This window comes from Trichosurus vulpecula, chromosome 1 (genome assembly GCF_011100635.1).
Source record: "Trichosurus vulpecula isolate mTriVul1 chromosome 1, mTriVul1.pri, whole genome shotgun sequence".
In the NCBI taxonomy this organism is placed as follows: domain Eukaryota; kingdom Metazoa; phylum Chordata; class Mammalia; order Diprotodontia; family Phalangeridae; genus Trichosurus; species Trichosurus vulpecula.
The window spans coordinates 527611147-527683235 of NC_050573.1; the positions used below are offsets into that span (position 1 = coordinate 527611147).

At 38.9% G+C, this 72089-nt stretch overlaps 1 protein-coding gene across 1 annotated transcript; it reads right to left on the reverse strand.

Annotated features, from left to right (window-relative positions):
* Positions 1-321: 321 nt before the first annotated feature.
* LOC118841312 (cytochrome P450 3A24-like) lies at positions 322-55539 on the reverse strand. The gene is made up of 13 exons (XM_036748685.1): positions 55475-55539; positions 50256-50349; positions 47983-48035; positions 40209-40308; positions 32140-32253; positions 19820-19908; positions 15859-16007; positions 12193-12320; positions 10090-10174; positions 9314-9474; positions 6064-6290; positions 3940-4102; positions 322-455 (listed from the first exon to the last, which is right to left on the reverse strand). The coding sequence occupies exons 1-13, from the start codon at positions 55537-55539 to the stop codon at positions 360-362; spliced, it is 1524 nt and encodes a 507-aa protein (XP_036604580.1). The 3' UTR covers positions 322-359.
* Between the last annotated feature and the right edge of the window lie 16550 nt (positions 55540-72089).

The window sequence follows — 72089 nt, forward strand, 5'->3', positions numbered from 1 at the left end:
CTAAGACTACTGTGAAAAAATGGCCAATTATCGACGCATTGCCACATTTGAACTTCAAAAAAGCCTTATGAAATGTACTTTACAGGTGTTGTTAATCCCATTTTACAGTGAGAAAACTGAGTCTTTGGGAAGTTGGGAGTTGCACGTGATCACATAGTACATGTGAACGCAGGATTCGAACACAGCATTCTATGCATTATATCACATGGCCTCTCTGATGGAATATATTTTCACATGCATTTTCATAGAAATTTTCCAACTTTTATTTGTTTTCTTTATTTTTGAAAGGAGTTGGATGAGTGATGAGAGGGTAAGGTAGAGTTAAGGGTCTTCTTTCTGTGCCATCAAGTCCTCAGTTTCTATTGCTTAGCATTAAGGCTTGTTCTAGGAACAAGCTTCAGAATGATTGGCTTCTTGGGCTTTACAAAACTCTTTGTGTCTAATTCCAAGGGAATCTGTAGAGGAAAACAAATGGAATGTACTGAATTACTTGATTGATTCAACAAGCATTTATTAAGTGCTTACCAACTATATGCAAGGCACTAGAGACTCTAGGGATGTGTTTCAACAAATCAGCTAACAGCTGCTGTGGGGGTGTAAAACCAACAACAACCAGTACACAGAATGCTGCAAAAGTCCAGGTCCTTTTGATCTGCTTTACTAAGGAAAATAACATTAAGGGGTTAAAAATCTTACTTTAATCCAGCATACAAATATCATTCACTTAGTTCAGGGGAAAAAGCCAGCACCCTGAACTTCAGAGCAAATACAATCAAATTACAAACAGACCAAATATAATTCATAGTTACCAACATCTGAGTTCAGCCGGGGAGCTCAACAACAGCTGGCTCAGAGTCATACATCACTACTGTTACAGCTGAGAGCTCCGAAAAAAGAATGCCAACCCCTGGTTTTATATATCTTGTTCAGGGTCAAAGGTGAGTCACACATGCGACTCACCCACATGACCTAAAATCATCACAAAAATGTGACTTAAACCCATGTGGTCTAAAAGCCTCTGATGTCACAAACATGTCACTCAAACCCATTTTGATTGCCAATACAGTATGCTAGCATATGTGAGGAGCTAGGAAATGCAAAGACCAAAACTTAACAATCCTTGCCCTCAAGGAGTTTGCATTCTATACATGTTCATAGATAGATAGATATGCACATATATACATATATATATAAACATACATATATATATAAACATACACATGTATACATAATACATACATGTAGGGAGAGAGAGAAAGAGATAGATAGATATGTACACACATATGTGTGTGCGTGTGTTTATGTGTTTATGGACACATAGAAAAAAATATGAAGTGATTTCAGTAGTGAGGAGGACACAAATAACTGGAGGAGGGGGATTAGGAATGCCCTCAAGTAGGAACAGTATTTGTGATAAACCTGGAAAGAATCTAGGGATTTCAGGCAGTAGAGGTGAAGAGGTTGTACATCCCAGAAATGAAAAATAGCACATGTGATAGACCTGGGTAAAGGTATGTGGTGGCATTTCTCACTGACTCTGATGTGAAATTTTCAGAAATTTTACCTCAGAAATCGTCAATCAGGACTTGATTTATTTTGGTGTTCTGCACTTAAGAAAGTGTTAATAATGCAGACTAAACTTAAATACTTTCTGACTCCCTTGCCCACCCAGTTATTAAACATTTCATAGCATGCTGCTCTGTTACTATACAGGGTGTTTCTAAAGTCTAGACACATAGGCAAAAATGCATATTTTGAAATATTTGGAGTATTAACAGACCTTACCCTCCTTGACTTCTTTTCCTGGGGTATGCTAAAGGAAAAGGTGTACTCAATGAAAATCACAGATGCAACTTGATTGAACCCATAAAGAGTGAATGTGCTAAAATTGATGCAATGTGGAGTTACTGCATCACGTTCGTGTGAATCTTGCAAAGTGCATCAACCTTTGCATCACAAATAATGGAAATCATATTGAAGATGTTATTTGTTAACATTCCAATTAAATAAAATGTTGAAAATTTCATTCATTTCATGTCTTGAAAATATGTATTTTTGCCTGTGTGTCCAGACTTTAGGAACACCCTATATAAACACGGCTTGAGTAAGCTGCATTCAGTAGAGGACTCAGGGAATGAAGCCATTACCAGGTTGGAGACCTGGTGACTATAGACTAATTACAATAATAATAACAATTATGATGACAATTATATGTTGTTATATATTATATATTGCATTTATATTAACGATAATTAGAACTGACATTTACATAGCATTTCAAGGTTTGCAAAATGCTTTACAATCATCCTTTCATTTCAGTCTAATGACACCCTTGCCTATATGGTTCCTTCTACCTCTGAACCAATGTGTTCAAATTCAAATAGAAACTGGGGGCTACTAAACCACATATGAGGATACCTGGTGGCTGCATACAGACTTACGTTTCAAGCTATAATGTGATCTATGCTTTATTGCATTTGTATTCCTTTTGCTAAATATTTCACAGGTATGCTTTAATCTGAGCTATATATCATATATAACTATGCACATATACATATAAGTGTATGTGTATACAAATATATGTGTATGTGTATATGCATACATATATACATATAAATATATACAAATTCATTTTGTTAAATATTTCCTAAGTACATTCTAATCTTGAATTCAAAAAGAGCATTATGGGTTGCATGGACCCTGTGTTTGATACCTATGCTCTTAACCCCTCTGACTTGAACACTATTCTCCCCAGACAATAGAGCCCAGCTGCTAGGAAAAAAAACCTTCAAGAGAAGGTTTTCTGTGAACAATCTATGACTGTGGTTTTACGGGTCCTCTCCAGTTCTAAATTTCTATTCAATTCAATCTGACAATTTTTTTTTATTCAGCTGAATGCCTACTATGCATATGGCACAGTACTAGGCACTTATAGGGAACCCAAAGATGATGATTACTCCTTCTCTCCATCAAGAACTTATTATCTAGTGCACAGAATAAGACAAGTAGAAAAACATTGCTCTAAGAGAGTATGGGATATTTGCCATAAAAGCAAAACAAACAAAATTATTAGTGTCTGTATATGTGTATATGTCTGTGTAGGTAGGGTAGAGTGTGGTTATCAGGGAAGGTTTCATGAAGGAGGTAACTGGTTAAGAAGCCTTGATTGGTGCCATTTCAACAGATGGGGCCTCAGGGCAGGGGACGAGGAGAAAGGAATTCCAGGTAAAAAGCATGGCATAAGCAAAGACATGGAGGTGAGAAAACACAGGAGGGGGCTCAAGAATGTTGATTAATCACATTTGACTTCAGTATAGAGGAGTAGTGAGAGTTAAGTCTGGAAAGACAGAATGATGCCAGATTGGGGGCCTTGAAGGTCAGACCAAGGAATTTAGACTCAGTTTAGTAGCCAGGGGAGAGCCATCAAAGTTTTTCAAGGAGGGAATTTGCTATCGAACATTTAACAATAGCCTTAATAGCTCCAACAACTCAGAATAAGAAGTAAGGAGAAATAGGGTGCAGGGGTCCCTTCCAACCAACAATGAGACAATTGATGGTGAGTAATTATAATGACCAAGAGAAAAGCACCTGCCTTCATCCACTGGAAAGGCTGCAAGCTGGAAGTATGGAACGTTGCATATATGGTCAGAGGTGATGGATGTCAGCGTTTGTGCTGAATTGTTTTCCCTGACCTTCAATCTTTGCTACAAAGGAATGTTCACTGGATGGTGGGGTATATTTGGAGATGAATTCAATATAAAACAAAAGGCATCAATAAATATGGAAGAATTGAATACATAAAATAGGGGAACTAAACGTTCCTAAAGGAGCATGCATCACTTGCTATATTGACTTAGCCTGTTGAATACTAAGTCCAGAGATCCTGAATTAAAACCCCTTAAAAACCTATTTGCAAAAAGAGATCAAGATTTGTCTCACCGGAGTCTCTTTGCAGGGCTGCAAGGTGAAACTCTGTAAGAGCATGACCAGGGCAGTCTTCATGGTCAGCATTGCAAACCTCATTCCAATGCAATTCCGAGGACCAGCTCCAAAAGGAAGGAATACATATGGATCAATGGATTTTCTTCCTTCTCGATCAAACCTGGTCCCAAAGAATAAGGTGAAGACAAAGGCTAAGAGAAGGTAAAAACCTACTTGGTTTTCGAATTGGATCCAAACTCTGTGGATGTTTCTTTTGTTATTCTCTCTTTCCCTTCCCCTCCACATTTAGAGGATTCATCAACCATACCAAGACCCATCTGGAAATGATGTTCACCCAAGACTAGCAGGTGTGGTCTTTCATTTGTAGGAAGACTGGACCCAGAGCTTGGGAAGCTTTAGGGCCTAAGAGTGGAGAACATAGGATGTCAGAGCTGCAAGGGACCTTACACCTTACAGTGGTCCAACAAACTCATTTTATAGTGGATGGAACTAAGGCCTTCACACCCAGAGCTAAATGACTTGTCCAAGGCTATATACCCAGTAAGTGACAAAGCCTGGATTCAAATCTAGATCTTCCAACTCCAAACCCAAGATTCTTTCCATTTTACCATGGACTATATTCACAAGAAGTTCTTGGGGTCACACAAGAATGAAGTTCCCTGGATTGATATTGGTGAGGACAGCAGGATACCCTCAGCTATCCCTACAGGACAGGCAATCTCTATGATTGCTGACAGGAATATCCATGGTTTAAAAAATTTTAAAACAGGTGAAATTTGGATTAAAACAAACATCAAAGCAATTTTGAAGGAGAGAAGGCATTGGTACTACATGGAACTTGAGGGGAAAGGGAAGGGATGCACACTTTTGTACCCACCCTTTTAAATATGGCCATATATATAAAAGCACCTTAGGGCTTTTTTGATACCAGCTGGTGGCACTACCTCCTTCTCTAAATCTTGTGGTCTCCCTGCAGTTCTAGCTACCTCGTCTCCATTTTCAGCAGCATAAAGCTCAGGACAATTCCCCTAGTTACATACTGTAGGGAAGGCTCTCAAAACCATTGTCACCTGTCATAATGCAACCTGGGTTAGCTCTAGGTATAGACTTGGCTGTTAAGCAGAGGGAGCTGGGTCATGATTCGTCTGTCTCAGAAAAGCCAGAATTCCTGGCTGTGCTGTTTATTTATCCCCTATGAATGTACTGGGTGAAAACCTGTTTGAGGGAAACATAGGCACATTTATAAAGCAAGTTTTACAATATCTCTGGACTGGGAATCAGCCCAACTAGGTTCAATTTCCAGTTCTTCCTTTTACTAATTATTAATAATAACAACATATTACTATTATTATTATTGTCAACATGGCATAAAGAAGAGAGAGCTGGCCTCAGAACCAGGAAGACCCAGGTGTATGTTGCTCTTCTCACACACTGGTTGTATGACTGAGCAAGTCTTTTAACATCTCAAAGCTCTAGGCACTCTAATATATGAAATTTCAGAGAAGATGCCTACCTGCATTTAGTAGAGGCAGTTACTATCATCATGATCAGTATTGTTAACATATGGATATGTACAGAAAAGATACTGACTTTTGCCCAACCTTGAGGGCTTGTCCTTGACTGAAGTTACACTTAATACTACTGCTACAACTCACACCTGGGGTTTCTAAACCTTGCTCAGCTCCCTGCTGCCAGAATCTCTAATGCCATCACTGGTTCCTGCCTCATTTGTCAGGTTTTGACCCCACATTGACATCAGAATAAGACTTGCTCACAACCATAGATGGGAAATTACATTTTATTTTCAACACATCTTTACCCTTCTTGTTGCTGATTTGCCTGGGCCTGGGCCAGTATCCCCATGGCCCTGGTTTTAATATCATTCTCTAAACCCCTCTGTGTTACAGCTGCACAAAGCCAGTCTCATTGTTTTCTTCAATTCAGTTAATTAAATTCCATGCACAGTATATGGCCCCATATCATAAAGGCTCCCTGGCTGGAGATGCTGGGGTTAACCATGTATGATCCACGTCCCATGGAAGCATCCTGATTACGTTTTCCTGACAGTCTCAACAAGTGGCTCTCTAAATTCAACCAACCCATTGTCTCCCCTTCATGTACCTTTCAGGACGGAACTCTTCAGGTTCTGGCCAGTACTCTGGGTCATGATGCAGAACATGGAGAGGCACCATCACTACTGTCCCCTTGGGAATGGTTATCCCATTGATCTCAGCAGTTTTCTCACACACTCTCTCCAGGCGTCCTCCCAGGGGGAAGAGCCTGAGTGTCTCATTCACAACCATGTCCAGATACTCCATCTGGAAGATGGTATCATATGTGGGGACTGCCTAAGGGAAGAAGTCAATATTTGTAGAAATTAAATCCATCTGCAAATATCTATCAGATGCTTACTACATGCAAGACAGTGCTCTAAGAACAATGATGGGCACCCAACGGATTAATCCAGTCTGATTATTTTAATAAATAAGGACTCATTTGGCAGCTAGGTGGTATAGTCAAAAGAGTCTTGGACTTCAAGTCAAAAAGATTTGAGTTCAAATCCAGCCTCAGACACCTACTAGCAAAGCACTAAATCTCTATATGCTTCAGTTTCCTCATTTGAAAAATGAGGATGAAAACGGCATCAACCTCCCACACTGTCATGAGGATAAAATGACATACGGTTTGTAAGCCATTTGGCAAACCTTAAAGTGCTACATAAATGGCTCTTTATGGAAGCAAGAGCCAACCATGGGTTTAAGCCTGGGGCTACTGCTTTGGAAGATACTAAATATCTGAAAATATAGTTCAAGCCCATAAGGAATTCATAGTGTATGATCATTCCTAAATGAGTGGCATTCATGCTAAGTACTAGCCTGTCACTGTTAGAATAGATATTTACTTCCAACCTCAGTGCAGCCATAATAGCACATCATGGATATGGTAGTTGGATCCAATAAGACTTTTATTCATTCATAATTCTATTGATTCATTAACCTTCCATTCATTCTTGTCTTTTCCTTTGATCAAAAGATAAACCTTGAGTATATTTGTGTCTAGAGAGATGATGAAATTCTGAAATCATCCATTCTATCAGCTTTGAGGGAATGTTTTTTGCAACATCTTGCTATATTTGAGTAAATGTACCTTAAAATATCATCAGTTCAGATACAACTAATTTGGAGATTGTAATACTTTGGACAAAGGGTAAAGACAGAGCTTACTTGTGCAATTTCTATGAAGGAATGGGTTGCTAAGCAAATGAATGGTGTAAAGAATTTTAAGGAAAATGTTTGAAATGGCTGGAGAGAACAAATAATTTTCAAGTAATTTAGAAGCACTAAGTTACTTACAATTGCTGTGCTAATTATGAATCACTATCTGGTTATTAAATATTCCCTCCTAGGACCTTCACTGGACAACACTGCTAGCTTATTAGTAATTAATACATACATTGCAAAGAAATAAAATTAATACTTTTTGGAAAATAGGCACTCAGATTGATTTTGCACCCCTTTGTTGGTAAGCAAATGGGCTCCTTAACACTTAGTTGACCAAGTGCCCTTGAAGAGTTTGTCCTTCGTTTCCTTTGAGTAATTCAGTGTATTTCATTGAGCCTTACTAGGTGCTAAGCCCCAGGCCCAAACCCCTATTAGGTGTGGAACCTATGTGGATGTGGACTGGTGACAGGGTGGGACCCAAGGTGGGGCTGGCTAAGGGGAGGTGCTAACTCCAGAGCCATGCCCTCTTAAATCTTACTAAGTAATAAGCCCCAGGCTCTAACCCCTATTAGGTGTTAACCTAACCTATGTGGGTGTGAACCTCCCAGGGTCCTAAGGGGAAGGGCTAACTCAAGAGCCAATCATAGCAGCCTAAGTTCTGGTCATTCAGATGATGTTTGATGATGTCTGAAGCCCTATAAGAAGAGACGACAGGACCATTTATGTAGGAGCTCTTACCCACAGCAGTGGTGGCACACATGACTCTGGGCCAGCCCTTGTTCTGAGCTCCCGGCTGAACCTATATGTTGGTAACTATGAATCTGTTTGTAATTTGATGTTTGTAATTTGTTTGTAATTTGCTCTGAAGTTCAGTGTGCTGATCTCTTCCCCTGAACTAAGTGAATGATATTTCTATGCTGAATTAAAGTAAGCTTACCAACCCCTTCACCTAGCTTTCCTTAGTTAAGTAGATCAAAAGAACCTGTGCTTTTGCAGTGTGCTGGTAGCATTTTTGTTGTTGGGCTTTCACCCCCACAACAGCTGCTAGCCAGATTGTTGAAACAACCCCTTGGTCTGAATCAGTAAGTCTTGACTGCTTTGGGTTAAGTAGACAACACTGATACTACACATTTGCTATGGCAGATAGTATTGCATTGGGTGGTTCTCATTTGGAGCACAAGAGAAATTTTGGCTGATTTGTCTATCTCTGTTGCATCAATTACTAGGAAACATGCTTTTGTTTGTTTGTTTGGGGGGTTGTTTTGTTTTTTGTTTTGTTTTGTTTTTGCCCCAGGAATGACTTTGCTTTATTCCCAGCACATGCTAGATACTCTCCACCCTCTGTGGCTTCATGTCTTCTGTCGTCTTTGTAATGTCACTTAGTCCTTGGTTAGCTATACTCTTGAACTGTGTAATTCCTTGTTTCTCTCACCAGTCCTGGTTCATAGTGGCCTTCAATAAACACTCCTTTGTTACTAAATGTTTATTGGATAGAGTTAATTGATTTCTTTGTCCACTGACAGGATAAACATGTCTTCTCCATTGCTAGTCTTGGGAAACTCTATGTTATACAGCATACTTAGAGGCTTGAGAGGCATCATGTAAAAGTAGCTGTAGAATATATTTAGAATCTACAAAAACTTGAGTTCAAGTGTCCACCCTGACACATACTGGCTGTGGGACCCTGGGCAATTTATTTAACCTCTCAGGCAGCTCTCTGTGACTATAATTTGTAGTGAACGTACTGACCTACATGGGCAGAGGAAGTTCCTCCCTAGAATCTCTATTCACTAGTAATATACCATTGAAATGAGAGGTTCAATGCTTATCCTTCCCCTGCTTAGACTGAGTTCAATTTTAAGACACAATAAGAATTATTAACCTTGGGACAATCTGTCAGTACTACTGGTCTAGAAGGCAAGGGAGTGAGGGAGAAGAGGTGTCTTTGCATTCCTATGTTATTGACCTTTTCTTCCTATTGTATTTAAGAGGATAGAGAAAGAGACAGACAGACAGACAGAGACAGAGTGATAGCTTTTCCCCCATTCTGGGTAAATAAACACACAATAAACCCTTATTGCATACAAGATACTTATCAAATTGAGTTAATTAATTAAATTGAGTAAATAAACATTATTTGTCCTTTTTACCTTGCTGGGTAGAGTACTGTCTATCTCTTCATGCAGTTTCTTCTGGATTTCAGGATGGGTGGCCAAGTTATAAGAAATGAAGGTGAGGGTTGTACTTATAGTTTCATAGCCAGCAAAAAGAAAGGTAATGGCCTGAGCCATAATCTCTATTTCAGTCAGAGCTTTAGAGAGAGAACCAAGTTATAAATGTGAGAGAAAAGCTGTCAATGATCAGGAAACTGGATAGTACCCAAATTCATAGACAAATGGAAATATTTCACTCTAGGTCATGGGCGGGTACAGCTTTGGTCATTGACTGGTCAAAACAAAATGTCATATTAAATTTATTGTGCCTCCCTAGTCCTTGTAAAATGTCCATCTGACATCCAAATTGTAAGCTGAATCTTATTGGTTGCTGATGGAGGCTTTATGAACTCATTCAGCTGAATACAATAGTATAAAAATGATCTGGTGAGGATTTCTGTAATGGGAGGAAAACAACAAAAATTCATAGAATTCTGAAGCTGCATGAGGTCAACATCCCCAATTATTACAGGAATAGATTGTGGGTCAGACTAGTGAGTTTGCCCAGGGTTACACAGCTACTAATAAATCCAAAACTAGGATTAAGATCTCCAGACTCTAAAGCCCATATTCTTTAGAAAAAAATCTTTTGGCCTTAAATTTTGCATCAATAATACTTATTTTGAAATGACGAATTGACTATGATGGACTATTATTAGAAACACTGAGCTTATCCTTCTGTTCATATTCAGAAACTCGTATCATGACATTACCCTTTGGAGAGTTATTTATCTCCTTAGATCCAGGGTCATTTGTGGCCTGAGAATCCATCATTAATTGCAGGAAGTCCACGCGATCCTGGGAACAGAGATAGGTTCAAAAAAGTGAAAATCAGATTGAAATGACTAAAGTCATATAAGCTGTATCATTCTTTCTATGAACACCATCCTTTTGTGTGGCCAAGTCATAAAACTTTTATATCAAAAAGGATGATAGAAGAAAAGGCCTGTTTTTCTTAGAGATTTCCAATATGTGATAGACCTGAGGATTCACTAAATCTTGACAAGGAGAAGACACTTCCCTTGCCCCACCCTCCTCTCACATTTATATTTTCCCTGGTGCAGTCCTCTATCTATCCATATCCTTAGCCACACAGAGCTCATTCAAGGCAAAGCCATGGTGTGAATAAGGCTTGTTTCTCAGCTCCCATCCCCCTAGCTCTCCTCCAAGCCCTTCACATGCCTTACACTCTTTCCTATACATCTTTATCAAAATATACACTTAACTTACTTTCATGCTGAAAAAGATCAAACAAACTAATTCATGTTTAAGTGTTAACAACTGATCACTCCCTCAAGGAATGGGTAGCCAAGTTAGAAGAGATAAAGATGAGGATCATACTTGCAGTTTTGTAGCCAGCAAAAAGAAAAATGACAGCCTTGGTACAAATCTCAATTTCAACCAGAGTTTTCAGGAGAAAGCAATTAAAAAGTGAGAGAAATGTAGCCAATAGGAGGACCTTGGATAGCCCCCTTATTCACAGTCAGAGGGAAAGGGGGGAGAAAGGGTAAGAGAACAAGAATTTATTGTGTCTACTATGTGCCAAGGCACTGTGCTGAGACTTACAAATATTATCTTAACAAATATTTCATTCGGGGTCTTTCATGTGTTACAGTTTGAATCATGTGAATCGATGCAGAGTGAAATAAAGAAAACCAGAAGAATTTCTACTATGTATAAGTACTTCTACTAAAATACCAAACACTGAAAAAGTGAAAAACTTTCCAAGGTTTAAGATCCATAATCAGTAAAATGACCAACCATGATTCCATGGGTATAAAGAGATGTGGTTTTGGACATGGCCAATATGGGGATTTGTCTTCTTGCCTATGCATGTTTGTTATGGGGTTTTTCTATTTCCAGTGGGGAGAAAAAAAGGGTAAAAATCAAATGCTTATTAATTGAAAAAAATTTAAAAATTAATAACAAAGCTGTAAGTTAAAGAATGAATCTCGAAAGGAATGATTTTGGATGGCAGTAATAGGATGTGAGTGAGGTATTCTTCCTAGTTCTCCTCACAACTCATGCCCCAGCATGGCATAACTTTCCTAAGAGAATCTTCTCCATTTTCACCTCATGCAAAACCTTGAGATGTGTGGGGAACCCCGGATATTGAATTAAGACTCTGATTATTAAAAAGATATGGCTGGGATTGGTAGCAGGCCCAGATGGGACTCCTAAGGACTTTCAGGAATAATAATTCAAAGACTTTTCTGCCTCCCCTCTGTCCTCTGCTTTATGCTACTGACTAGTACAGTGTGAGAGTTACGTTTGATTGACAGCAGTCTAATGAAGATTTTCTCTGTCTCTGTCTCTCTCACAGACACACATTCACACACATACACACACACACACACACACACACACAAACACACACAATCATAGTTCTAGAGAAGATAGGTAACCTGCCCAAGATCGCATAGGTATTTAGTCATTGACAGCATGCAGAACAAAACCCAGGTCTCTTTACTCCCAGGCGTACTTGAAAACTCCATTTTCTTTTACATCATAAGACTACCCAAACTGAACATGCCTCCTCAGTTCTTTTCAACTCCATAACCTGAGCAGCCATGTCGAGGCTTCCCACAATACCAGATCTGAAATGCATTTATTGAATGGTTCTACTACCCTGTGCAAATCATTTTAAATTCTTGGTGCCTCAGTTTTCTTATCTGTAAAACAATATAATTGGATTATATAAACTCAAATTTAGGATCCTATATAAAAAAAACAAAAAAAGCATCCTTTGACAATGATGCATATTAAGGCTGAAATTTCAGCAAAAATAACTTTATATACTCTAAGGTTGGACCTACCCTTCTGTTGCTCTTTTGCCGATCTGCCATGATATGTCGCGTTGCATTCACGAGAAAGTCAATAACATCTTTAGGTAGAAAACTCACATTCATTTTTTTCAATATTGGCACAAGAGAAGGAAACACCGCTAGAGAAAATGTCAAAAGAAACTGATCAGTATAATATAAAAAAGGGGAGAAGGGGGCTTTGCAGTGACCATTTCTAGGGACATTGATGAGACATGTGATGGAACAGGAGAAGTGGGAGAAAACACTAGGAAGATCATTATACTGATATCAATCCTAGTTCCAATTCAAACTATTTAATACTATAGGATCATGGTATAGAAGAACACAGGTTCTGAACCTGAGTTCTAATCCCACCTCTAATACTTTCTATCTGTATGACCTTAGACAAGTCACTTCCTCTCTTTGAGTTTCAGGTTCTTTGGCTTTTAAATAAGGGGGTTGAGCTAGAAAGCCTTTGAGGTCCCTTCCAGCTATAAATTTATGATCCTAGAATCCTTTGATTTAGGTCAATGATCTGTCTGTATTACTATTAAAAAAAACTTCTAATTCCACAAATTTTTTGAATAGTTGGACTGATATTTCATGAGATACAATTCCATGGAAAAAGTATTCCTTGTGCAAAACTTTGTGTTAAGCATCTAGAATAAGGGTAACTTCTTATCTTGTACCCCTTCAACAGGCTGCACAAAACAAAATATAAAGGAAACCAATTACATTGAAATGTAGTAATCAAAAAGGTTTTTTTTAAACTAACTTCATGAAGCACCTGGTGGCTCAGTGGATATAGCACTAGGCCTGGAGTCAGAAAGACACTAGTTCAAATCCAGCCGTAGACACTTTCTAGCTATGTGACCCTGGGCAAGTCACTTAACCCCAGATTGCCTGACAAAAAGATCCACTGAATCGCCTGAAGGAAATGACAAACCACTCCAATATCTTTGCCAAGAAAACCATGAGGATAGTTGGTCCATGAGGTCACATTGGACATTACTGATCAACTAAATGAAAACAAAGTTCATGGACCCCAGATTAAGAATTGCCAGTTGATAGGAGTACTAAGAAGAATAAGACATAGCATCTGGACTACTGCAGTAGTCTCCTAATACGTATTCCCACCTTCATTCTACCTCCCTATCTTCTAATTCATCTTTTCCACTGCTGCTAAGGTAATTTTCCTTCTATCATGGTTACTTCTCAGCTCAAACTTCTATAGTGGCTCCCTACCACTTACAGAGTAGTATTCCAACACTTCTATCATAATCTGGCACCACCTTACCTACAGAGCTGTTTTTTATTTAACTCTCCTCTACAAAATCAACTTAGTAGCAAATCTGGACTGCTTTCTATCCCCTGAACATAACATGTGCTATTCCTCTTTTATGTGATTTGCCATGATGCCTTGGTTCTGCCTGTAACATCCTGTCTTTTTCCTTCCCTAGTTAAATTCCTATCCATCCATCAAAGTTCAATTCAAATGTTACTTCTTTCAGGAAATCTTTCCTTCTATTCCCAACCAATAAGAATTTTTCCCTTCAGACCATACATACTACTTTGTTTTATATCTTGCTAGTGCTTGTTGTATTATACTGTATGTGTATCTTATGTCCCAATTAGATGGTAAGTTACATGAAGGCAGGGCCAGTAACTCATAGACACTTCAAATGTCCCTCAGAGTCTAGGAGAAAGCCTTATACTATAGGTGCTTAATATGGGAATTGAAATGCACTGGAGAATCTTAAGGGGAGTAGGGGAGATACCAGATTTACAGAAATCACTGTAGCTCTAAGTATAGCAGTGTCTGTGAGAAGTACAGAGCTCTCAAGCATTCAAAGGGAGATCCTGGTTGAGAAGAATCCCAGTGAATCCTCTTTGCAATGTGCTGATAAGCAAGTACATGATGAGAAAGTGAATGTCAGCTTGGAGTTTAGTGAAGAAAAAATAATGGAAGCATGCATGGGAGTCTCAAGTTTTTAGGCTAGGTGAGACCTAACCATACCTACTGAGAGAAGGGAAAGAGTCCATGAAGAGCCAAGGGCCAGGAGTAAAATATGCTATAAGTTTGGAAAATGAGTCTATCAGGCCCTAAATGTTAGTGAATTATCACAGTGAACACTGAATTTGGAGTCAGAAAATCCCAGCTCTTCTTCATCTGTGTCCTTAGGTGAGTCATTTCCATTCCTTGGCCCATTTTCACATTTCTAAAATGATGATTTCTAGCCCTAAATCCAAGGATCCAATAGATGATTTTTCTAATGAGCCTATCTCCAGCCCCAGAATTCTTACTTTCTCTATATGGTGATACCTCTTCTACATGGAAATGACGGTTGCAAAAACCATGGCCCTGGTTTTGGTTGGCTCATGGGTCCTAAGTTCTAGCCAAATTAGCCTGGCTTTCAATCCATTCCCTGAATTTGGCACTCTATTTCCCACCTTCATGCCTGTATGTTCCTTGGTTCCCATAATTCATTTCTTCCTCATTTCAATTTCTGAAAATCCTTAACTTCCTTCAAGGCTCAGTTTATGTTCCATCCCCTTTGGAAAGCCTCTTCTGGTTACTTTGCCATGTATGTGAATGATCTCCCTTTCCTCTCATCGTGCATATTCATTCATTTAACAAGCTACTAAATGCCTGCAATATACAAAACTCTACAAAACACTGGGGGCACAGAGACAAAAACAGAACTGTACTTACCTTCAAGAATCTTCCTTTCTATTGGTAGAAATCAACATACACACAGATATTTGACTGGAAAATGTGTACAAAGTAGGTAAAAAATGTATATGTTGTGCCCCTTGTGAAATGCAACTAAGTGGCACAGTGAATAGAGGGCTGAACCTAGAGTCAGGAAGATCTGAGTTCAAATCTGGCCTCAGACACATTCGCTGTGTGTCCCTGGGAAAGTCACTTAACCCTGTTTGTCTCAGTTTCCTCATGTGGAAAATGAGGAGGAGAAGGAAATAGCAAACCATTCTAGTATCTTTGCAAAGAAAACCACAAATAGGGTCACAGAGTTGGACACAACTAAAATGACTGAACAAAAACAATCTCTTGTAAGATGTAAGTTCCCTGAAGGTAGAGACTTCATTTTTTGGCTTGGTTTTGTCCTTATATCCACAGCACCTCCCACAGTGCCTTGCAAAGTAGACCTTTAATAAATGCCTATTATGTTGGATTGATTTCCCAATTTGTCAGTCCAAATGTTCTGCCAAAATGCAACTCCATAGAAATAATGAAAGCTAGCATGTATACAGTACTTTATGATCTATGAAGCACTTTGCATATACTATCTCATTTGATTCGCACAACATGCCTATGAGGTAACGGCTATTCTTGTCCCAATGTAACAGGCTGACTTGACCTAGTCTAAGTCAGGATTTGAAATCAGTTTTTCCCAACTCCAGGTTCAGCACTCTAGCCACTGAACCATCTAGCTGGCTCAGGAAACTGAGGATTCTTCTGTGACATGAGAAATGTGTTCTATTCTTTGTTCTTGGGACACTGCTCTCAAAGGTCTTTAGTTTTACTTGAATACTGGGGCATGAAATACGGCCCTTTCCAACTCTTGAGAAACTTAGTCACTATCGTGGAGCTACAAAACCCCTCAGGTTGAGAGTGAGCACTGCTGTATATGTTTTGATGAGGAATCAATTCCATACCTATTAAAAGAAGCAGAGGGTTTAAAAAGGAGAAAGCAAGCAGTTTCTTGACGTGCACAAGGAAGGGGTCATTGGGCTTGTTAATGGAGTCAATGTCCACACCAAAAGAAGTGCTGGTGATGACATCCAGGCTGTAGGCCCCAAAGAAACTGCAGAGAGAAAAAGATTTTTGATTTAAAAAAAAACAGCTGGTAGGAATTCTCAGATGATCTTTCAAGCTTTTCTTAAGCACCCATACTGTACTAGGGATTTTGTGCTAGGAATTATGCAAGATAGTGAACAAGTATAGCTACTGATGGCTTGAATGCCATGTATACATACACATACGCACATACATGTCTATGTATTAATATACATGAGTATGTACACACACATACACATACACACACAAAAACATTTATGTATGTTGATCCAAGGAGGCTAAGAGTCAAGAGGGGTCGGGTTCTACTTACAGTTCTGTCACTATTTAGCTGAATGTCATTAGATAAACCATTTAACCTTTCTGGGCCTCAGTTTCTTAATCCAGAAAATGAGAAGTATGGACTCAGTGGTCCCTAAGTTCTCTTCTAGTTCTAACTCTATGACCTCATGTCACCGAAAGTTTCTTCCAGGTCTGATATTCTAGGATTTTATAATTCTGTGACATGGCATACAAGGTACTATAGATGTGTGAAAGAAAAGTGGAATCTACAATTATTTTGCAGCATCTTAATTATCTAAAGATGTAGAAATCCCCACCACTTGGTGGCCTAAGAGTGGAATGTAAAGTGAAATAAAATATTTGAAAGTTATACAAACACATAGTTGAGTAGATGGTCTTAACTGTTGTAACAGCCACTTACTCTCCTTGGAGAAGAGTTCTTTCACTTTTGTCAAAAAAGACCTCTTTTAGAACCGTAAAAATATTTTCTCTCTGTACTTGAAGAGGGAACATTTTTTTATTCCAATAATGGATCCTGATGCTTGCATTCCAAACAATCCTTTTTTCTCCCTTGACCCATGCTCTTCTTCCTCCACCCCTTCTCCCCTAAGTTGCTACAGGATGTTGCTGAGTGACCGTACATTTCCTCCAATGGGGAGCACAGTACACTTACTAAATGTTTCTTCAATTTAAAAAAATGTGAACTGGATCACATAGATTCATACAGCCTTTTGAAATAATAATAATAGCTGACATTTTTATGTTGCTTTAAGGTCTGCAAAGGGCATGCTATGTCTGATCACATTTGACCCATACAAAAACCCTGAAAATTAGATACTACAGGTATTATTATACCTATTTCACAGATGGGGAAAGTGAGGATTAGCGATATAAGGTGACTGGTCTAGGGTCACCAAACTAGTACATGTCAGATGAGGGATTAAAACTCAAATTATGTCTAGCATGATTGTAAGCCCAGTGCTCTTTCTACTCTACTCCAAATTGCCTAAGATAGTCATCTGTGGTGGGCCATAAGAAAAATGCTCTGAAATATACCAAAATATGTCCCTTACGCAAAGCTTCATAAAAGGAGACAGGTTTTACAGATTAGAATTATGTAGAGTCACTTCAGACACCTGCTCTGTCATTAGAACCTCCGAGCATGCTTACAGATGGAAATGTTTTCACTCTTAAAGCTGGGAAAATAAAAAACATAAAAAGGGCTGTCCTATGTATCCTTAATCATCTAACTGGTGTGTCCATTCCTGAGAGAAAACAAAAGAAAATAACAAAACCAGTTACTTTGACTCATAACCTGAATACTGGAAAAGCCTTTGCAAGGAAATATATTTTTCTGCTACTAATTTTAAGCTCAAAGAGAGTCCTGGTGCCATAGATAGAATGCTGAGCTTGGCAAACCAAAGACCTAGGTTCAAATCCTACCTCAGACACTGTGTAAGTCACTTGACCTTTATATGTCTGTCCATTGTAACTCTCTACAACTCATTTACTAAATCACAGATCATCATGATGAGGGGAGGGGGAGTTCGCATGGCAGTAATATTACCAACTTATGTTTGCCTGATGTTTTACCATTAAAAAAGTGTTTTCATGCATAAAGAGAATAGCCAACAATTATCTCACACCTGCAAGTTTACAAGGATGATTTGAAGAGAATTTTCTCAGAACAATCTTGTGAGGTAAAGGATTATTATCATCATATTACAGAGGAGGAAACTGAGATTTTAATCAATGGAATGACTTGCCTGGAGTCAAACAAGAAATCCTGCTCTCGGGTCTAATGATAAAGTTGGTCATTTCATGGGAGCAAAGACTTAGAACTGTAAGGGACTTAGGGGCCAGGAGTTCTTAACCTTTCATGGGTAAGGAACCCTTTTGGTAGACTGGTGAAATCTATGGATCCGATTCAGAATAATACTTGTTGCCTTCATTCATAATGCTCATTTTCATAATGCTAAATTTCAGTTGAACATTAGCGAAAATAAAAACATAATCATTTTACATCCGTAGTCATGGGCCCCTTGAAATTTAGCCCCAGTCCTCTTAAGGGCTCCTGAAAGCCAAGCTAAGAACTCCTGACCTAGTCCTACCACTTCATTATAGGAACAAAGACTGAGGTCCAAAGGGGGTTTGCCAAGTTAGTAAGTGGGCAGAGCCAGTATTTGAACATGAAAGAGCAGTAAGGAAATTTGAAGGTTATCTAGTCCAAGCCCAATCATTTAGCAGACGAGGAAACTGAAGGGTGGAGTCATTAGGGGATTTGTCCAAGGTCATATAAATAGTTAATACCAGGACTTTGGACTTCAAATTCAGCACTCATTCTACTGCACCACAACACCCTTAGCCTCAGTTCTATATCACTCTCAGCCATTCCTAACTTCTCAGTCACCCAGAGCCTCTTTTCTCTGAAACAAAATTTGCTCTGGGAACTACTCTGAGAAATGACTGTTTCATAAGTTAGTTGTCTCTTCCAGGCAGATTTGCATTCTAATATGGATCAAAGCCTTAAGTTATAAGAATGAAGGACTTTAAGTAGAATTTAAGTCAAAAAAGCACAATTCCAGCATTACTGGAGACAGGGTGAGATGGGAGACATTGAAGAGGAAACTTCCTAACACAACTAAAAGATGTGATTCATAAGGAAGCCCTGTTTCCAAGTCTCGCCAAACTTGGTACAGATCAGAAAGGGCTGCTGGGGAAGCCATCAGAGATTTTGTAGAAGAGATTCCTGCTATCTAGATGAGACTTCCTTTACAGCTGAAGTTCTATTAAAAACTTTTGGTGAAGTTCTTTTATTTGGGGCTAATTAAACTTTTTCAACCAAAATAGCAACTCTTCTAAAACCTGCCTGGGACATTGGGAGTTTAATTAAGGCACCTAGCATCTCAGACAAAGCATATATAAGGGGCAAGATTTGAACCTATATCTATATGACACTGCAGTTAGCTTTCTAGTTTTTTATGTCATACTGCCTTCTTTGTAGTTGATCCCAATGATCCTATAACATTTTAAAGCAAAATACTTCATCTTTTTTATCTACTCCAACTTAATGTGGGCTTTGGGCGTATAGGCTTGGGGTAATCTATTTGTCTAGGCAAAGACAAATGTCTGTCTCCATGTCTCTGTCTCTCAATCTCTGTCTCTGTCTCTGTCTTTGTCTCTGTCTCTCTGTCTCTCTCTCTCTTTCTCTCTCTCTCAATTAGACCTATGACTTCACTAGTAGAGGAAATTCAAATGAAGAAAGTCCATCTACTAATAACAGATTGTGAATTAGTTGTCTTGGGATATGTGAAGTTAAGTGAGTTGTCAGGGGTCACATAGCCAGTCAGCATCAGAGGCAGGATGTGAACCCTACTTTTTAAGACTCTGAAACTGACTCTCTAGGCCCAGGATCACATTACCTTGAACTGTTATTTTATTCAGTGAGAACAGTCTCCATTCTGAATTCTCTAATCAAGCTTGCCCCAATCTTGCCCAGGCAATTGGTTTTCCTTGCAAACCCTGGATGGTCATACTTACTCCTTCATATTCACAGACTCATCCTTGGCCATTCTCTTCTCAATGTGTTGCACCAGAACATCTCCACGGTGTTTGATAATGTGAAACATCTGAAACACATCCCTAAGTCAATCAGTTCACAATTGCTAGAATGTACAACAGGATATATATCTCCAGTTATACTAAGTACTTGGGTTTATATAACATAGAATCTTAATTCCTCATATTAAAGAGAAGGGAAGTTTTTTTGATTGAATGACGACAAAGTAGTTTTCATTAATTGGCTTTAAGGTTCACCCAGAAGGCCATCTTTGTTTCAGCCCTTATCCTTACAAAGCTCCACAAAACATGCTTTCCTGCTGAAACTGCAACTGTCTACTGGAACTGAAACCATGAGTAAGCTGACGGTTGTGTTTCCTAGACCTAAAATAGATTCAGAAAATTACCAAACTAAGTCTAGAAAGGCAGGGATCAGAGACTGCATTCTAGTGAATACTATTTAGGACCTGCTAAAAGGTTATGGTTTCCTGACATGAATTGACACAGAAATCCTTAAAGAACTGAGTATTCAATGCCCAGAGAAAAAAGAAGCAGGTTCCACTTAATATATAACAAAACTATAGTATTCCTTCTGGAAGTATGCAGAGTCTGACCCTAACATAAAGTCCTAATTCAAGAAATAACGTTGAACTCTTTACCATATATTGGGCATCTCTTTATCAACTTTGTGAATGAAGTCTACATGAGGAGATGAGAAGAGGGTTGGGGAAGAGAAAGCAAACTTGATTACATACAGACAACGGGCACTGCATGTACACCATCTTTCTCACTATCTGATTTTTTTCTTCTCTCATTGGGCAGGATGAAGTCAAAGAGAAGAAAAAGTTTAAGAACAGAGGGAAATATAAAATTCGTGATGATAACTGCGAATGTGAATGAGATGAACTCACCCATTAAGCAACAGAAGAGAACAGAATGGATTCAATGGTAGAATTTACAAGAAACACACTTGAAACATAAAGATTCACATCAAATAAAATAAGGAGATAGAGTAAAATTTATTCTGCTTCAATAAAAAAGTTGGGTAGTAAACATGGTCTCAGACAAAGCAGCAATGAAAATGGATTTGATTAAAAGAGCAGAAAAATATTATGTTTTCAGGTGACAATTAATATCAATACACAATATTTGTTCAGTTGTTTTTCAATTGTGTCCAATTCTTCATCACAACATTTGAGGTTTTCTTAGCAGAGATAATGGAATGGTTTGCCATTTCCTTCTCCAGCTCACTTTACAGATGAGGAAACTGAGGAACACATGGTTACTTTGCTTGCCTAGGGGTCATACAGCCATACAGGTCATACAGTCTGAGAACAAGACGATGAATCTTCCTGACTACAGGCCAGCACTCTATCCACTATGCCACCTAGCTCATTTTACACACACATGCATACATGCATGTGTATGTATATATGTATATGTATGCACATATGTACATATATACACAAAATCAAAATGTGTATATATGTATGTAGTTGTATGTATGTATACATATATATATTTATGTATGTACATCCATGTATGCATGCACATATACATAGAGAAATAGAATGGTGAAATGAAACTAATTATTGAGAGAAATAAGAAATAGAACTACAATAATGAGGAATCTCAAGGTACTCCCATTCAAAACCAAACAAATCTAACAAAAAAAGACAATAAAGAAGTTAAGGACTTCAAAGGAACTCCAGATAAATTAGATAAGATAGATTGTGGTGATTACTGAATGTATAAGAAAAGGGTTTTACATATATATGTGTATATGTATATGTGTATGTATACGTATACGTATATGTATATATACTCAGCAATACATGGCACCTTTACAAAAATTTACCAGATACTGGCTGGGGCGGCCTGGGCTGGGGGAGGGGTGCAGTCTGTGATGAGAAGATGGATAAACAAAGGCAGAAAAGGAGTGATAAATGTGTCATTTACTCACCACAGTGCAATAAAAATTATACTCAATAAACAGTCACTGAAGTAAGAGTTAAAAGTTCATTGGAACTTCTGGTAGCCAAGATAGTGGAGTAAACAGTAAATTTCTGTAGTTCTCCCATATTCACCTCCAAACAACCAGAAAATAGCACCCCAGAATGAATTCTAGAACATCAGAGCCAGCAGAAAGACGATAGAGAGGTCTTTTAGCCCAGGAGACTTGGAGGTTGGACAAGAAAGGTCCATCACAGGTAAAAGGGGAGATTGTTCCAGGACAGGAAGTGTCCCAGAGAAGAAGGAGGAGAAGGAGGAGGGGGAGAAGGAGAAGGAGAAGAGGAATAAGAAGAAGAAGAAGAAGAAGAAGAAGAAGAAGAAGAAGAAGAAGAAGAAGAAGAAGAAGAAGAAGAAGAAGAAGAAGAAGAAGAAGAAGAAGAAGAAGAAGAAGAAGAAGAAGAAGAAGAAGAAGAAGAAGAAGAAGAAGAAGAAGAAGAAGAAAAGAGAAGAAGAAGTAGAAGAAGGAGGAGGAGGAGGAGAAGAAGAAGAAGAATCTGACCATAGAAAGTTATTATGGTGACAGGGAAGACCAAAACACAAACTTGGAAGAGGACAACAATGTCAAAATACCTGTAGGCAAAACCCCAGAGAAAAATGGAAAGTGGTCTCAAGCTTAGAAAGAATTCATGGAAGAGCTCATAAAGGACCTTAATAATCATATGAGTGGTAAAAGAAAAAAATGGGAAAGGAAATGAGAGAGATGCAAGAAAATTATGAAAAAAGACTCAACAGCTTGGAAAACTACTTAAAAAGTAGAATTAGCCAAATCAGGGGTGGGGAACTTATAGCCTCCAGGCCATATGTCGCCCTCTAGGTCCTCAAGTGCAGCCTTTGATTGAATCCAAATCCTTATGGGATTTGTTCTGTGCAGTTTGAATCCATTCAAAGAGCCACATATGAGGACCTAGAGCACCACATGTGACCTCAAGGCTGAAAGTTCCCCAACCCTTGGCCAAATGGCAAAGGAGATACAAAAATGCACTGAAGAAAACAACTCCTTAAAGAATATAATTGTCCAAATGAAAAAGAAAATACAAAGCTAGTTGAGGAAAACAGCACCTTTTAAGTTAGAATTGGGCAAGTGGAAGCTAATGACTCTGTGAGACATCATGAATCAATCAAGCAAATTCCAAAGAGTGAAATAATGGAATAAAATGTAAAATGGTTCATGGCCAAAACAACTGACCTGGAAAATAGATCCAGGAGAGACAATATCAGAATCATTGGACTACCTGAAAGCCATAATCAAAAGGAGGACCTGGAAAGCATCTTTCAAGAAATTATCAAGAAAAATTGCCCTGATGTCCTGAAACCAGAGACAGAATAGTTATTGAAAGAATCTACTGATCACTTCAGGAAAGAAGTCTCAAAATAAAAACCCCAAGAAACACTATAGCTTAATTTCAGAACTATTGGGTAAAGGAAAAAATACTACAAGTGGCTGGAAAGAAACAATTCAAATATTTGGGGAGTCACAATCAGGATCACACAGGACTTGGCAGATGTAACATTAAAAGATCAGAGGTTGGGGCAGCTAGGTGGCACAGTGAGTGGAACACCAGCCCTGAAGTCAGGAGGACCTGAGTTCAAATTTGACCTCAGACACTTGACACAATTACTAGCTGTGTGACCTTGGGCAAGTCAACCCCAATTGCCCTGCCTTCTCCCCTCCAAAAAGGAAAAAAAAGAAAGAAAAGGATCAGAGGTCATGGAACATGATATTCTGGAGGGCAAAGGAGCTAGGACTACAACCAAGAATCACTTACCTGGCAAAACAAATAATACATCAAGGGAAAAATGGTCATTCGAGGACAAAGAAGGATTTCAAGCCTTCATAAGGAGATGAACAAAATAAAACCAAAAATTTGACCTCCAATATCAAGACCCAAGAGAAGTATTAAACAGTTAAAAAGGGAAAAGAAAATATAAGAGATTCAGTGTAGCTAAATTTTTTGCAACCCTCCCTGGGAAGACAATACTAGTAATATAAAAATTATTTCACTAACAGTACATGTAGAAATAATATACATAGACAGAGGGTATGGGTATAAGGTGGATTTCAAGGAATGACATTAAAAAAATTAAGGATTAAGAAAGAGGAGTACAATGGGTACAGAAGAAAGGGAGAAGTGGAATGAGGTAAATCATCTCACATGAAGAGGTGAGAAAGACCTATTACAATGGAGGGGAGTTGGGAGGGTAGGAGACAAGCACAGCTTGAATCTTACTCTCATCAGTATTGTCTCAAAGAGGGATTCATATACACAATCAGTTGAATGCAGAAATGTATCTTGCCTGACAGGGAAGTAAGAGGGGAGGAGATTAAGTAAAGGGGGAAGGGAGGGGGGACTGACAGATGGGAGGGCAGATCAGGGGAAGCGGTAGACAGAAGCAAAATACTGGTGAGGTGGAGAAGGGTGAAAAGAGAGGACAGAAAGGAGGAAGAATAAGATGGAGAGAAATACATAGGTAGTAATCATAACTGTAATGTGAATGGGATGAACTCTCCAATAAAAGAGAAGCAATTAGCAGAGTAGATAAAATACCACAATCCTACAACATGTTGCTTACAAGAAACACACTTGAAGCAGAGAGACACACACAGAGTAAAGGCAAGGGACTGGACCAGAATCTATTATGCTTTACCTGAAGTAAAAAAAAAAGCAGGGGTAGCAATCCTGATGTCAGGCAAAATAAGAGCAAAAATAGACCTAATTAAAAGAGATAAGGAAGGAAACTACATCTTGCTAAAAGGTACCATACACAATAAAACAATCCAATTAGAAGACCAAGAAATAGTCTGCCTCTCAGATCTATGGGGAGGGGAAAAATTCATGACCAAACAAGAGAAAGAGAGCATTACAAAATGTAGAAGAGATAATTATGATCATATTAAATTCAAAAGCTTTTATACAAACAAAACCAATGAAACCAGCTTTAGAAGGAAAACAGAAAGCTGAATCAGAATGTCTCTCATAAAGGCCTCATTTCTCAAATATATGGAAACTGAATGAAATTTATGAGAATACAAGCCACTCCTCAATTGATAAATGGTCAAAGGACATAAACAAGCAGATTTCAGATGAAAAAATCAAAGCTATCTATAGGCATACGAAGAAGTGCTCTAAATCACTTTCGATTAGAGAAATACAAGTTAAAGCAACTCTAAAATATCACCTCAAGCCAATAAGACTGGCTAATATGACAAAAAAGGAAAATGATAAATGTTGGAGAAGATGTGGGAACATTGGGACACTAATGCACTGCTAGCAGGATTGAGAATTGATCTAAACATTCTGGAGAACAATGTGGAACTATGTTCAAAGGCAACCAAACTGTGCATACTGTTTGATCCAGCAATATCACTACTAGGTCTGTAGTGTCAGTGGGACAGGAAGTGTCCCAGCGAGCCTGCAACAAGCCCCACCTCAGCAAATCAGCAAGAGATCCTGAGCCCCAGTGTGGTAGAGTATGCAAACACTGATACCAAGACCCCCATGTGCTTAGCTTAGCCAAGGGAACCGGCAGACTCCAACTCCAAGAACCACCACATGCTTCAGCACAGCCCAGGTCAAACAGGGGAGCCTCCTTGTGTCAGACCTCCTCGTGCTTCAGTGTAGCCATGGGGAAATGCAGAAACACTCCACTTGACCTCAGGCACATGCCAGATAACACCACTAGGACCCCAGATCAGCACCAAGGTAAGCTGCCAGACCCCTATAACCTCCAGTAGTGCCAGCCAACACCCACCCCACCCCTCAACACAACATCAGAAACAAGGGTCTCCTGTGGGCCTCAGGGCAGCATCAGTGCAGCACCAGGTAAACATCCAGGGCCTGCAGCCACTGGCACAAGAAACCTGAGACAGAGCCCCTTCTACCCTGGGAATGGAGATAAAACTTAAAAGAAAGGGAAAAGGCCCCAAAATTAGCAAAAAAAAAAACAGCGAAGAAGGAGAAGAAGAAGAAGGAGGAGGAGGAGGAGGAGGAGGAGGAGGAGGAGGAGGAGGAGAATCTGACCATAGAAAGTTATTATGGTGACAGGGAAGACCAAAAAACAAACTTGAAAGAGGACATAAACAAGCAGTTTTCAGATGAAGAAACCAAAGCTATCTAAAGGCATATGAAGAAGTGCTCTAAATCACTTTTGACTAGAGAAATACAAGTTAAAGCAACTCTGAAATATCACCTCAAACCAATCAGATTGGATAATATGACAAAAAAGGAAAATGATAAATGTTGAAGAACATGTGGGAAAATTGGGACACTAATGCACTGCTAGCAGGGTTGAGAATTGATCTAAACATTCTGGAGAACAACAGAACTATGTTCAAAGGCAACCAAACTGTGCATACTGTTTGATCCAGCTATATCACTACTTGGTCTGTATCCCAAAGAGATCATAAAAAGGAGGAAAGACTCACATACGCAAAAATATTTATAGCAGAACTATTCATTGTGTCAATGTTGGAAACTGAGGGTATGCCCAACAATTGGGGAATAGTTGAACAAACTGAGATATATTAATGTAATGGAATGCTGTTGTAAAATAAGAATTGATGAATAGACACATTTCAGAAAAACCCTGGAAAGACTTGTACAAACTGACAAAAAGTGAAATGAGCAGAACCAGGGAAAAAACTGCATGCAGTATCACCAATATCATATGATGATCAACTATAAATGACTCAGCTTTTCTCAGCAACACGATGATCCAAGACAAGTACAAAGGACCCATATAGGAAAATTCTATCGATATGCAGATAAAGAACTGATGGACTCTGAATGCAGATTGAAGCATATTTTATACTTTCTCATAATTTTTATTCCTTTTGATTTGTTTCTTCTTCCACAACTGTAATAAATATGGAAATATGTTTTATATGATAACATATGTATAAACTATATCAAACTGCCTAAAATTTTCAGAACAGAGGAGGGGAAGGAGAAAAAAATTCAGAACTCAAAATCTTGTAAAAATGAATGTTAAAAATTTTCTTGATATGTAATTGTGGGGAAAAAATACAATACTCTTTGAAGAAAAAAAAGTTAGTTGGAGATAAAATGATGAGCCTAAAGAACTGGTGAGTCAAAGAATAAATCATAGACACAATAGTTAATTTCATCAAAAACACTGAAAACAATGAGACAACATAAAAAATTGGAGGAATGCAGCAAAAGCAGAATTTAAGGGAAACTTTATTTCTCTAAATTCGTTTATCAACAAAAGAATAGAAAACCAAAAAATTGAAAATTTCAATAAATAAAAAATAGAAATTGTGAAAGTGAAAAAGAGAATAACAAATGACAGTGACAACAATGAATTAATAAAAGTAGGAGCTGATTTTGTGAAAAAAAATTAAATAAACCATTAGCTAGTCTGACTTTTTAAAAAAGAAAGCAAAGTCATATGAACAACATAAAAATGAAAAATACTTCATTTTTATGAAACATTCAAAGCAACAAATAAACCATTTGCAAAAACAAGAAAAGATGGGACTCTACCAAATTCATTTTGTGATATAAGGTCTTGAAACTTAAACTATGGAGAGACAAAACAGAGAAGGAAAACTATAAAGGAATATCCCTTATGAGTATGAATGCAAAAAGTTTAAGTAAAACACAATAGGCTATAGCACATATGAAAATGATTTTTCATCATGATCAGATTTGATTTATACTGGGGATTCAGGGTTCACTCTATTTTAGGAAAATTATGAACACAAAAAACCACATTAATCAGAACAACAAAACGTCATATGATTACACCGATAGACGAAGAAAAAGCTTTTGACCAAGCACATCTATTTCTGTTATAAACACTAGAAACAGAGGAATAAATGGATCTTCTCTTAATATCTGTGTAAAGGGGGGGCGGAGCCAAGATGGCGGCTGGTAAGCAGGAACTAGTATGAGCTCTGTACCAAGTCCCTCCAAAAACCTATAAAAAATGGCTCTGAACCAATTCTAGAACGGCAGAACCCACAAAACAGCCTGGATGGTCTCTGGGTGAGGTCTATCCCACACGGAGCTGGGAGCTGGGAACGGAGTGGAGCAGAACCCAGCCTGAGCGGCGTGGACCATCCAGACCAGAAGCCGGCCGGAGGGGGCCCTAGCGCCCTGAATCAGTGAGCTGCAGCAGTTACCAGACTCCTTAACCCACAAACACTAAAGACTGCGGAGAAGGTTAGTGGGAAAAACTACAGGAGTAGAAAGAGTTCGCAGTTCAGCTTCCAGCCCCGGGGGCAGCGGAGGTGGGGCAGCTACAGCTGTTGTTACTTCCAGCTCCAGGCCCACCAGGTGGGAGGAATTAAGTGGTGGATCAGAGCAGGAGTGCACAGCCTGCTGAAGATCTAAGCCCAGTCCGGGTTGGGGGTTGGGTAAGGAGCAGTGCTGGTGTGGCAGAGCTGGCACCTCCCCCCCAAACGTGGAACATAGAACTCTCTAGTCTACAAGCAGTCATACCCCACTGAAAAACTCAAAGGTCAAGTTAGTTGGCTGGGAATATGGCCAGGCAGCAAAAACGCACCAAGATTCAGTCTCAGACTTTGCATTCTTATTCTTTCTTTGCTGACAAAGAAGACCAAAACATACAGCCAGAAGAAGTCAATAAAGTGCAAAAGCCTACACCAACAGCCTCCAAGAACAACATGAACTGGTCCCAGGCCATGGAAGAGCTCAAAAAGGATTTGGAAAAGCAAGTTAGAGAAGTAGAGGAAAAATTGGGAAGAGAAATGAGAAGGATGCAAGAAAACCATGAAAAACAAGTCAATGACTTGCTAAAGGAGACCCAAAAAAATACCGAAAAATACACAGACTAACTCAAATGGCAAAAGAGCTCCAAAAAGCCAATGAGGAGAAGAAAGCCTTGAAAGGCAGAATTAGCCAAATGGAAAAGGAGGTCCAAAAGACCACTGAAGAAAATACTACTTTAAAAATTAGATTGGAGCAAGTGGAAGCTAGTGATTTTATGAGAAATCAAGATATTATAAAACAGAACCAAAGGAATGAAAAAATGGAAGATAATGTGAAATATCTTATTGGAAAAACCACTGACCTGGAAAATAGATCCAGGAGAGATAATTTAAAAATTATTGGACTCCCTGAAAGCCATGATCAAAAAAAGAGCCTAGATATAATCTTTCAAGAAATTATCAAGGAGAACTGCCCTGATATTCTAGAGCCACAGGGCAAAATAGAAATTGAAAGAATCCATTGATTGCCTCCTCAAGTAGATCCCAAAAAGAAATCTCCCAGGAATATTGTTGCCAAATTCCAGAGCTCCCAGATCAAGGAGAAAATACTGCAAGCAGCCAGAAAGAAACAATTTGAGTATTGTGGAAACCCAATCAGAATAACCCCAGATCTGGCAGCCTCTACATTAAGAGATCGAAGGGCTTGGAATACGATATTCTGGAGGTCAATGGAGCTAGGATTAAAACCTAGAATCACCTACCCAGCAAAACTGAGTATCATGCTCCAAGGCAAAATATGGATTTTCAATAAAATAGAGGACTTTCAAGCTTTCTCAGTGAAAAAACCAGAACTGAATAGAAAATTTGACTTTCAAACACAAGAATCAAGAGAAGCATGAAAAGGTAATCAAGAAAAAGAACAAGTAAAAGAAATTGCAAGGGACTTACTAAGGGTGAACTGTTGTGTTGACATTCCTACATGGAAAGATGATGTGTATGATTCATGAGACCTCAGTATTAGGGTAGCTGAAGGGAATATGCATACATATATGTTTATGTATATATATGGGTGAATGTGTATGTATGTATATATCTATATGTGTATGTATATATATATATATATATACATATATATATATATAGAGAGAGAGAGAGAGAGAGGGAGAGAGGGAGAGAGCAGACACAGGGTGAGTTGAAGATGAAGGGAAGATATCTAAAAGAAATAAAATCAAGGGATGAGAGAGGAACATACTGAGAGAGGGAGATAAGGAGAGATAGAATGGGATGGATTATCTCCCATAAAGGTGGCAAGAGGAAGCAGTTCTGTGGGAGGAGGGGAGAGGGCGGATGAGGGGGGAATGAGTGAACATTGCTCTCATCAGATTTGGCCTAAGGAGGGAATACTATACATACCCAATTGGGGATCTTACCCCACAGGAAAAAAGAGGGAAGAAGATAAAAAAAAATGGGGGGGGAATGATGGAGGGGAGGGCAGATGGGGGTGGAGGTAGTCAAAAACAAACACTTTTGAAAGGGGACAGGGTCAAGGGAGGAAATTCAATAAAGGGGGATGGGTTGGGAAGGAGCAAAATATAGTTAGTCTTTCACAACATGGGTATTGTGGAAGGGTTATACATAATGATACACATGTGGCCTATGTTGAATTGCTTGACTTCTTAGGGAGGGTGGGTGGGAAGGGAAGAGGGGAGAGGATTTGGAACTCAAAGTTCTAAAAACAGATGTTCAAAAACAAACAAAAATGTTTTTGCATGCAACAAGAAAATAAGATACACAGGCAATGGGGCGTAAAAATTTATCTTGCCCTACAAGAAAGGAAGGGAAAAGGGGATGGGAGGGGAGTGGGGTAACAGAGGGGAGGGCTGACTGGGGAACAGGGCAACCAGAATATATGCTATCTTGGAGTGGGGGGGAGGGTAGAAATGGGGAGAAAATTTGTAATCCAAACTCTTGTGAAAATCAATGCTGAAAACTAAATATGTTAAATAATTTTTAAAAAAAATTGAAAAAATAAAATAAAATAAAACACTAAAAAAAAAATCTGTCTAAAACCAGTAGCCATCATTATATGCAGTAGGGATAAAGCAGAGACTTTTCAAATAGGATTGGGATAAAGCAAGTGCTTCCATGTAAAAAAATTGAAGGAATAACCACAGCATTTCTGTATATCTCCAACAAAATCCATTAGAACATAAAAGGAGAAATTCCGTTTAAAGTAACTACTGAATGTGACCGTTCCTCAACAGATAAGTGATTGAAGGATATGAACAAAAAGTTCTCAAAAGAAGGATTATAAATTATTCACAACCACATGAAAAATTGTTCCATATCACTAACAAGATAAATGCAAATCAAAAGATCAAAAGTGAGCTTTCACCTCACCTAATGTAAATTTGCCAAAATTACCCAAAAAATGGCAAGTCAATGTTGAAGGGATTTTTGGAAGAATAGACACACTAATACATTGTTGGTGGAGGTGTGAAATAGTACAATCATTTTAGACAGCAATTTGCAAGTATGCAGTTAAAATGACTAAAATGTCCATACCCTTTGACACTGAAGCTCTGTTATTGGATGTATACCCCAAGGAAGCCATAGATAAAATATTTGCAGTAGCACTTTTTGTGACAGCAAAGAATTGGAAACAAAGTAAATGCCTGTGAACTGAGAAATGACTAAACAAATTATGACATGATCATAATGGGATATTACTGTGCTATAAGAATTGATGTGTGTGATGAATCCAGAGAAGCATGGAAAGTTCTACATGAACCGATAAAGAGTGGAGGAAACAGAGCCTATATATTTACACATCTACATAGATAGGTATATGAACATACAGTAACTTGCAACAATGTAAATGGAAGAAAAAAACAACCACCACAAACCAAAAACAAAAGCAAAAACAAAATTAATGTAACAAAATTCCCTTCACCTCCCTTCCCTTCATTTTCCTTCCCTTTCCTCTTTTTTTCTTTCTTTTCTTCTTTCTTTCTGACATGATAAATGTGGAAATTTGTTTTGTATGACAATACATATTTGTAATGTATTTTGTTTTTCTTGCCTTCAGGGAAGGGTGTAGAGAGGGAGAGAATTCACAAATGAAAATAAAATCAAATAGAATTTAAACAAAAAACAATAGAAGAGTGGGATTATAGAAAACAATGTTATCAATGTTACATTTTTCAAGTAGTTCTGCACCACCACTCCCTCTGTCCATTTTGCTTAAATAAGCTAATTTAGAAAAATTTTGACTCATTCTTTCCTATTAATACATATTCATGGTAGCTAGACAGTATACCGCAGTTTACATAAAGTAAATGTTGACTATGATCAGTTAGTATCCTTAAGATGTCAGAATCAGAAGCCTAATATTATTGGCAGGAGGAAGGAAAGGGAAAAAAAAAAACAGGGAAAGGAGCAGGAAAATCTTAATGTGAGCAGAGGGAGGTTATAATGGAATTTGACCCAGTCATCCTCAATCTTTGTGAATACTGTCTGTCCTTATGATTCCAACATTCTTTGAGCCCTTGATCATCACTGTCTAAGCTTTGACAACAGACTGAATCATACTTACCTCCTTGAGTTTGCCACTGGTGAATGTTGGAGAGATAATAGCCCGGATCCACTTCCATTTCTCTCCTTTAACAATGGTGATGGCAGACTCCAAAAGTCCATTTAAACCAAAATCCTAAATAAATAGAACCAGGAGACAACTGAGTTAGAGGGAATTGTTGTAAAGTTTTTCCAAGTAAGGATTAAGTCACATTGACAGTGATAACAAGCTATGTTAGTCCTCTCAGAAAAATCTTTAGAGATACAGGAGGAGGCTGGGTGGTAAGAAGGTGGTAGACAATGATTCTAAGCTTACATATTTTAGACTTGAATATAACAATTTAGGACAGGTGCTTTTAATTTTTGTGTGTGTGTCATAGATCCCTCAGGCAGTCTGGTGAAACCTATGGACCCCTTCCCTGAATAATGTATTTTTTTTTATTTTAATTAATACATTTTAAATATGTTAAATATATAGGATTACAAAGGAAACCAATTATGTGGAAATAAAAATGTAACTTTTTCCCCATTGAAGTTCATGAATCTCCTGAAACCTATCCATGGACATGGCCATGGACTCTAGGTTAAAAACCTATCTTAAGGTCTCCTGTCTTTGGTGTAGGCCTCTCTCTGATAGGCACACTGGATAGGGAAGAGAATTAGGGGGAGGAAGATAGATCTGGAAATAAAGTTGATTTAAAAAATAACAAAAGAAATCAATAAAAATGAGATTTTTAAAAAGAAACGCCCTTAGAGAAAGGCCTAGTTAACTTTTTAACATGAATCAGCCTGATGGATAGAAAGAGAGTGGAACTACAGCCAGGAAGGACATATGAACATATTAGTAATAAGAATGATGAGGATGAGGATGATAGACATTTATATAGGCTTTAAGGTTTGTACAGCACTTTACATTCTTGATCTTATTTGAGCTTTTTGCCAAAACCTTGGGTTTCGAGGATCATCCTTGGATATCTGTTGTGACCACTGTAAGCAACCCAGTGGTGGGATACAAATAAATTAACAATTGGGTTCTCCACGGAACCAAGCCGACACTGCCACCACACGGCAGGTGCAGGGCCCACTCCACTAACACCTGATTCACCCAACTCAACCTAAAATTAGGTACTGGTTCTACTGAACCGGTATGAACCAGCTGAATCCCACCACTGTAAGCAACCCCATTTTACAGATGAGGAAAGAGGCTCAAAAGAGAAAAGTGACTTGCCCACAATCACACTACTAGAATCATGGGTGGGAATTGAAACTGCAGATCCAATGTTCTTTTCATTGTACCACACAGCCTTTCAAAACTGTCAATAAGATTTACCTTCTGGTCTTATCGTAGTGACATCCATTAGACTATGAAAGTTCCTTGAGAGCAGGGATTCTCCTTTACCTTTCTTTTCATCCCTGTGGTTAGCCTAACACAAAGCAGGTCATTTTAAAATGTTTATTGATTGACTGACTGACACCCAATTAGAATGAGCCCAGACTGGCTTCAAGAAAACTGGATGATTCAAAAGAGATTATTCGTAGCTACACTTGGCTCAGTTATTTAGAAACAAATGTCAGTGGACAAAGTTCAAGGCTTTGATCTTTTTATAGACCAGAGACAGGCTGGTATAGTGAGCAAATAGTAGGCATTGGAGACAGGAGACCTAGGTTCAAGTTCTGTCTTTGACATAGACTAGTTATGCAAGGTCACTTATCCTATCAATGTCCTAAGCAACTCTAAGTTGAGTGAGTTTCTGATTTGCATTAGTGTAGGAAGGTTGGGTTAGCTAAGTAGCAGGAGGATATTGGAGTCAGGAAGACTGATATTCCTTAGTTTGAATTTGGCCTCAGATACTAGCTGTGTGGCCCTGGGCAAGTCATTTAACCCTGTTTATCTCAGTTTCCTCATCTATAAAATGAGCTGGAGAAGGAAATGGCAAACCGCTCCAGTATCTTTGTTAAGAAAACTACAAATTGGGGTCATGAAGAATTAATAACAAGGGAGTATCGACAATAAGAATTTCCATACTAATGAAATAATAGACCTAGACAACAGGAAAAGGAAGAGGGAAGGCAAATGACCTTTAATTTCTCTTAACTACCCTGAGCAACCATTTGCAAAGCCCTGTCAACAGGCACCAAGTGAAAAAAACATGTTAGCAGCACTGCCTTCCTCTGCCTTTTGCAAAGCTGAGAAAGATTAGACCACAGATCTCATAGCAACTGCTTTAACCATCGTTAAAGTATAATATTAGTATAATTCGTATAATATTAATTAATTGATTGATTAGTATAATACTAATGGTATAATAGAGACAGCACTGGACTTGGCAGTCATAAAAAGACACAGGTATGTGGTTGAGCTCCACATGCTGAATCTGTGATCTTAAGCTGTGAATGAGCCTTAGTCTCCTCCTCTAAATAAAAGAAGCAATAACAAAGGCACCACGATCCTTACAGGGATGTTGTGAGGATGAATGAGAAGTGGGACTTCATCTCCAGCCTCCATGTCTTTGTACTGGTTGTCCCCCATGCCTGGAATACCCTTCTTCCTCATTTCTCTCTTTTAGAATAACTGGTTTCCTTCAAGACTCAGCTCAAACACCACTTTCTGAAGGACTTTCCAGATCTCTGCTGTTGCTAACCCATCCCCCTCCAAAGTTAACATCTATCTACTTTGTGAGTATATACATATACACATGTGTACACATACATGTACCTTTCTAAGTGTGTATATACGTAGACAGAAAGTATGTATATGTAAGCATAAAATATGCCTAATTGTTTATAAGTTGACTCCTCTATTTGAATATAAGTTCCTTGAGAGCAGGAACCATGTTCACCTTTCTTTAAGTTCCCAGCTCTCAGCACAGTGCCTGACAGCTAGTAAGTATTTGCTGAATGTTTGCTTATTTACTGAATATACTCTGTAGACTGTAATGTGCTTTATAAATGACAGCTGTCTTTATAAAGGTAACAGATTACACAGAATTGCACCATTCTCCAATGGAAATGGTTTTTTTGGTGCTTCTTTTTTTTATTAAAATTTGTTTTACCAGAACACAAATACAAAATAGAGAAAAGAAACAAAAATACATCATGAACTTAAATATTAAGAAAGAAAAAAGCATGTTATGTGCATAGTAGAACATATGACAGGATTCAAAATATGTAACAATAAATTTTCATTTCAAGAAAGCCTGTACGATAAATAATACATCTCACATTGAGAATTTTCCATCTTTTCTCTGCTTTCTCATGTTTTCTTTTGTTCTCTGCTGTGCACTTTTTAACTTTGTTCTTTTTTCCCGTTCCCCACCTCCCCCAGAAGGCTACAATATAATTTAGATATTTCTTGTTACATACATACACATACAGATATATACATACACTTATACTTATATACATGCGTATATAGACATATACTTTCCCAAACATAATCTACTCCTAATCTTTGTTTTTTATGTTTGTACTTATCTTTTGTTTCCTATCCCTCCTGCCTCTTCTACTTTACTTCTACCCACTACATCGCCTTCCTATTACTTGCCTACCCCCCTCTTCCACCAGCCACCCAGCCCTTCTATTATTTGCCTTCCACCCTCTAAGGATCCCTCCCTTATCCTCCCATTCCCATTAATCTAAACTCCCTTTACCTATTTCCTCATTCTCCCCTCTAAAAATCCCACCCTTGTCCTAATCCTTCTCTTGTCCTCTCCCCCCTCACTAAACCTACCATTTTATTTCTTCTAAATTTAGAAGACTTTTATACTCTTCTAAATATGTGTGTATTGTTCCCTCTTAAACCCATTCCCAATGAAAGTAGGTTTATCAGAACTACCAGCCTTCCTCCCCCATCTAACTCCTCTGTATCCTTTCTTCTTCTTGCACCTCTCTTGTATAAAATACTTACTCTTTTTACCTGTTTCTAAATGGTTTTACTTTTTTAAATTCATATCATAGTCAGGTTTATCCCTCTCTTTCTTATAAGCTTGACAGTTATTAATATTACATTTTATGTTATATAAAAGGTAAGCAGTCTGTTCTTGTAAATCCCTTATAGTCAGTCTTTTATATGTACCTTATGTGTCTCTTAGTTCTTTTATGTTGTGTCTTCTATTAAGTTGAGGATTTTTTTAACACAGTCTTGAAAGTCTAGGGGTTTGTCAAATATCCATTTTTTTCATTCAAGAAAATACTGAAATCTGAAGGGTATGAGATATTCAGCTGGAGTCCCAAGTCTTTTGTGCTTCGATGTATTGTGTTCCAAGACCTGTGGTCCTTTAATGTCTCCGCTGCTAGGTCTTGTGTAATTCTCATTGTGGCACCATCATATTTAAATTGTTTTAATTTAACCTTGATCTGGGGATTTCGTAATTTGGCTATGATACTCCTATGAGTTTTTCTCATAGGATCTCTTTTAAGTGGTATTCAATGGATTTTTTTTTCTATTTCTATTTCCCTGCCTTGTTCTAATGGTTTCAGACAATTTTCTTTAATTATTTCTTGTATTAATTGTATCCAGATTCTTTTTTTGATCATAACTTTCAGTTACTCTGATTATTTTTATATTTTCTCTTATTGGTCTACTCTCCAAATCTGTTGTTTTCTTATAAGATGTTTCACTTTCTCTTCTATTTTTTCATTATTCATGTTTTGTTTAATTATTTCTTGATCTCTTATAATTTCACTGGCTTCACTTTGTCCAATTCTAATTTCCAAGGTGTCATTTTCCTCCTTCAGCTTCTGGATCTCCTTTTCTAATTGGTTGACTTTCTTTTCATAACCTTCTTGTTTTTCTTGGATTTTTTTTTTTTAGTTTTTCTTCCATCTCTGTCATTTGATTTTTAAAGTCTTTTTTAAGATCTCCTATTCTTCTTTTTGGGCAAGTGACCATTTGACGTTGCTCTTTGGGGATTTCTTTACTTCAGTATCCTCCTCTGAAGATGAACCCAGGTCATCTCTATTCTCATAACAGGTTTCTATGGTTAGATTTTTTCTCCTTTACCTATGCATTTTTTGTGGTAATAACTTGGTTTTTTTATCACCTCTAGACGTGGGGTATGGGAAATGGTGCCTCTTGCCGCAGATCTTCAGTTCCCTCTAGCCTGGAACCAAAGTCAAACCTCCAACCTCCTGTAAGTGCCCACAGCCAGGGACTTTCTGACCCACTGCTTCGGCACTTACCTGGCATGTGTTGGTTCTTTCTCGCCCCCCACCGCTCTTCACAGCACAGCTGGGTCTGGCATTCCTCATCAGGAGAGGTTCCTGCAATCTTCGTGGGCTCAAATGCATGACTCCCCTCACTATCCTGGGGCAAAAAGTTCCAGTAGCTAGGGCTGAGGCAGCCTCTGCAACCAACTAACCCCAGAGCTTGCTGCTTGTTGTTAAAACGGAACCTACCCTGGAGGTGTTTGCTACTCACCTGGACCAAACCCAGTCCTGGGGTTCTTCTTCAGATCTTCTCAGACTGTCCCTGGAAGATCCTGGTTGGGCCCCTATTCTTCTTTGTCTCCAATCCACTTTGTTCACCCTAAAGTACTATTTTAACTCTTTTGCAGGGGAAAATCTTGAGAGCTTGGAATTTTCTGACCTACTCTGCCATCTTCCCAGGATCCTCTCGAAAAAGGTTTTATCAAGGTCAGGTAGTCCTTGAACTGGTAAGGGTGGCACTATCCCTCCTCATGGGTTCACAGAGTCATCTTCAACCCCTTATACTCTCTCATCTTCCTAGCCAACCAGTTATCCAGTCTTGAAGATTCCATTTCCATATCATTCCCCTCTCTCCCCTTTAGCTCTTTCATAAAACCACCACTCCAGTTCTGGCCCTGCATTACCTCTTACACGGAAGGAGTATTATAATAATCTCATCATTGGTCTCCCTCTCTCAGATGTCACCTCTCTCTAATCCATCATCCACCCAACTTCCAAAGAGATAGTCCTAAAGCATAGATCTGACTATGTAACTCTCCTGCTAAACAAATTTCAGGAGCTCCCTATTACGTCTAAGATTCAAATGAACCCTTCTGCTTGGCAGTCAATGCCCTTTATAAATTGACCCCAACCAACCTTTACAATTTTATTATTGATTTGCCTCTCTTCACAACAAATGGATATTCTTGGTCCTTGTACCTTCCCTGTCCATGCCTTTGCACAGATGGTCCCTCATGCCTGATATGCACTCCTTCCTTACCTCTATTAGAATCCTGAGCATTCTTCCAAGATCAGCCCAAACTCTACTTCTTAGATTAGCCTTTTTCTGATCTCCTTTTCTGATAGGGCCTCCCACTTCCCACACCCTGCCAATTACCTCACATTTATTTTGTATACACTTATACACATACATGTCATTTTCCCCAATAGAATGGGAGCTCCTTGAGGCCAGGGACTGGTTAATTTTTGTCTATGTATCCTTGGCAGCCAGCAAAAAGAAAGTGGTCAATTAATGCTTATTGATAGAGTTTGAAAACTTGAGTTTTTAGAAGCATTAACTATCTAGCTGGCTTTAACATGCATATCTTTTGCATATATAGATATTAGTCACACTGTCAAGAAAGAAACTGAACAAAAGGAAAAAAATAATGAAAAAATAAAGTGAAAAATAGTGTGCTTCAATCTGTACTCAGACTCCATCAGTTCTTTCTCTGGATATGGATAGCATTTTCCATCACGAATCTTTTAGAGTTGTCTTAGATCATTGTACTGCTGAGAAGAGCTAAATCAATCAGAGTTGATCATCACACAGTGTTCCTGTTACTGCATACAATTTTACATATCTTACTATAATTTTGTACAGCAACTTAGATTTTTATAATAATTTTCAATCTCACTGGATAGTCTTGCCATCATTGCAATGCAGGCTAAGTATATCTATCTCCGTTGGACAAAACTAACAAGAGAACAATTATATTAGTGGCCAAAGGTCTCACAGAGCAGGGACAGAAACCCAGGTTTCCTGACTCCCACCCAGCATTCTTTTCACTGGACCACAAGGAAGACAGCTGAGCAGAAAGCTGATAAATCGTGCATGGGCTAAACTCTCTAGAAAATAATTCAGCATCTGAAATATTCCAAAGTCTATTTAATGTTTCTATAACCTGTAGGGCTGGCCCAGGGCAAAATTACAAAGTAGGGAAAGTTTTCTCTGTAGTTATCTTCCTCATTCTCAACTCAGTACCCTTCTCTCCCTCAGGCACTGATCCTGCATCCAATTTCTATTGGGTCTCCATTTTAGCTAGCTGTACATTAATCCCCAGTAAGGTATTAGCTGATATGGCTTCAGGTATTCCCCCCTCCCAGCAGCAGTTTGTATGTCTTCATAGAAACCCTCTGGAAAATGGAAAAGCCTTCAAGAGCAGATGGAAATAATCATAAATCATAAACGGTAGAATTTTAGACACTGAGATAGGAGGCATGGGGAAATATATTCTGGAATGGGGAGACGGTAACCTTCCTGGTGCCCAGCAGACTATGATACATGAGTACTATGTCTTGGGTTCATGTGCAGATTCATGAGTAGAATCACCTATCGACACTTGTGCTATGCCACAAGTGTTTTGGCAAGGATCAATTTTTTATCTTTTATAAAATGATGACACTTTGGCCATGGCACTCTCACATTGAGCTGCTTCAATTGTGTTACCTTCATCATGTAAACTGCTCTAGTCAATAGAAGCTATTATTGTCACCAAAATCCTGACTTTCGTTCCATATCTGAATATTGTTTTGTAATACAGACATAAGGGCATGCTTTATTTTCTGAAAAGCAATGGCAGTTCCCAGGTGCCACTAAACATACTCTAATTCTGGCTTCCTTTTAAAGTTTCTGGCTATGTTCTTCATGATGGATCAAGCCACTAGAGCAAAATATAACTATTTAGAAAGGGCTTTGTCCATGTTATTTAATAAATGATCACTTCAGCCCCTCTAGAACATGATCAATCTTCAATCTTAGGGAAAGTAGCCAACATAGTAAGACAAGAAGATTTTGAAGCAAAGACACCAAGGTTTCCTGAGAAGTGGAAAACTTAGATAAGAGTGCTGAATGCCTTCGAGCCAAGAAGAATCCTGATGTATCTCTATCTACCAATAACTTACCCGACGGTTAGTGAAGAGTGTGAAAAACTCTTTCACTAGAACTATTTTGATGAAGGCTGGATCCAGAGTGGCTAAGATAGGCAGTCTGCCATCATAAAACCTATAAAGAGCATCAAGATAGAGAAAATTAATTTTTTTTTCAAAGATCCACACAGAAAGTTAGCTTCCTAAGTCAACAAATCACTATATCTGCCTTTGGAATGTTCAATCTCCTTGAAATTAGATGGTAAAATAGTCACCACCACTATACTTTCCCTCCCCTTCCTCCCTCCTACCCCAGTTTCAGTATGTATTTTACAGTCATAGATATAGAGATAGAAGGAACCTCAGAGAAAGTCCATCTAATCTAATCCCCTGATTTTATGAAGAAACTCAGGTAAAGAAATATTAAGTGTCTTGCCTAAGGTTAAACCAGTGCCATGCATCAAAGGTAGGATTGGAAACCAGATTCTCTGACTTCACAGTCAGTTCTCTTTCTATTGAACCACACAGTCTCCATGCCGTAAGGGCTACAGTTCAACAAAACTTCATCATTATGTGGGTCACCTTAGAAATACTCAATCACTGTCAAATCCCCTATCAAGCTAGAAAAATCTTCGAGTACTAGTCTGGTTATAAATTATGAGTCTGCCATGCAAGGTTGAGCCTGGCTTAGCTTGGAGAGACCCATCACTAAAGAGCTGGCTACCAGGTGATTATTTTTTCATCCAGGGAAACTCTAGAAGACCATACTGGACTAATAAACAATAAATCCTAGACTACAAATGTTTGGTGATAATCGTCAGTGGAAGGAGTCCATAACTCATAGTCCCTGATTCAATGCTATTCCCATGACCACATGTGTTGACCTCTAAACCAAAGGGTTCTTAACCTAAGTTTTATGAATTTATTTTTTCAAAATACTTTGATATTTTAAAATTTTCAGTATTTCAATATAATTAGATTCTTTTATAATCCATGCATTTTATTTTATTCATTTAAAAATGTTATTATGAGAAACAGTCCATAGGTTTTGACACACTACCATAGGGATCTATAAAGCCTAAAAGGAGGCTAAGAACTCTCTGCTCTAAGAGAAAAATAGTTCTCATTCCCATAGTCCTTTAAGGTTTACGAAAGTGGCCTGAACTTGTGAATCACAATACTTGAATTCAAATCTCACCTCTGATTCCACTAGCCATATGATCTTTGGCAAGTGGATCCTCATCTGTAAAATTAATGTGTCAAGACTAGATGAGCTACAAGGTCTCTCCTGGCTCTAAAACTATGATCTCACAAACCCTGTAAAGTAGGTGATGAAAGCAATAATATTCCTGTTTTCCAGATGAAGAAACTAGGGCAGAAAACGGTAAAGGGACCTGTTCATAACTCACATTACTAGTAAGAATTAGAGCCTGCACTTAGACTCTGGATCTCCTATATCCAGAACTTTTTTCCCCACTATCTATAAGGGATATGCCAAAGATGGAGGTGGTACCATCAAATTCATGACATAGTGGAAGGAATCCTTGATTTTAAGTCAGAGGACCTGGATTCAAATTCTGACTCTTAACACTAATGAGCTGTCTCGAGCAAGTTACTTAACCTCTCTGGGTCTGTTTCCTCATCTTTAAAATGAAGAATTGGACTAGATAACCTCTGAGATCCCTTCCAATGCTAACTCCATTAACTTAAAATTGATAAACATAAGTTACTCAAGGGCAGGAATTATAATTCCAATTTTTGTTCCTCAGTGCCTGGCACATAGTATAAACACTTGTTGATTAATTGAGTAATCCTATGAAAACTTACCATGATTCCAGAAGGCATTTCAGAGGTAATCAGGTAGCCTGTAAAATATCTACTCCCCATGACTAGCTGCTGCTTTATATTCCCTTGTTGGTTTCTGCCATAAATTCATACTCTTTGGCCTCTGGTTACATGTATTTCTCAGCAGGCAGCTCTGAAAATTATTAACCCCAGCTTTGAAGATGTTTTGTTTTCTATATACAGGGACTATAAAAAATGTATCTTACAACAGCAAAGGTAACACAACCAGAGGCAAGCTGATTTAGGGAGCTATGAACAAAGTCTAATCATTTTTTTAAAGATAAAAACTGGGTGAAAGGGATTATGGGAAGATTGCAGAGTAGGTCAGAAAATTCCAGGCTCCCCAAAATTCCTCCACAACAGATAGAACAAAATGAACATGCAGTGGCACAAATAAAGGGGTAAAGCAGTTGTCCTCCTAAGACAATTTGAGAGGACCTCAGGAAAAACAGGACTTCCGGGGACTAAGGTTTGGCTTTAGTAAAGTACAAACACCTACATATTAACTCCACTGAATCAACATACAAGTCCTGGGGGTGGCTTGTTGCCAAGCAGGCTAGGCTGCAATAACTTTCATCTTAAGGCCCCAGGAACTTTCACTTCAAGAACCTTCACCTCATTAATTTTTAGTGTGGAGATCAGACAGCTGAATACGGAAATATTGAAAGACCCTCTGCTGTCTCTGGGCACCAGTCATAATGGTGTTGACCAGATGTGATCCCAGGCTGTGGCTGTGGGCAAGGAGGAGCAAGCACACACTTGGTGATCTCAGTACCACAGGGAGCAAGAGCATTTTGCAGAAAGTATGGTTGGGTGCCTTAGCTGTGGCTTAGTGGAGGAGAGGAGTACCTGAGATTGGACCCTTGGACAAAATTCAGAAAATAAGAGTAAAGAGGAACTGAGGCCTGAGACACCATTACCCAAAACTCAGGATTAAAACCTGATTATAACAATAAGCTGCTAAAAATAAAACAAAACAAAACAAAAATGAGCAAGCATAGGAGAAAGAATCCAATCATAGATATCTACTATGGTGTAAAAAAATATCTAAGTTCACAGTCAGAGGAAGATAGTGAGGTTAAAAAAAGCCCCTCCTATCCCAAAGAACAACATCACATCATCACAAGCCCAAAAGGATTTATTGGAAAAAATTAGAAAGGACTTCAAAAATCAAGTAAGAGAGTTCTTGGAAGAACTTAAGATTTTAAACATCAAATAAGAGTGATTAAGAGAAAATTGCAGTGGAGGCATTGGGGGGAATGTAATCCAAGAAAATCAAGAACATTATAAAAAGAAAGTCAATAAATTGGGAAAAGACATCCAAAATCTTAAGGAAGAAAATAAGTCCTTAAAAACTAGAGTTGGGCAAGAGCAAGCAAATTATGTTATAAAATACCAAGAAATAATAAAACAAAATTGATAACGGGGGACTTTAGAAATTTAATTAATTTATGGAAACAGCTGACCAGATGACATCCTATATTGTGTCCATTTCTCTGTTCTCCTGGCTTCATGAATGTTTTCTTCCCCACACCTGACTGACAACATTTTTGGTAAGGGAGAGGTCATGAATTCCACAAACCTATGAGCACCAAATACTAAGGCATCTAAATTTTTAAAAGAAAAGTTAAACGAATTACAGTTGGAAATAGATAGTACTATAACAGTGAGGGACTTTAAAATTACCCTCTTAGAGCTACGTAAATCTAACCAAAAAAAAATAAATAAGAAAAAGTCAAGGAACTGAATAAAATTTTAGCTAAGTAGATATGATACATATCAGGAGAAAACTGAATGGTAATAGAAAGGAATACACCTTTTTTCTCAGAGGTTAATGGTACCTTTACAAAGACTGACCATATATTAGGGCATAAAAATTTCATAATTACAAGCTGAAAAGAAAAAAATATTAAAAGCCTCCTTTTAAGATCACAAGGCAACAAAAAATATATATATTTAAAAGGGACCATGGAAACATAGGTTAAAAATTAATTGGAGACTAAACTACCTAATCTTAAAGAAAGAATGGATTAAAGAATAAATTATAGAAACAATCAATAATTTTATTAAGGAGAAAGACAATAATGAGAAAGCATATAAAAACCTATGAGATATAGCAAAAGCAATGACCAGAAGAAATTTAAATGCTCATTTCAATAAAATAGAGAAAGAGCAGACAAATGAATTGGGCATGCAATTTAAAAAATCTAGAAAAAGGACAAACCTAAAAACCCCCAACTAAAAACTAACTTGGAAATCCTAAAAATTAAACATGAAACAAATAAAATTAAGTGAAAAAAAATTAAATTAATAAAAAAATTAGGAGTCGGTTTTATGAAGAAAAAACAATGAAATAAACCACTACTTAATCAATTTTAAAAAGAGAAGAAAACCAAATCACTAGTTTTTAAAAATGAAAAGGATGGATATACCAATGATGAAGATAAAAAAAAAGAATTATAAGGAGTTGTATTGCCTAATTTAACAAATTTAACCGCCAACAAATTTAACAGTTTAAGTGAAATATAAACTATAAATGTAAGCAGAAGAGGAAATGAAGTATCTAAATAGAAGTATTTTAGAAAAGGGAATTGAACAGGCCATAAATGAGCTTCCTAAAAAAATGCACCAGGAACATATGGATTTACAAGTGAATTCTATCAAACATTTAAAGACCAACTAATTTCAATATAAAATAAATTATTTTGACTAATAGGCAAAAAAGGGGTTCTACCAAATTCCTTTTATGAAACAAATATAATACTGATACCTAAACCAGGAAGAGTAAAAGGGGAGAAAGAAAATTATAGACCAATTTCATTAATGAATATGGATATGAAAATTCTAAATCAAATACTAGCTAAAAGATTACAACAATATATTGCAAAGATTATTCAGCATGCCCAAGCAGAATTTATAACAGGAATGCAGAGATTGTTTAATATAAGGAAAATTATTCACGTCATTGTTATCATTGTATTATTAACATGTTATTATGTTAACATATTATTGTGTTATTAACATAATTATTATCAATAATAAAGGAACAAAAATAATATGGTTATATCAATAGATGCAGAAAAAGGTTTTGATGAAGTTCAATAATGATTCCTATTAAAATTCTTTAAAGTGTGGGTATAATGGGCATTTTCCCTTAAACTGATGAAAAGTTATTCATCTAAAACTACCAGCAAGCATTATTTGTAATGGGGATGAATTAGAAGCATTCCAGTAAGACCAGGTATGAAATCAGAATGACCATTATCACCAATATTATTCACTAATGTAGTGGAAATCCTAACAATAGTAATAAAGGAATAGAAGAAATCAGAATAAGAATCAGAAAGAATCACCTTTTGCAGATGATATGATGATATACTTGGAAAATCCTAAAGACTCAACTAGAAAGTTAGTTGAAACAATAAATAATTTTAAAGAAGTATCAGGATATAAAGTAAATATAATATATATGTAAATATATATAAAGTAAATCCATATAAGTCATCAGAATTGCTATATATCACAAACTAAACCCTACAAGAAGAAATAGTAAGAGATGCCCCATTTAAAATGACTCTAGATATTATAAAATACCTGAGAGTCCACCTGCCAAAACAAACCAGAGAACAATAGGGACAAAAGTATAAAAAAAATGATACAAATAAAATCAGATTAAAATAATTAGAGATATATCAATTATCCCTGGGTAGAAAGGGCCAACAGAATAAAAAAAGACAAGTTTACCTAAATTAATTCATATATTCAATAACACCCCAGCTAAATTCCCTCCCAAAAAAATTTATTGAATTAGAAAAAGTAATAACAAAATTTATTTGGAAGAACAAAAGGTCAAGAATATCAAAGGAACTAATGACAAAAATATAAAGAAAGAAATCCTAGATCTTAAGCTGTATTATAAGGCCATGATTATCAACACCATCTGGTACTGGCCCAAAAATAGAAAGGTAGATCAGTAGAACAGAGTAGGCATATAATTTACTGCAGGAAATAAATAAGATAACCTTGTGTTTGGCAAGTATAAAGATGAGTTTGGATATAAGAATTTATTTCATAAAAACTGTTCAGAAAGCTGGAAAGCAGTCTGGCAGAAACTGAGCACAGACCAATATCTTACACTATTTACCAAGATATGGTCAAAATGGACACATGACCTATATATAGAGAGATTTCAAGGAAATGTTAAGAAAAAGGAACATATTACCTATTAGACTAATGGATGGATGAATAATTTATGAAAAAAGCAATGTGAGGTGTAAAATGGATAATTTTGATTACACTAAAGTAAAAAGATTTTGTACAAATAAAACAAATATAATGAAGATCAAAAACTTTGTCAAATCTATAAAAATAGTAGTCATTTCCCAAATGATAAATGATCAAAGGCTATGAACCAGAAATTTTTCAATGAAGAAATCAAAATGATTTATAGTCATATGAAAAAAGCTCTAAATCACTATTGATTAAATAAATGCAAATTAAAATAACCTTGAGATATCATTTTATCCCTACCACATTGACTAAAAAGAGATTGAAGGAGGAAGTGACAAATGTTGGAGGGGATATGGAAAAATTGAGTCACTAATTCACTGTTGGTGGAACTGTGAACTGATCCAATAATTTTGGAATTATACCCAAAGAATTATTAAACTGTCTATACTCTTTGACCCAGCAACGCCACTGTTAGGTCTGTTTCCCAAGATGATTGGGGGCAAAGGAAAAGAGCCTATATATTCTGAAACATTTATAGCAGCTCTCTTTGTGGTGGCAAAGAACTGTAAATTGAAGGGATGCCTGTCAATTGGGCAATGGCTGAACAAGTTCTGGTATATGATCCCCTGATGGAATACTACTGTGCTATAAGAAATGATAAACTTGATGATATTAGAAAACCGTGGATAGATTGGCACAAAATAAATGAAGTGCAAAAGAAGCAGAACCAAGAGAAGGTTGTATATCAGCAACAGGAATATTGTTTTAAGAACAACTTTGAGCAACTAAGTCATTTTGACTATTACAAACATCTAAGTAATACAAAAGACTTATAAAGAAAGATGCTATTGGCATCTAGAGAAAGAACTGGCAAATAGATGTGTAGAACGATTTTATATATACACATACATATACACATACACATACACATGCACATGCACATGCACATACACATACACATGCACATACACAGACATATACATATACATATTTGTGTCTAATGGTAACCATCTCCAGCGTGAGGGTGAGGAAAGAAAAAAAGGAAAAAAATTACATGATAACTTTATTATATATTCAATATATAATATATTAGCTATCCCAAGTACCAAAAAGAGGAAAAACTGGCCTTTGCTGAAACAATTGTGCCCCAGCCTAAGCGGTGGTTTTCAATAAGGGTTCTGCTCCTCACTTGCTGGTATAACTGATGACATCTGTCCTCATCTCTACACAGAGCCCTCCCTTCTCCCTCAGAATAGTGTGCTTGGAGTCATATCCTTAGTTGTAGCTGTTAATTGTCTCATTATTGTAGGATCATAGGATTCAGAGATGGACAAGTGATCAGAGAGTATCTATTCAAACTCTCATATTTTACAGAGCTGGAAACTGAGGCCTGAGTGAGGGAAAGTGGCTATCTGACTGTCCACAATCATGCAGGCAATGAGACACAGGGCTGGGATTCAAACCCAGGGCCCAACTTCAAATCCAGTGCTATTTCCACAATGCCATTCTACAGCCATTTATTGAATTCCTTATTATCTTTTAAGGAGAAACCCAAACATCACCTCTTCCTTGCCTTCCTGCCAAACTTAACAAACAATCTTTCCCCTTGTCTCTCACACAGAGCTTGCCATGTAACTCTCCGATGAATTTAGACAGTAACATAGTGTCAGACCTATCTGTGTTTATATCTTAGATTTTGAGCTCTATGTGGGTAGGGACTATCTTTTATACTCACCCCCACATTCTGCCATATTTCTTAAAACATTTCTGGTCAAACTCGAGAATTCCCTGAAAAACAATTAGAGCAGATTAGACAATGGGAAGGATACAGATTCACTGCACTGGCACCATGAGCATTATATCAAGGGCACCAGAAATGCTTGAGCTGGAGCTGTCATCTGGTCTAACAACCTTGTTACATGGAGGGGGAGAACACTCAAGGAAAAGCATTCTAAGCTCCCTGGGATGTTCATAAATGGCTTCAGTAGGAAATGAGAGAGGCAGTCAAGAACTGCCTTACTCGTTTCTCACCTGGCATAGGATTTGATTTTTAAATTTTTTTTTAAAAAAGTCTTCAATAACAAGTTTTTTTTTTTAAATTTATCTGTCCTCGTCCCATTGAGCAAATTGAAAAAAAAAATTGCCTCAATAAATATCTACATACTTCAGCAAAAGAGATTCCCACATCAGCCATAAAAAAGGATTCAAAAATGAAATGGGCTTAGAGATCATCTAGGCCAGGGGTTCTTAATGTGGGGTACATGAATTTGTTTTAAAAGATATTTGATAATTGCTTTTTAATATAATTGGTTTCCATTCTAATACCATATATTTTATTTTCTGTGTTCAGACACAATATTCTGAGGATGAATCTACAGACTTCACCAGATGGCCAAAGAGGACCATCACACACACACACACACACACACACACACACACACACACACGCACACACACATTAAGAATCCCTGGTTTAAACTAGCCTCTTAATTTTACTGAGGGGGGCAAGCACTCATGTATTTCCGTAGCATTGGTACAGAATACAAATGGCCAGTTTAACCCATAAATGGACACAAGTCAGCAACAGAAAGATCATTAGAGAGATGAGTGCTAAGTCAGTATCTGTGCCCAGCACACAGGGTCCAGAATGTAGCAGGTATATATAGTAGTGAACCGAGGGACAGTCTTGAGTGAGGAAGGCCTGGATTCCAGTCCCACCTCTGACACAAACTGGTTGGGTGGCCCAAGAAAAGTATACTCTTCATCTCAGTGCCCTGGTAAGCTCCCTGAAACTGAATTTGGAGAGTGGATATGGATCTGCATTAATAGAGGGAGTTTCTTCCCAAGGAGCTCCTTATGCCAATAAAATCACAGTTCTGGTCTCCTATTGAAAAATCTAAAAAGCTCAGGGCATAGAGAGTATAACACAGTGTACTAAAAAGCAGGAATTTGGAGGTTCTTTGTTTTGCCTCCGTTTGATAGTGGGAGCTCTGAGATATTATTATCCATGTGGATGACTGAGGAGGAGATGATGAAGATGAAGGAAGAAAGAATGATAGGATCAGATGTTTGGAGCTACAAGGGACCTTAGAGGCCATCAAGTCCAACCTCTCATGTTACAAATGAGGAAAGAGAGGCACAAGGTCACACAAGTATTAAGAGTCTGAGGAGAAATCTGAACCAAGATTTTCAAGCCCAATAATCTCCAATAACTGTCCACATTTATATCTGCTTTAAGTTTTATAGATTTACTTTGCTACTGTAAATTTCACTCCACATTATGGAAAGGTAAAGAGTGAAAAGTATTTTATCATTGCATTTCATAGGTGAACAAAGAGAGAATAAGAGAGGTTCAGTGACTGACTTTTTTTTTGGTCTATTAGTCACATCCAACTCTTCACAACTCCATTTGAAGTTTTCTTGGCAAAGATACTGGAGTGGTTTACCATTTCCTTCCCCAACTCATTTTATAGATGAGAAAACAGAGGCAAACAGGGTTAAATGGTTTAGTCATTCATGGTCACACAGTAAGTATCTGAGGCTGAATTTGAACTCGATTCATCCTGACTCCAGGAGCAGCAGTACTCCATCTATCTGCTATCTGTCTGCCCTTTAGTACTGATTGGCTTAGGGCTAAACAGCCAGTATGAGGCAGAGTCAGGACTCAAACCTAGGGCTTCTGACTCCAATACCACTTCTACCATTATACCATGCTGACTCCAGATAACCAAACGCTAGCTTGGGTGCAAGAAATTAGCCTTCCAACCTTGCCTCTGGTTTGGGTTGGGTTTTTTGTTTGTTTATTTTATTGAGTTTTTGTTTTTTGTTTTGTTTTGGTTTTTTTGTGAGATTCCTGCCTCCCTATCTCCCTGCTGCCAAATCTTCCTTTTCAAGGTTGTACAAAATATAGTGGTGGTTCAGAGATGTAAATAGTAAAGAAATAGCAGAATGGGCCCCACAATCACAACACTGATAAGGAAGAAGTTTCTTCTGTACATTCATACTCACTTTACGATATTCAAGAAATGTCCCAACGAACGGAAGAGGCCTTGGCCCAGGAATGCCGAGCTTCTTAAAAAAGCTATATGGCCAGATTCCATATCTGTGAGGGAAAAAAAGTTAATAAACACAGATAAATAATAATAATGTCTAGTTTGTTATATATTGTTTATGAAATGTCATTAAGTATACTATGTATATATGATATTGCATATAATTTATATAAGATTTCAAAATTTTCAAAGTCCTTTACAAATATTGTCTCATTTAACCTCACAACAGCACTGGTAGATATAGGCCAATGCTATCCTCATTTTACAGTTGAAGAAATTGAGGCAGAGAAAGATTAAGAGTTGTCCAGGGTCATTAGCTTGTAAATATCTAAAGCTGGAATTTAACTCAAATGTTTCTGACTCCAGGGTCAGAACCCTCTCTATCCACTGTGACACCTAGCTGCCTCATCATTAAACAAATTCAATAACCGAATTGTTTTTTCTTTCTGTTTTTTTAAATCTATCATCATCTACATTGTGGAAGTTTGGATTTTTAGTGGAACTATTAGATTGAAGAAAATGTTATTAAATTACAGGCTTTGGAAAAATATTGAGCACAAATAAATGGTCTATATATTTGTGTCAGGGTATAATTTCATTAATGATTGCAACTCAAGTGGGATTAAAACTTCAACAAACTCCCAGGTTGTTTTCTCTCCCTTTTCAAGTCCAGTAGAAGATTTATAGTCTTCTTCTCTACCTCAAACCCTATACCTATATTTAGGGAACTCAATTTACACGTTGATATCTCCTCAAATACATGTTACCCAGTTCAGCAACCTCCTCAAATCTTATGATCTTAGCTTCACTTAGCTCTGCATGGATGTATGGGGATGGTCAGCATTACCCACAAGTACTCCTTTTCTTTTTAAAAAAAATATTTATTTATTTTTAGTTTTTAACATTCACTTCCATAAGATTTTGAGTTTTGAATTTTCTCTCCCACCCTCTCCTCCCCCCACCCCAAGATGGCGTGCAATCTGACATAGGCTCTACTTTTACATTCACATTAAACATATTTTCACATTAGTCATGATGTATAGAAGAGTTAGAAATAATGGGAGGAACCATGAGAAAGAAAAAATAAAACAAAACAACAAAAGAAAAGGAGAGCAAATAGTATGCTTCCATACTCATTCTGACTCCAAAGTTCTTTCTCTGGATACGGATAGCATTTTCCATCATGAGTCTTTTGGAACTAGTTGTCTTAGATCTTTGCATTGCTGAGAAGGGCTAAGTCTGTCAAGGTCACTCATCGCACAGTGTGGCCATTACTATGTACAATGTTCTCCTGGTTCTGCTCATTTCACTCTGCATCAGTTCACGTAAGTCTTTCCAGGTTTTTCTGAAGTCCCCCTGATCATCATTTCTTATAGTCCAATAGTATTCCATTACATTCATATACTACAACTAGTTCAGCCATTCCCCAATTGATGGACATCCCTTCATTTTCCAATTCTTGGCCACCACAAAAAGATCTACTTTAAATATTTTTGTGCATGTGGGTCCTTGTCCCATTTGTATGATCTCTCTGGGATGCAGACCTAGAAGTGGTTTGCTGGGTCAAAAGGTATGCACATTTTTATAGTCATTGGGGCATAGTTCCCAATTGTTCTCCAGAATGATTAGATCAGCTCACAACTCCACCAACCATGTGTCAGTGTTCAAATTTTCCCTCATCTTTTCCAACATTTAGCATTTTCCTGTTTTGTCATGTGAGCCAATCTGATAGGTGCAATGTGATACCACAGAGTTGTTTTAATTTGCATTTCTCCAATCAATAGTGATTTAGAGCATTTTTCCATATGTGTATAAGAAGCTTTTAATTTCTTCATCTGAAAACTGCCTGTTCGTACCCTTTGAGCATTTATCAATTGGGGAATGACTTGTGTTCATATAAATTTGACTCAGTTCTCTGTACTTTTTAGAAATGATGTCTTTATCAACATTGTCTCTACTTTCTAACCTCCCATGCACATCCTGTAGTAATTTGGATTCTGAATCTACTACTACTGAATCTACTACTAAGTCACAAATGATTCCTTTATTGCTAAATCCAGTGGTCTTTTCTCGGTTATCATCCTTCTAGGTTTCTTCAGCATTTTCCAGTTGACCACTCCCTCCTTCTAGACACTCTCCTGCCCAGATTTTCATGAAACTTCCCTGGTCCCTCTCCTGCCAATCTGGCTGATACTTCTCAGTCTCCATTGCAAAATGATCATCCATGTCCCTCTGCTTATAAATGGGTAAAACTCAGATTTTAGTTTGCACTGTCTTCTTTTTTTCTGAATTCTCTCTCTCTCTCTCTCTCTCTCTCTCTCTCTCTCTCTCTCTCTCTCTCTCTTTCTCTCTCTTTCTCTCTTTCTGTTATTTCCTTTTTTAATTAAGATTTTTTATTTTTACTTTACAACACTCAATTCCGCATGATCCTGAGTTCCAGATTTTCTTCCCCTCCTCCCCCCTCCCTCCCCAAGATGGCATGGAATCTGAAATATCTTCTACTTACACCTTCACATTGAACTTATTTACACAATAGTCAAGTTGTAAAGAAGAATTATTGCCAATGGAATGAATCATGAGAAAGAAGAAACAAAACCATAAAAAAGAGAGAGAAAAAATAAACAAAAGAAAAAAAAGGAGAGCAAACAGTTTGCCTCAATCTGCATTCAGTCTCCATAGTTCTTTCTCTGGATGTAAGTATCTCTCTCTCACATAAATCCTTTGGAGTTCTTTGAACCGTGTATTTCTGAGAAGAGCTAGGTCTACCAAGGTTAGTCATCACAGAATCTATGTATCTGTGGTTGTGTATAGTGTTCTCCTAGTTCTGCTCCACTCACTCAGCCTTATATCATGTAGGTTCTCTTGGTTATTTCAACAACTTCCATGATACAGCCATCATCTCTGTGTAGATTACTCCCAATTATACTTATCTAGCTCTCATTTCTCTCAAGACCTCATCTCTCACATGAGCCCTAGACCCATAACTACAGCTGACTGCTGGACATTTCCATAGGCCTATCAATCTAAACATTTGCCAAACTAGTATAGTGGGTGGGGCTGGGGTGGGGAGGGTGATTCAGAAAGTCCTAGGTTTGAATCCTTCCCTAGACACTTATTAGTCTTAAGATCCTCAAGAAGTGACTCAACTTCCTTGGCCCTCAGTTTCCTCATCTCTAAAAAGAGGGGGTTGGTCTAAATGACCTCTAACATCCCTTCTAGCTTTAAATCTATGATTCTATGATCTTTATGCCCAACCTCACCTCCTCCCCTCTTAACTTTCCTTTCTCTGCTGATGGAATCACCATTTTTCCAGTGACCTAAGTTATTAACCTAGTAGTCAGTCCTGACTCTCTCCTCATGCTCTTCAACTTCCCTGTATCCAATCAGCTGCAAAAACATGTCAATTCTATCTTTATAACATCTTTCCTTTGCATCACTTCCTCCTCACCTGCACCATAACAACTCTAGGTCTGTCCTTCTCATTTGGACAACTCTACCAGCCTTCTCATTGATCTCCACTAATAGACCTGGGGAATAGGTACTGAGGAGAATGCACTATCTCTGGAGAAGGAGGATCTGGGCTCAAATGCCAGCTCTAGTACTTACTGCCTGTGTGACCTTAGGCAAATTACTGGATCTCTCTGTACTGCAGTTTCCTTACCTATAAAACAAGCTTCCTTTCAAGTAGGTTTGGTTCATTTTTCTCCTTGTATTCCTAGACCTGGCACAGTGCCTGGCACATAGCAGGTGCTTAATTGATCAATTCTGAAAACTCCTTCAGCTCTATATTTATGAATTATGGAAGAATAGGTAGAAAGGGAGAAAGAGAAAATTCCAAGCACTGGGAACGGTGTTAGAAAAGGTAGATACAGATACTGGGCACATTTAAGAACAAAAGGCAGTATGAAATAAGGCTAGAAAGGTAGGGTGATCAATGCCAGGTTGTGGAGGGCCTTGAATACTAAGCAAAGGAGTTTGAACTTATTCCAGAAGTAGTAGGGAGCCAATGAATATTTTTTCAGGAGGAGTGCCATAACCAACTTATGTATAAGGAAGACTTTTCTGGAAGAAATATGTCATCCTCCCCACTAAGAAACATTGAAGATAGACAGTTCACAAGTCCTACATGCTAAGGGTCCTTAAAGATCAGTTTTTAGGTGGTGGCGCTAGCATGGTTCAGTAGAGAAAGCACCAATTCTAGAACTAGAGGAGATGGATTCAAATCCAGCCTCTTGCCACTTATCACTTATCTGACCTTGGGTAAGCCTTTAACCTTTCTGGCTTCAGTTTCCTCAGCGATAAAAAGAGAGCCAGACTAGACAACCGAAGGTCCCTTCCATCTCTAATACAAGAAGAGGGCACTGGACTTGGAGACAAAGAATATATGGCTTCATATCTGACCTTAAGGCACTTATAAGCTGTGTGGTCCAGGGCAAGTCCTTGCACTTCTCTGGTCCTGTTTCCTCCCTGGTTAAAATGAGGGAGTTGGACTAGATAACTGAAGGTCCCTTCCATCTCTAGTATAAGAACAGGACACTGGATTTGGAGGCAAGAATACATGGGTTCATATGTGATGTTGCCATGGACAAGTCTCTTAACCTCTCTGGGCTTCAGTTTTCTCATCTGTAAAATGAGGGATTTGGAATCTATGACCCTTCCAGATCTAAATCTATGATGCCATGGTGTAAGAAGAGGAAAGAGAAAATTCATGCTTGTTATGATGTAAATTCTCCTATCTCTGTACATCCTCATTCCTCTCTGTGAGAGAGAATTGGAGCTTGTCTTCCTCTCTTTCTTTCTTTTCTACCCTCCATCTCTTCCTTCTTCCAAAATACTTCTCTCCTTGCCAAGGGATAATTCTCCAAACGAGTGCTAATCCTTGGGAGAGGCAGGAATCCTGATCCATTCAGAGCACAATGTGCTCTCTCTCACAAGACAACAAATTCCCAAGCTAGGAATGGCTGCATTTTGTCACTTTCTTAACCTAAACCCAAACCCTGGAACGGAAATAAAGGGAGACTAGACTTACAATATCAGCAGAGTGCCACAAGCCAATAGTAAAGTCCAGGTTTCCACGGATAGGCTGGTAAGGAAAGCCATCCCTCTGATTAGTGACCCAGGCTCAGAGGCTTCTGCTGTTGCTGGGGAAGGAAGGCAGGCGTAATCTAGAAATACTTCTCTATGGGTGCATCTGGTTTCCGCTGCTGGTCACATGGTGGCATCCCTGATGTTTCCTGCATCTGTTTGTTGATTTCTCACAGCCTTTGCCTCCAAAAGGAAAGACAAGATAGCTTTCCTGTCTCAACCCAGGGCTGGTAGATTTAGCAATGGAAGTGACTTCAGAGGTCAGTTTCAGGTTATTGATCAGCAACAAGCCTAGGTCAGGCGACTTGTCCAAAGTTACAGGGATAGAAAGCAGGAAAGGTAGAATTTCAGTCCCTGGTCCTCTCACTCCAAATCCCGGACTCTTTCTACTGCATCCTAAAACTTTAGCTTGTTTTCCTTTGGAAGCCCTACCTTAACTCCAGTAACCCTGGAATTCCCCTTGCCTTGCCTTTCAGAAGATGTAGAACCAGTTCTCTTAAACCCTCTCCACCCTCTACACTGTCCCTAGAATGTCTGTCTGCTTCTGAAATTACTGACCAGACCAGCCTGCAGAGGACCTCAAGGACCTCAGGGCCAGTCAGTGGGGTTTCCAAATGTAGCCCACAGAGCTAGAACAGTAAGTACCTTGGAAGACACAAGGTGGTGACTACTGCTAGCAAAATATGGTCTCTGGGTTTTGAGGTTAGTCAACCAGGAGCCAAAGGTTGAAAAGAAAGGCTGAGTGTGTGTATATTCACTCTTTTTATTTTTGCAAAAATGCAAAATTTTAAATAGAGATGCCAATTTTTAAAGTGAAGACTTAATAGTAATACTTACAGTTGTAGTCACCAAACGCATCTGACAGACTGGCTGTGACATAAGGAAGGGTGTTTTGTTTGGTTTTTTTTTTTTTCATGCAGAACATTTCTGTGCTAGCCATGTCATAGAACAAAACAGAAAACAAAAAACCTAGAAAGGTAAAGAAAATGTAAAAGTGTGCTTCAGTCTGCATTTCAAGTTCATTAGTTCTCTCTTTGAAAGTAGATAAAATTTTTCTTCATGTATCCTTTGTAATTGTCTTGGATCATGCCTTGATCAGAGTAGTTAAGTCTTTCATAGTTTATTATCCTTACAATATTGTGTTTGCCATGTACAATGTTATCTTGGTTTTGTTCACTTCACTCAGCGTCAGTTCATATAAGGCTTAACAACAAGAACCCAGGTTTTTCTGAAACCATTGTGTTTGCCATGTCTTATAGCACAATAGAATTTTAGCACCATAACATGCCACAATTTGTTCAGCCACTCCCCAATTGATGGGCATCCTGTTCAGTTGTAGGCTGTCTTCTACACATGAGACCCTTGCTCCCTAGGTTACCGTCACCATCCATTGTCTTTGCTCTTATTTATAGGCAGCTTAAATGGAGTTAGAGGAAATTACAAAGCTGTGCCGACTGGGTACACTACAAATGTGTTCTCCATAATCTCAATTGGACCCTAACTAAAACAATACAATCCTTATGCACCTCCCTAATGAATTCACTACCCCAATCACCACAATGGCTTTTCCAAGCTTTTCATTCCTCCTCAGACCTCCTATCACTTCCACCTTCTCCTCGCCTTCTTAGTCTAGAACCTTACCCTATGCTTCTTCAAATAAAACTGAAGCTATTCAGGAGAGTTCTCTCTTCTCCCTTCCTCATTTCACATCACTCTGATGTCTTCCTCTTGTATTTTCCCCTTCTCCCCTATCTCACAGGAAGACAGTGGCTTTTTCCTAGCTAATGAAGCCCTTGATCCTATTTTATCCCTTCTCCAGATGATTGCTCTCTTCTAATCTCTTTCACTCTCTGTCTCTGTCTCTATCTCTCTGTCTGTCTCTGTGTCTGTCTGTGTCTGTCTGTCTGTCTGTCTGTCTCCCTCTCTCTCTCTCTCTCTCTCTCTCGCTCTCTGTTTGTCTCTCCAATTGCTCCCTATTGGCTCCTTCTCAGCTGCCTAGAAACATGCTTATGCTCCCCATCTTTTAAAAAAATCCTAACTTTATCAAACCAGTCCCATTCCCATCACATATGTCTTCTTCTTTTCATGTCTTAAGTCCTTGAGGAACCTATTACTGTAGGTTCCACCTCCTTTCCTCTCACTGTCTTCTAAACTCTTGGTAATCTGGTTTCTGATCCCATCATCCATCAAAACTTTCCTCTTCAAAGTTACCATTGTTCTGTTAATTGCCCATCTTTTGGCCTATTCTAAATCCCAATCCTCCTTGAACTCTCTGCAGTATTTGAAACTGTTGATTACTCTTTTTTCTTGGATACTCTATCCTTTCCAGGTTTTCCGTTAACCATGTTTGCTCTTGGGTTCTCCTCTTACCTATCTTATTACTGTTTCTCAGTCTCCTTTGCTGGATCTTCCTCCAGGTCAAAGCCACTAATTGGTGCTTTACCTCCATGGCTTTGTCCTGGGCTCCTCTTTTCTACTCCCTCTTATACTATCTCATTTCATGATTTCACACTCTTGCTGGCCTCCAGGGCCACCTCCAGTCTTCCTGATCTATATATCTTGCCACTGGACCCAGACTGTTCTGAAGGAGAGAATGAAGCTGGTGACTTTGCACAGCCCTCCCTCACTTAAAGTCATGGCATCACCTTCCTGATGTCATGGTTCTCTTAGAAAATGAAAGACAAATCATAACTTGTGAGTAATAGTAGCTACCTCAATGGGGACCCAATGGGCTAGTTCCAGTTGGACAATCCAGTTCCCTTCCTTCCTTCCTTCCTTCCCTCTTCTTCTTCTGTCCCTACAGGATATCATGCCCTTTCCTGTGGGTACTCTGCTAAAATGAATATAAATTTTGATCACTGAAACCTTGCAAGATATTTTGGGGTTTATGGACTAGATTTCTTTCTTAAGGACCATGCCTTAAAGCCAAATCACTCTGGCTCTTATTGATTGGCCAATAATAGGTCCCAGCCCAAGATCCACTTAGTCATTGTTTGGGTCTTGATGGCTCAGAGTGTATTGAGCAATTGTTTCTGTTTTGGCCAGAAACACTGAGAGTCTTTCCCTCTCAAATTGATTTTTTTAACTAGGTAAAAGAAGGCATGCCTAGCCTTAATCACTAAGTGGACACTGCCTCAGTCAAACTGAGACCTAGGAAAGACCTTAGCTTAAAAAGGTCAAGGTTGCCCATTATACCCAGGGCCATCTCTGTTAGTTTCCTCTGTATGTTACCACTGAACCCAAATGGCTCAGGAGAGAATGAAGCTGTTGACTTTGCCCTGTGTCACTTAAATCCAATTCATTTGCAAGTCATGGTATCACCTCCCAGATGTCATGGCCCTCTTTGAGAACAAAGGACAAAGAAAAGTCATGATCTCAGTCTTCCAGATTCAGTTATCTCTATGCAAATGATTCTCAGATCTATTTATCCAGCTCTAAGCTCTCTCCTGACCTCCAGTTTCACATCATGAACTGCATCTGGAACCTCTTAAACTGGATTGCTATGGGCATTTCAAACTCAACATGTTCCAAACAAAACTCAATTTTCCCTCTAACTTCCCTCTCCTCTTCTAAATCTATTACTGTTTTTGTCGTTCAATCATTTTTCCCTGGCCTCATTTGCTGTTTTCTTGGCAAAGATACTGGAGTGGTTTTCCATTTCCCTCTCCAGCTCATTTTACAGATGAGGAAACTGAGGCAGGGTTAAGTGGCTTGCCCAGGGTCACACAGCTAGTAAGTGTCTGACATCAGATTTGAAATCAGGAAGATCACTCCTCCTAATTGCCACCCCAGTGCTTTATCCACTGTACCACCTAGCTGCCTCCATCATGGTCTAGGGCAGAGCTGTACAAAATTGTGGCCCACGGGCCTCATGCAGCCTGCCTACAAACACTGAAATTTACATAAATGCTTTAGTAAATGAAGCTCAGCTACTGCAGAGCTCTTACTAAAATGGCAAATCAAAATATATTGTCTATTGTTTCAATAAAAACCTAAGGTTGGACAGCCCTGGTCTAGGGGACTACCATTCTAATAGTCATCCAGGCTCACAACTTCAATGTCTTCTTCAACTCTTTTTGTACTTACCCCATCCAATCTCTTACATCCAATCTCTGGCAGTTTCTGCTTTTTCAGTCTCTCTCATTTATACTTCCTTCACAGTTGCCACCCTTGTGCAGACCCTCATTACCTCATGCCAGGACTTTTGCAATAGCCTTCTGGTTGGTCTCTCTCTTCACTCCAATCCTGTACTCAACAGTCAGTGATCTCTCTAAAGCTCAGATCTGACCATGTCATCTTCTTACTGGATAAACTCCAGTGGTTCCCTATAACCCCCAAGATGTTTGACTTTTAAAACCCTTCGCAATCTTGTCTCTTCATACCCTTCCAGTCTCTTTACACTTGACTCCCCTCCACATCCTCTCCCATCCACCAACATTGGTCTTCTCCCTCTTCCTCAGACACAACACTACATCTCTTGTCTCATTGTTCTTTCACTTGCTAACTTTCTATGCATGGAATGCTTTCCCTTCTCACTTTCATCTCCAGACTTCCTTTCAGACTCAGTTCAAAACCCAAATTTGCAGTCCCCGCCGCCATCTTACTAGTTTCCTCTCTCTTAGATTATACCTTCTTGTATATATCGTATCTGCACATCATTGTTTGCGTGTTGTCTCCCTTATTAGAATGTGAGCAACTTGAGGGTAGAAGCAGTAATTTTGTCCTTCCTTGTATACCCATGACTTAGAACAATTCCTGGCATATAGTAAGCATCTAATAAATGCTGTTTTTGAGCAAATAAGTCATTTTGGCTATGCATACCTAAATTTACTACAGAGGACTTTGGAAGGAAGACATTATCTGCATTCAGAGAAAGCATTGATAAATAGAAGTACGTATAGAATGATTTCACACACACATACCCACATATACATGTTTGTGTCTAAAGGTAGTCATGTCTAGGGTAGGGGGAAGAAAAAAATAAATTTACATGATAATTTCATTATATATTTAAAAGAAACAATAAGTTGAACATAACAGATTTGCAGTTTTGTGTGCAATCATCTTTTTTTATTATATCATGTTATATGGAAATGCTTTATTTCATAAATTAAAAATTAAAATAAATAAATAAATTTTAAAATAAATAAATAATTTCTGTTGACCGATGTGTGTAAAATGCTTTGCCAACTTTAATGATTCTATAAATGTCATTTTATAAGAAGCAGTTTAGCATAGTGAAAGAGAGTCAGCCTTGAAGCCATAAAGATCTGGGTTGAAGTCCCACCTCTGACACCTATTGCCTGTGTAAACATGAGCAAGTTATTTTACTTCTCAGTGCCCAGGCCAACTTTCTAAGACTATAATTTGTAGAGAAGGTGTCAGCCTTGCATTGGTAAGGGGCAATTTCCTAAACCAGGGAGTTCCCTATGCTAACTAAATCATGAGTCCAGCCCCAAACCCTATAAATGTCATTATCTCATTTATGTGGCTATTCCTTCCAAAGTTGGGTAACACAAGCCATCCATGACCATGACCTTTCATCCTGCATAACTGGTCCATGCCCTCCGGGAAGTCCTTAATGGTAGGGCAGGGTTGATGAGGGAAAGGGAGGGAGAGAATCACAAAATTTGAGACAGGATTTCAGCAGCCATCTAGTCTAACCCATGGTGTTGTTTAGTTGTTTCAGTCATGTCAGACTCTTTGTGACCCCGTTTGGGGTTTTCCTGGCAAAGATACTGGAGTCGTTTGCCATTTCCTTCTCCAGTTCATTTTACAGATGAGGAAACTGAAGCATTGTGCCACCTAGCTGACCTGCTTAACCCATACACGAGGGCAATTCCTCCTGTAACAGATGTACAACAATTGAGTCCATCTCAATGGCTCGTGAGGACTGTGAACAAGTCAGTAATCCCTTGCTCGTGTTCCATTCTTGCACCACCTATTCCAGTAATAGCAATTCTCTCATGACGTCCTTCACAATGCTTCTCTTGAGCAATTCTTCCTCTTTGTTGGTATGCAAAATCATGCTGACATCTATTACATTCCTCCCTATTTCCTCATGGGTGATTTCCCAACTTTAAATCAAGTTTAAACTATCCCCTGCAACTTTCATTGCTTCCAACCTCTGGGACTAGGCAGAACAAGTCAAACCTGTCAGAACAAGTCTCCTTCCCTCCTTTTCCGGTTATACATGTCCTGCTTCTTCTTACACACAAGTCCACAATACACCAGCCTGCTTACACCCACCATTCATACTTCTAATCCTTTCTAGCCCACAGTAGTCACAATTGTTCTGAGATCATAGTGTCCTTTGAGACACACTCAGAGAGCATTCATGGGAAAGTATTGGTGTTAAAGAGGTCTTTTGGAGTAGCAGGTGGCTTGTGCTCCTTCTTCAAAGAAATGTTTAGCAAACATTTCTCCTTTCCTTCAGCAGAGAGGCAGAGAACCTGGGGGCAGAATATTATTTGCATTGTCAGAAATGGTTGGCTTATGGTTGCTTTTGTTTGGTTTCTTTACTGCTGGGAGGACAGAATGTGAAAGCTGGGTATAGCACAGAAATGACTGTGATGGAGAAACAAAGGATATCAATATAATTAATTTTTTTTTTCAAAAAGAAAGTTTCACCAAAGTGTTTGCTTGCAGAGTAACCAAGGCTGACATGAACTGTCTCCATTCTTGTTCTGTGGGCTGACTAGCTCATCAGCCTTTCACCAAGATGAAAAGTTGGAGATTCCCAAAGGGCCATATATAACACCCTACTCCCTCTTGGAGTCCTGGTGATAACAGTTTAGAAATCTTTAAGATTTTTGATCAATGCCATGACAATAATGATTCCTGAGGACCAATGTCGATGAAGCATGCTCCTTATCCTCCTGAAAGAGAGGAAATAGACTCAGTATGCAGAATTGAGGCATATATTTTTAGCCAATGTAGGAATTTCTTTTTCTTGGTGATGTATATTTATTACAAAGATTCTCTGTGTGTATGTGTGTGTGTGTGTGTGTACACATGTGTGTGTTTCAGTGTATGTTGGGGGGAGGTGTAACCAGAATGGCCTTTATTTTCTTTGAGTGACTCAATTTATCTCAGTGAGCTTTACTAGGTGCTAAGCCCCAAGCCCAAACCCCATTAGGTGTTAACATAATCCATGTGGATGTGAACCTTGCAGGGTCCTAAGGGGAGGGGCCAACTCAAGAACCAATCACCAGAGCCTGAGCTCTGGTGATTCAGATGATGTTTGATGATGTCTGAAGTCCTACAAGAAGGGAGGACAGAGCCAATTTGTGCGGGGCTCTGGAGATGGTGTTCATGAGCAGACTCCAGGCAGCTGTAGCTAAGGAGCCCTCCAGCTTGTAAACCCGGATGCTGAGACTTTGTTGAACTCTGGTAACTATGTGCTGGGATTTGAATCTGACAAAGTCTGTTGATGTTTGTAATTTGTTTGCATTTTGTTTTGAAGGTCATGGTGCTGGCTTTTTCCCTTGAACTAAGTGAATGATATTGGTATGCTGAATTAAAAGTAAGCTTGTCAACCCCTTCACCTTGCTTTCCTTAATTAAGCAGATCAAAAGAACCTGTGCTGTTGGCAGCTTTCTGGGTGCTGGCTGTGGGTGAATCTTATACCCCCACAGAAGCTGCCAACCAGGTTGTTCAAACAAATGGCATAGTCGGCAGGATCTGGCTTTAACAAGGAAGCATGGCATGTTGGGGTACTGGGTTGGTCGAATGTTTCCCAGTTTTTGGATTGCTCTTTGTACTTGGATTGGCTATGGTTCTGTGCAGCCTCAGGAACAACAAAGTCCTGAAGGAAAACAGGCCCTCGGAAGTGCTGGGCATGGTTTCCCAGGGGCCCAGAGCAGGAGATAATCCCTTCTTCCCAGGGCTTAAGCTGATAAGCCTGGCCCTGGAGGACTGCGCTGAAAGGGTGAAAGTCTTGAGATTATATTGTATATGGAGTTTTGAAACAGGAGTGGAGAATGGCCTTGGAGAGTTGGCCATTGCCTTCCTACAGATTTGGCAGGAGGGGCTGGTGAGAAAAAAGAAGCAGACTGCAGCTGCCAAAATACTGACCCAGACAGAGCAGAAGACTGCCTGCATGAGAACTTTGGACAGGTAAGAGCAGTGAGCTGCTTTCCAGCTGACTTTGGTGAGGTGAGCACAAAGATGGGGAACCATCTACATCGGGATTTCAGAAGAAGCCGAGTGAGGCCAGATGGAGTTGGAACCCAGGAGCCTGAAGTCCAGCCCTAGGGCAAGATGGAAACTTTGCAGCAAGGCACTGAGTCTGCCTTTTTGGTGCCTTCAGCTTGAGCTGCTTGGGATCCAGGAGGGAGGCATGGATTTGTTTTTGTTGGGGTGGGGGAAGTGCCTTGGACCCCCAGGGACCCCACCCTGTTGGCTTTATTGCCCAGCGGACCCTCGGGACTTGGAACCGGGGACTGGAACTTAATGGGGAGAACAGACCCTACAAGAACTTTGTTTGGACTCTTTCTTTGAAATTGGGACTTTGGGTGCCACGTGGAAGCCTACAGTGGCAGTTTGGGGAGGAGACATCCCCAAGAGAACTCTATTTGTTTGTCTGTTTGCTTTAGGACTTTACTAACTAAAGCATGCCCAGTGCCTCAGGGTACTGGGAAAAAGCCTGCGAAGGCAGTGTGCTACTGAAGAAGCACTTTATTTGGACACTTTATGAGCTTAAGAGATTAACTTGCTTTGACCTAGGGGTGGACATTTGAATAGTTAACAATTATTTTGGGAATGATTGATTGAAGAAATTATCTTGCTGGGACCTAGGGGTGGGTCACATTTGAATTGTAAACCAATATTTGGGAATGTGACTGAATGATATGTTTTGCTTTATTATGAATGATATGTTTTAGTTTCCTTTGTAATTGGATCACAATGTATGTTCTAGGATACATGACTGATTAGATTATGTATCCTAGAACAAAGGGTGGAGTGTAACCAGAATGGCCTTTGTTTTCTTTGAGTGACTCAATTTATCTCAGTGAGCTTTACTAGGTGCTAAGCCCCAAGCCCAAACCCCATTAGGTGTTAACATAATCCATGTGGATGTGAACCTTGCAGGGTCCTAAGGGGAGGGGCCAACTCAAGAACCAATCACCAGAGCCTGAGCTCTGGTGATTCAGATGATGTTTGATGATGTCTGAAGTCCTACAAGAAGGGAGGACAGAGCCATTTGTGCGGGGCTCTGGAGATGGTGTTCATGAGCAGACTCCAGGCAGCTGTAGCTAAGGAGCCCTCCAGCTTGTAAACCCGGATGCTGAGACTTTGTTGAACTCTGGTAACTATGTGCTGGGATTTGAGTCTGACAAAGTCTGTTGATGTTTGTAATTTGTTTGCATTTTGTTTTGAAGGTCATGGTGCTGGCTTTTTCCCTTGAACTAAGTGAATGATATTGGTATGCTGAATTAAAAGTAAGCTTGTCAACCCCTTCACCTTGCTTTCCTTAATTAAGCAGATCAAAAGAACCTGTGCTGTTGGCAGCTTTCTGGGTGCTGGCTATGGGTGAATCTTATACCCTCACAGAAGCTGCCAGCCAGATTGTTAAAACAGGAGGGGAGTTGGAGGGAGGGAGAATTTTATTTTTAAAAAGAGATGCTCAGGGTGGAGTCAAGATGGCAGAGTAAAGACAGGGATTTACCAGAGCTCTCCCCCAAACCCATCCAAATATCTTTAAAAATTACTCTAAACAAATTCTAGAGTAGCAGAACCCACAAAAAGATGGAGTGAAATAAATCTCCAGTGCAAGAAAACTTGGAAGGTTGGCAGGAAATGTCTCTTACACCAGGATGAGAGCAGAGCACAGTTGAGCCCTAATGCACCAGCACAAACGAGGCCCCAGCAAACTCATAGAGGCCTTGGGGTGACTAAATCACTGGCAGCAGTGGCAGTTTCCAGACTTCTCAGTTAATAGACTTCAGAGACAATTTAGAAGGTCAGCAGGAAGGGTCTGTCATACCTGGGTGAGAGAGGAGCACAGTCCAGCACAGGCTACGTCAGCACAGCTCTGGCCGTAGCAAATCAGGAGCAGGCCTTGGAAGCCACTGAATCAGCAGCAGCAATCTGCTGATTCCAGAACTCTCAGCCCACAGACGGCAAGGGGGTTCAAAGGAGATTAGAGGGGTCTTTTTGCTAGCACTGAGGAAGGACTTGTTTTGCCTATACTCAGATCCAGTCTGCATTCCAGAGTCATAGTTCCAGAGTGAGGAGGAGCACTTGCATAGCAGAACTTGTAGTCACAGTGGAGTGGGCGGGGGCCCTCCTCACAGTTCCTGGGCAGAACAGAGTGCTTCTGGTCACTCACAAACCAGACCACAGGTCAGTAGAATAATAAACACCTCTCCTTAGATCAGACCAGCACAAACTGTGGCCTGCCAAAGGATTTCGTGCAGCCCACGAGAAATGTAGAGGAAAATCCTTTGGCAGGACCACAGGCTGTAAGCAGCCCATGAGCCTCAGGTTGTACAGCCATGCCTTAGATTATACCACCTTGGAAAAACTGAAAACGTACAGTCCCTAGAAATATCTCTGAAAGCAGCGACACAAAACCCCTGAAATTTGGGACAGTGTATCCTCCATGCTGGAAGCAGAGCCCTACTTTAACAAAAAGCTAAAAACGAAGTAGTAGACAGGAAACATGCTCAAACAACAGAAAAAAATCTTTTTTTAATTTTTAAGATTAATTTATTTATTTTCAGTTTTCAACATTCATTTCCACAAAATTTTGAGTTACCAATTTTCTCCCCATCTCTTCTCTCCTCCCCACCCCAAGATGGCATGCATCCTGATTGCCCCTTTCCCCAATCTGCCCTCCCTTTCTCATCCCATTCCCCTGCCCATCCCCTTTCCCCTTACTTTCTTGTAGGGCAAGATAGATTTCTATACCCCATTGCTTGTATATCTTATTTCCTAGTTGCATGTAAAAACAATTTTTAACATTTGTTTTAAGAACTTTGAGCTCCAAATTCTCTCTCTTCTTACCTCCCCACCCACCCTCCTATAGAAGGCATGTAATTCAATATAGGTTATACATGTATCATTATGCGAAACACTTCCATAATAGTCATGTCGTGAAGGAGTAACTATGTTTCCCTCCATCCCATCCCACCCATCCCCATTTATTTTATTTTCTCCTTTGACCCCGTCCCTTTTCAAAAGGGTTTGCTTCTGACTACTCCCTCCCCCAATCTGTCTTCCCTTCTATCATCCCTTCCTTCTCTCCTTCCTCCCTACTTTCCTGTAGGGTAAGATATCCAGTTGGGTGTGTATGTTATTCCCTCCTTAAGCCAAATCTAATGAGAGTAAGATTCACTCATTCACCTTCACCTCCCCCCTCTTCCCTTCCATTATAACAGCTTTTTCTTGTCACTTTTATGTGAGATAATTTACCCCATTCTATCTCTCCCTTTCTCCTTCTCCCAATATACTCCTTTCTCATTTCTTAATTTTATTTTTTAGGTATCATTACTTCATATTCAACTCACCCTGTGCCCTCTGTCGATATGTGTGTGAGTGTGTGTGTGTGTGTGTGTGTGTGTGTGTGTGTGTGTGTGTCTGTGTATACGAATATTCCCTTCCACTATTCTAATACTGGGAAAGGTCTCATGAGTTACAAATATCATCTTACCATGTAGGAATGTAAACAGTTCTACTTTAATAAGTCCCTTATTATTTCTCTTTCCTGTTTACTGTTTCATGATTTTCCCGATTCTTATATTTGAAAGTCAAATTTTCTATTCAGCTCTGGTCTTTTCATCAAGAATGCTTGCAAGTCCTGTAATTCATTGAAAATTCTTTTTTTGCCCTGAAATATTATACTGAGTTTCGCTGGGTAGGTGATTCTTGGTTTTAATTCAAGCTCCTTTGGCCTCCAGAATATCGTATTCCAAGCCCTTCAATCCCCTAATGTGGAAACTGCAAGATCTTGTATTATTCTGATTGTGTTTCGACAATACTCAAATTGTTTTTTTCTGGCTGCTTGCAATATTTTCTTTTTGACCTGGGAACTCTGGAATTTGGCTATAATATGCCTAGGAGTTCTCTTTTTGGCATCTTTTTCAAGAGGCAATCAGTGGATTCTTTCAATTTCTATTTTACCTTCAGGTTCTAGAATATCAAGGTAGTTTTTCCTTGATAATTTCTTGAAAGGTGGTGTCTAGGCTCTTTTTTTGATCATGGCCTTCAGGTAGTCCAATAAATTTTAAATTCTCTTTCCTGGATCTATTCTCCATGTCAGTGGTTTTTCCAATGAGAAATTTCACATTGAGTTCTATTTTTTTTTCATTCTTTTGTTTCTGTTTTATAATTTCTTGATTTCTCATAAAGTCATTAGCTTCCATTTGCTCCATTCTAATTTTGAAGGAATTGTTTTCTTCAGTGAGCTTTTGGACCTCCTTTTCCATTTGGCCAATTCTATTTTTTTTATTTAATTTATTTAATATATTTAGTTTTCAGCATTGATTTTCACAAGAGTTTGAATTATGAATTTTCTCCCCATTTCTACCCTCCCACCCACTCCAAGATGGCATATATTCTGGTTGCCCTGTTCCCCAGACCGCCCTCCCTTCTGTCATCCCACTCCCCTCCCATCCCCCTTTCCCTTCTTCTCTTGTAGGGCAAGATAAATTTCTATGCCCCATTGCCTGTGCATCTTATTTCCTAGTTGCATGCAAAAACTTTTTTTTTTGTTTTTGAACATCTGTTTTAAAAACTTTGAGTTCCAAATTCTCTCCCCTCTTGCCTCCCCACCTACCTAAGAAGGCAAGCAATTCAACACAGGCCCCATGCGTGTCATTATGTAAAACCCTTCCACAATACTCATGTTGTGAAAGATTGACTATGTTTTGCTCCTTCCTAACCTATCCCTCTTTATTGAATTTGCTCCCTTGAGCCTGACCATTTTCGAAAGTGTTTGTGCTTGTTTACCTCCTCCACCTGTCTGCCCTCCCTTCTATTATTCCCCCTTTTTTATCTTCTTCCTCCTTCTTTCCTGTGGGGTAAGATTCCCAATTGAGTGTGTATGGTACTCACTCCTCAGGTCAAATCCAATGAGAGCAAGATTTACTCATTCTTCCTCACCTTTCCTACAGAACCACTTTTTCTTATCACTTTTATGCGAGATAATTTGCCCCATTCTATCTCTCCCTTTCTCCCTCTCTCAATATATTCCTCTCTTATCCCTTAATTTGATTTTCTTTTTTTAGATATCAACCCTTCATATTCAACTCACCCTGTGCCCTCTGTCTATATATATACACCTACATGTATACATACATAGACACATACATATGTGTATATATATATATATATACATATGCATACACATATATGTGCATATTCCTTTCAGCACCTATGACACTGAGATCTCATGAATCATACACATCATCTTTCCACGTAGGAATGCAAACAGAACAGTTCAACTTCAGTAAGTCCCTTACAATATCTCTTTCTTGTTTACCTTTTCATGCTTTCCTTGGTTCTTGTGTTTGAAAGTCAAATTTTCTATTCAGCTCTGGTCTTTTCACGGAGAAAGCTTGAAAGTCCTCTATTTTATTGAAAATCCATATTTTGCCTTGGAAAGTGATACTCAGTTTTTCTGGGTAGGTGATTCTTGGTTTTAATCCTAGCTCCATTGACCTCCGGAATATCGTATTCCAAGCCCTTCAGTCCCTTAGTGCAGAAGCTCCTAGATCCTGTGTTATCCTGATTGCTTTTCCACAATACTCAAACTGTTTCTTTCTAGCTGCTTGCAGTATTTTCTCCTTGACCTGGGAGCTCTGGAATTTGGCGACAATATTTCTAGGAGTTTTCTTTTTGGGATCTTTTTGAGGAGGTGATCTGTGGATTCTTTCAATTTCTATTTTACCCTCTGGCTCTAGAATATCAGGACAGTTCTCCTTGATAATTTCCTAAAATATGATATCTAGGCTCTTTTTTTGATCATGGCTTTCAGGTAGCCCAATAATTTTTAAATTATCTCTCCTGGATCTATTTTCCAGATCAGTGGTTTTTCCAATGAGATAGTTCACATTGTCTTCCACTTTTTCATTCCTTTGGTTCTGTTTTATAATATCTTGATTACTCAACAAGTCACTAGCTTCCACTTGCTCTAATCTAATTTTTAAGGTAGTATTTTCTTCAGAGGTCTTTTGGACCTCCTTTTCCATTTGGGTAATTCTGCCTTTCAAGGCATTCTTCTCCTCATTGGCTTTTTGGAGCTCTTTTGCCATTTGAGTTAGTCTATTTTTGAGGTGTTGTTTTCTTCAATATTTTTTTCAGTATTTTTGGGGGTCTTCTTTAGCAATTCATTGACTTGTTTTTCATGGTTTTCTCGCATTATTCTCATTTCTCGCCCCAATTTTTCCTCTACTTCCCTAACTTCCTTTTCCAAATCCTTTTTGAGCTCTTCCATGGCCTCAGATCAGTTCATGTTTTTCTTGGAGGCTTTTGATGTAGGCTCTTTGACTTTTTTGAGATCTTCTGGCTGTATGTTTTGGTCTTCTTTGTCACCAAAGAAAGATTCCAAAGTCCGAGACTGAATCTGAGTGTGTTTTTGCTGCCTGGCCATGTTGCCAGCCAACTTACTTGACCCTTGAGTTTTTCAGCAGGATATAACTTGTAGAGTAAAGAGTACTTTGCTCCAAGCTTGAGGGGATGCGCTGTTGATTTCAGAGTTATTTCCATACAGCCAGCTCTGCCACACCAGCACTCCTCCTTCCCCAAGAACCACCTACCTGGACCTGACTCAAATCTTAAGCAGGCTCTGCACTCCTGCTCTGATCCGCCACTTGATTCCTCCCACCAGGTGGGGCTGGGGCTGGAAGCAACTGCAGCTCTAGTTCTGTAGCTGCACCTCTGAGTTTTTTTTTTATGCTATCGACTCACATTCCTAGCCAATTACTTGACTTTTGAACTCTTTGTCAAGGTATGACTCTGCTTCCAGAGTAGGGAGTGCTCTGCCTCAAGCTTCAGGGGTTTTGTGTAGCTATTTTCAAAGCTACTTCTAGGAATCCATAAATTTTCAGTTCTTCTGAGGTGGAATAATCCAAGGAGAGGTGTTTATTCTTCTACTGGACTGTGCTCTGGTCTATGAGCGAACTCAAGCACTCTTTTCTGCCATGCAACTACCAGGAGGAAGCCCTCTCCACAGCCACCACAAGTGCTGCCACACCAATGTTCCTCCTCACACCAAGACCCCCAACTAGGACTGTGACCCAGATCCAAGCAGAGCAAAGAAAGAGAATCCTGCCTCAGTGGCAGCAAAGAGATCCCTACATTCCTGCTCTGATCAGATGCTTGATTCCCCTATGTGGGCCTAGAGCTCCTTCTGGAGCTGCTGCTGCTACAACCACCTCTGCCTCCCAGGGGCTGGGGACAGACCAGGCCCTTCTCTCACCCAGGTCCACCAGAGTTTTCCTACTGACCTGCTAAGTTGTCTTTGGTGTTTGTGGGCTGAGAAGTCTGGAAACAGTCACAGCTCAGTGATATATATATATATATATATACAAATTTTCTCCCCATCTCTACCCTCCCCCCCACCCCAAGGTGGCATGTATTCTGATTGTCCCTTTCCCCAGTCTGTCCTCTCTTCTATCACCTCCCCCCATCTCCTTTCCCCTTACTTTCTTGTAGGGCAAGATAGATTTCTATACACCACTGGACTGTATATCTTATTTCCCAGTTACACATAAAAACAAATTTTTTAACATTTGTTTTTAGAACTTTCAGTTCCAAATTCTCTCCCCTCTTCCCTCCCCACCCACCCTCCTTGAGAAGGCAAGCAATTCAATATAAGTTATACATGTATCATTATGCAAAACACTTCCATATCCAAACACCTCCAGTCTTGTTGTGAAAGACTAACTATACTTCCCTCCATCCTATCCTGTCCCCCTTTATTCAATTTTCTCCTTTGACCCTGTCCCTTTTCAAAAGTGTTTGCTTTTGGCTGTCTCCTCTCTGACTCTGCTCTCCCTTCTATCATCCGCCCCCCTTATCCCCTTCCCCCCTACTTTCCTGTAGGATAAGATACTCAGTTGAATGTGTATGTTATTCCCTCCTTAAGCCAAATCTGATGAGAGCAAGATCCAGTCATTCCCTTTCACCTACCCCCCCCCTTCCCTTCCATTACAACACCTTTTTCTTGCCACTTTTATGTGAGATAATCTACCCCATTCTATCTCTCCCTTTGTCTTTCTCCCAATATATTCCTCACTTACCTCTCAATTTTATTTTTTAGACATCATCCTTTCATATTCAACTCACCTTGTGCCCTCTGTCTATATATATGTATATTCCCTTCAACTACCCTAATACTGAGAAAGGTCTTCTGAGTTAACAAATATCATCTTTCCATGTAGGAATGTAAACAAAACAGTTCAAATTTATTAAGCTGAATCATGTCCCTTATGATTTCTCTTTCCTATTTACCTTTTCATGTTTCTCTTGATTCTGTTATTTGAAAGTCAAATTTTCTATTCAACTCTGGTTTTTTCATCAAAAATGCTTGAAAGCCCTCTATTTCATTGAAAATCCATATTTTGGCCTGCAGTATTATACTCAGTTTTGCTGGGTAGGTGATTCTTGGTTTTAACCCTAGCTCCTTTGGCCTCCAGAACATCATACCCCAAGCCCTTCAGTCCCTTAATGTAGAAGCTCCTAGGTCTTGTGTTATCCT

Coding starts and splice junctions, on each gene's coding strand:
- LOC118841312 (XM_036748685.1), bottom strand. CDS start 55,539: ATGCAGGAAACATCAGGGATGCCACCATGTGACCAGCAGCGGAAACCA. Junction 10,175..12,192: donor GGCAAAAGAGCAACAGAAGG/GTAGGTCCAACC, acceptor CTCTGTTCCCAG/GATCGCGTGGACTTCCTGCA. Junction 6,291..9,313: donor ACAGTACTCTACCCAGCAAG/GTAAAAAGGACA, acceptor TTCTTCCCTTAG/GCAGTCCCCACATATGATAC.